Raw genomic sequence first — 72,089 nt, 5'->3', positions numbered from 1 at the left:
ATTCAACCTACCAATATGTCTTCCAAAGAAGTTATATTATTTTACATTCCCATCAGCAATATAAAGTGTTCTAGTTCTTTCATGTCCTTACCAACATCTGTTAAGGTCAGTCATTTTAATGTTAGCTATTCTAATAGATTTATATTAGAATCGCATTGTGATTTCAATTTTTACTTCTTGAATAACAAATGATGTTGAACATCTTTTCTTGTACTTACTTGCCATTTGTAAATCTTAGATGAAAGTGTCTGTTCAAATATTTCCCCATTTTGATTTGGTTTTATCATTTTTTATTGGTGGATTTTGAGAGTTATTTTATACAATCTGAATACAAGTCTGCTATCAGATATGATTTGCAAATATTTTATGCCAATCTGTGGCTTGTCTATTAGTTTTCTATTCATTCATTAATTCATTTATTTGTAATTCTCACCCAAGGATATTTTTTTTTTCATTTATTATTTTTATTTATTTATTTATTTATTTATTTATTTGTTTATTTATTTATTTATTTATTAGAGAAAGTAAAATGGAAGGAAGGAGAGAGAAAAACAACAGCATGAGAGACACATCAATTGGTTGCCTCCTGCATGAGGACATTGAACATGAAACCCAGGTACACACCCTGACCGGGAATAGAACCTGAGACCCTTCAGTGCATAGGCCAGTGCTCTAACCACTGAAAAACATCAGCCAGGTCTCTCTTTGTTTTCTTAACAGTACCTTTCAAAAAATTAAAAAGAAGTTTTTAATTTTGATTAAGTTCAATATAGGATTGGGTTTTTGGTGCTGTATCTAAAAAATCTTTGCCTAACCACAGGTTTTTAAAAGATTTTCTGTTTTCTTCTAGACATTATATAGTTTTAGTTTTTACATTTAGGTCTGTGTTCATTTTGAATGAAGATTTGTTTATGGTGCAGATATGAACTGCAATTCTTTGTGTTGTATATAAATATCCAGTTGTTCTAGTATCACACATCCCTTCTTTATTAATTGTCTTTGCACCTTCAGTTGTTCATATTTTTGCAATCTCTGTTCTATTACATTCATCTGTTTGTCTATCTTTATATCATTAGCACACTGTCTTGATTACAATAAGACTAGAACTCGGATAATCTTAGTCCTCCAACTGTGTTCTTTTTAAGTTGTTTTGGTTATTTTAGGTCTATTGCCTTTTTCACTTGAGTTTTATAATCATCTTGCAATATATATGCATCGCAACTTTGGCTGGATTGTATTGAATTATTAGGTCATTTGGGGGAGAATTGACATAATAGCAACATTGACTGTCCTGACCTGTAAACACCATATATCACTCCATTATTAAGTTCTCAGTGATGTTTTATAGATTTCAGTATACAGGTCTTGCTCTTCTTTTGCCAAATATAATTCTAAGTATTTTCACATTTTTATGCTGTTTTAACTTGTTTTCTTTCAATTTCTGATGGCTCATTCCCAGTATATACAATTGATTTTGTATATCAATGTTGTATCTTGCAACCTTAAAAACTCATTTATTACAAGTAGCTTCTTTTATTTTTTAATCTTTATTGTTTAAATTATTACATATGTTCCCCTTTTGTCCCCATTGATCCCTTCTAGCCTGCCCCACTCCCTGCCCTAGGCCTTCACCACACTTTTGTGGGTTATACAGATATGCATACAAGTTCTTTGATTAGTCTCTTCCCACCCACCCCTGCCTTCCCTCTGAGATTCAACAGTCTGTTCCATGCTTCTATGTCTCTGGATCTATTTTGTTCATCAGTTTATTTTGTTCTTTAGATTCCACATATGAGTGAGATCATGTGATACTTGTTTTTCTCTGGCTTAAAAACTTAAAAGTATTATGCTTAACATAATACTCTCCAGGTTCCTCCATGCTGTCTCAAAGGATAAGATTTTCGTATGTTGTGGTTTCATTTTCATTCTGTTCACAGTACTTTCTAATTTCCCTTTTGATTTCTTTTTTGTCCCATAAGTAAACTAGAAATGTGTTTTGTTCCCAGATATTTGGAGATTCTCCATAGATGCTTTAATTATTGACTAGAGGCCTTGTGCATGAGATTTGTGCACTGGAGGGGGGTGTGCCTCAGCCCATCCTGCACCCTCTCACAATTTGGGACTCCTGGCTCCCAACTGCTCGCCTGCCTGTCTGCCTGATTGCCCCAAACCGCTTCTGCCTGCAAGCCTGATCACCCCCTAACCACTCCCCTGCTGGCCTGATTGCCACCTAACTGCTCCTCTGCCAGCCTGATCGCCCCCAACTGCCCTCCCCTGCTGGCCCAGTTGCCCCCTAACCAGTCCCCTGCCAGGCTGGTCATCCTAAAACTGCCCTCCCCTGTCAGCCCTGTTGCCCCCAACTGTCCTCCCCTGCTGGCCTGTTCTCCCTCAACTGCTCTTCCTTGTGGTGTGTCATAAATGTTTCCTTCCACGTTCTGTGTGGTTCAGGGTTCAATATTTGTAAGAGGAGCCGCACACAAATGAAATAGAAAAGACAAGAGATAATTTGGAAATATTGGGGGACCAGGCGGGTAAGTCCAACTCAAGAGGAAGGACTTCCACCCGTGCTCAGTCCGCACCGACCTTTTATAGTCTAAGGTAAACAATGCAGTGGTTACCATAGTTACAATTCTTGTGAGTTTCACCTGTTTTGATCGTGTTTACCCTCCCTGCACTTCCCTCAGCCCATTAGCTTCCCAGGTAAGATCTGGGGAGTGTTATAAGGTCAAGCCTAATTATTCTAAGAGGACTGACTGAGCCCTCTAAGCTGGGACTTGTTTGTGACTTTGCCAGCAGGTCAGTCCGAGGCTCAACCCTATGTCAGTTTCCCACAGTGGTGGCCATTTTGTGATGACATGGGGGTGGCTATTTTGTGATGACATGGGGGTGGCCATCTTGTGACCACATGGGAGCAGCCATCTTGTGGCCACATGGGGTGGCCATCTTGTGCGAGGGCATAATGGTCAATTTGCATGTTACCTCTTTATTATGTAGGATTTCTAACTTAATTCCATTGTGGACAGAGAACATAACTTTGTATGATTTCTATCCTTTTAAAACTATTGAGAATTGTTTTATGTCCCAGAATATAATCTTATATCTTCTTGTTGTTGCTCTTAATCCTCACCTAAGGATATTTTTCCATTGATTTTTAGAGAGAGTGAAAGGGAGGGAGAAAGACAGAGAAAGAAACATCAATGTGAGAGAGATACATCAACTGACCGTCTTCCACATGCACCCCAACCAGGGCCAGAGATTGAGCCTGCAACTGAGGCATGTGCCCTTGACCAGAATAGAATCCAACATTCTTTCAGTGTTCTTCCTACATTTACAAACCAGTCTTCTCTGCCTACTTAACAGGTTCCTCTTTCTGGCCCCAACATCTATGTGCAGGCTTTCCCCCAAGGATTAAGACCTCCCCAAGGATTTGAGCCCCACCTCCAGAAGCTCTTTCCTGTTCTTATTTATGCTTTCACCCTCAACATTCTCTTTCAAAACTATGGTTTCAATGGTGACTTCTAGAAATATTTCTCATGACTCTTCATCTTAAGCCCTCTGGTCCCTGCTAAGTTTAGCTCATTTTCCAATCTAGACATCTCCACCTAGATTTCCCTATAATACTCCACAATGACTGAATTTAAGACTTTTCTTTCCAAATGTATTCCCTCTGTATTCAGCAATTTCTTTTATGATATAATCATCCACCCTCTCATTCAAGATCAAAGACTCCTATTCTCTTTGACTCTGATGTCACCCTTGCCACCTCACAATCAGTGGTCCAGTTCAGCTGATCAGATCTGGATCTTATATTTAAAACTGTCTTCTCTTCTTCATTCCCATTACCACTACCCTATTCTCATTACTTCTACATAAACTATGACATCCACTTATCCTTCAGTCTTTCTTTTCTCCAAAACATAGTCTCACTTATGCTAGTCTAACCTGGGAGTACAGCCGTGATCAAATATAACCCCTTGGTCCAATGCCTTTGACTGCCAATAAATTCTCAACTTCCTAAATATAAAATATCACAAACTAACTTTGTATCTTTATTTCCTAAAACACTTCATCAGACCCCCAAGACCTGAACCCAACTGCAACACTCAGTGCTTCCCTATCCTTGGCTCCAGTTGGTTCACACTGTTTCTTTTTCTGAAATGCCTTTCTCCACTCCCTAATTCTATCCTTTCTTCAAACCAAATAAAATTCACCTTCTTAATTAAGCTTTCCTATTATCCCCAAGTCTGGAAGTATGTTATCAATCCACTTAATCCCATAATGCTTTATGTGTCATTATTTTTTTTTAACTTTTTACATTGTATTGCAGCTATTTTTATATATTCTGTATTCCTTAGTAGACTGTAAACTTCTTAATATTCAAATTACCTTTGCATTCTTCATGATCTCTACAAGGTAACTGATAAAAATAATCAATAAGTACATAATGCTGAATTAAACAATCAATTCACCAAATTTCATGCTCTATGAAGGGGGGAAATGATGTGTGAGATAGATTCCTTGTTCTCTAAAATAACTACAATGCAAGAGGATATGTAATAAATGTTATGGTTGAAGAAATAATCAATGCTTTAGGACAGTCATACTTAGAGTGAGGATGACTGCAGGAGTCTTCTTGAAGTATTTGGTGTTTGAGATAGACTTGAAAAAATAGGTAGGATTTTTTTAAAATATATTTTCGTTGATTTAAGAGAGGATAGGAGATGGAGAGAGAGATAGGAACATCAGTGATGAGAGAGAATCTTTGATTGGTTGCCTCCTGTATGCCCCCAATGGGGGATCAAGACCCCAACCAGGAATCGAACTGTGACCTCCTGGTTCATAGGTTGATGCTCAACCACTAAGCCATGCTGGTCAGGCAAATAGGTAAGATTTTATAAGCAAAAAAGCAAAAGAATACATCCCAAGTTAAGTTTAAAAACTGCCTTCTCTTCTCCTGTACAGTGGCATTGAGGACAGGAAAGGATGAGGTGTCCAGAGAATAATGAGTAGAACAGTTTAACCAGAAGAGAGTTCATGTAGGGGCTACTGAGAGAGAAAGCTGTAAGATGCAGGTTGGGGTTAGATTATGTAATTTTTGTCCCATTTCTGGGTGAGAATGGTGGAAACCACAATGAACACTGGGCCTCACCAACATCCCCAACATCAAAATTATCAGGCATTCACTTGGCCATGGTGGCTATGAGGGTTTTCCCACTTCTCCACAGTTCCTATTGAAACCTGCCACCTTTTAATAGTCAGTTTATATATTCATTTATTTATTGAAATTTCATTTAAAAACCTGCTATATCCCAAACACTTTGCAAGATCTTCAGAGTTTCAGCCATGCTTTTAACCCAGGAGCTTCACATTTTAGTAAAATGACAAACTGATCTTTTCCTGATTAAAACTGTCATGCAAATGGCTTGAGGTCTTATTTTTGGCACAACCTAAGTCTGTTTTATGATTCATCTCTTCATTTTTTCTTGCTTTGCTTTGCTTTGCTTGCATATTGGTAAAAAAGAAGGAAGCTAGTGATTTTTATTTTTAGTTTAACAAAAGTACATCAAAAAGAGACATTCACCCCTATCAGAGACAGCAGCAGCACTGCTCAGTACTGCTGCTCTGAGTGGTTCTGAGTCCATATATTCTTCTGAGTTCTTCCCAACTATGCCAGGGCTGGTTCCTTCTCGAACCCTGCCCACTGTACTAACTGTTGGGAACTTAGTCCAAGTTCCTCTTTTATCCTCTGGTCAGTAGTTACAGGTGTTACGTCTGAGCCCTCCACCTAGAGCTGGACCTCCTTGGATGCCAGGTCTTAGATGGAGAAGCCACGAGAGATTGTGGGTGTATAAGAATGAGCCTATTGCAGAAGCCAGTGGCCACATAGTTATCAGATAAGACAGTCCTTTACAACAAAGTCCATATAGACGGGCAGCTGTACATTGGCTGGTGAACAAATATTTCTTTCCCACAAAAGCAGCATTAGTCTCTGTACCCACAGCTATTTTCTGAGCAGCCACACGCTGTCCCCTAGACTCACCACCTCACATCTTAGCGGTACCTAAGTTCTCTGGCTCAGCAGCTTCTCCTGTTTTCCCTACCCAGCACACTGGCTGGTTAACCTGGTAGCCAAATCTGAGCTCTCTAGCCTTTTCCCTTATTAGCTGCTCTCTCAACTTAGTCTTCTTCATAGTGCATACATAGGAGCTACATTCTCTATGTCTACCGCCTCTGTTTCTCTGAGCTCTCTAGCCTCTGCTCGACTGTTCTCTCTCTAGCCTCTATGGCCTATAACCTATATATTACCACTTAAACAAAGAAGACTGATTGCCAACAGTGACATTAATCATTTGGGTTACAGAAGGGCACAGTGTACCGTGTGTTCTTGCACCCGCTCATGGTATCTTGGCCTTGGGTATCCCAATTAGGCTCATGCTCAGAGCGGGCTTGCCCATTCCGGTGTATCGACAAAAAGGCCTCTGTGCTCCTATTGGCCTTGACTATCGGGGAACCTGGTGTGATTCCCGCAACCCCATCGAAAGAAATAGATCTGTGTGATTAAGAAATTTACTTACCATCTTCCCCATGAAGGAAAATACCAGAAATGTTTTACCCATAAGTATATTCTGCAATTTGTGGCTACTACAGTGTCCTAAAATATTCAGACTTCTTAACCTAGAAATTCTAGCAGTTTCGAGGCAGCAACACTATTTAGAATTTTTTTCTGAACAAAGTTTCAATAAATGATAACTGAGATCCCCACAAACTCTAACCTAACCCACAAACTATGAAGTAATATTCCCAAGTTATTTTTTGTCCTCCTAGGGAAGAGGAAGAAGAATGGATTAGGGATTTTTCTCTCTTGGATTCTTTGTGACCTCAGAGGATTAAAACATTAATTATACTACTCTCACATGAAACTGCTGACACCAATCTTTTGGTGCTCATCAACTTCCTCTTTCTCTTCATCATTTCCTCTTTGGAAGTTGTTTTCTATCAGTGTAAATAATTTTTTCATGCAATAGTTATATTTTTAAAAGGTGGCAGATAAGGCTGTCCAACAAGTTGACATAGCTATCAAGTGGAAAATCAAATGTAGCAGCAACGTAACAATGACAAGTGTCATGTGCAATATCCTCCTCCCTCCTAAAAAATAATTATTTTTTGAACAGCAACTTCATCATGGTTTTAATAACTGCTTAGAGAGAGATATTTAACAGGGGTATTATAAAATTTCCAGAAGATGCCCATCTGGATCCTACTGGATTATTCAGATAGCACAAGGTAATTTGGGCGGAAGTCTGGTCAGCAAGAAATCTGGAATACTAATTATCATGGAAATGCAAACCAAAACTACAATAAGTTATCACCTCATACCTGGCCTGTGCCCTCTCGCAGTCTGGGACCCCTCAGGAGATAACGCCCTGCTGGCTTAGGCCTGCTCCCAGGTGGCAGAGGGCAGGCCTAATCCATAGGTGCAGCCCCTGGTGGGGCTCAGAGCAGGGCCGATTGGGGAGTTGGGGTGCCACCCCCTGTCATGCACAGAGCAGGGCGGATTGGGAGGTTGCGATGCCACCCTCAGTCACACTCAGGGTAGGGGCGATTGGGGGGTTGGGGCACTGTCCCCTGTCACACTCAAGGCAGGGTCCATGGGGCGGTTGTGGCACCACCCCCTGTCACGCACAGAGCAGGGCCAATCCAGGGGTTGGGGCGCTGCCCCCTGTCAAGCACAGAGCAGGGCCCATAAGGGGGGTTGGGGAGCTCCCCCCTGTCACGCACAGAGCAGGGCCCATCAGGGGGTTGAGGAGCTCCCCCCTGTCATTCACAAAGTAGGGCCGATAGGGGAGTTGGGGCACTGCCCCCTGTCACACACAGAGCAGGGCGGATCAGGGGGTTGGGGCGCAGCCCTCTATCACCCACAGAGCAGGGCCGATCAGGGGGTTGGGGCACCGCCACTGTCACACTCAGAGCAGGGCTGATGGGGAGGTTATGGCTCCACCCCATCACACACAGAGCAGGGCCCGTGGGGGGTGGGGGGATTGGGGCCCGCACCCTGTCACACACAGAGCAGGACCGATCAGGGGGTTGGGGAGCTCCCCCATATCAGGCACAGAGCAGGGCTGATCAGGAGGTTGGGGTGCCTTCCCCTGTCACGAACAGAGCAGAGCGAATAGGGAGGTTTTGGCCCCGCCCCCTGTCACACACAGAGCCGCAGGGTGATCAGGGGTTTGGGCGCTGCTCCCTGTCATGCTGATCCCGGTGCAGGGAGGCCTCGCGGCTCCGCTGACCCCAGTGCTGGAAGGCATATTACCCTTTTACTATATAGGATAGAGGCCTGGTGCATGGGTGGGGCTGGCTGGTTTGCCCTGAAGGGTGTCCTGGATCAGGGTGGGGGTCCCCACTGGGGTGCCTGTCCAGCCTGGGTGAGGGGATGATGGCTGTTTGCAGCTGGTCACACCCCCTTCAGGGTGGGGGTCCCCACTGGGGTGCCTGGCCAGTCTGGGTGAGGGGCTGAGGGCTGAAGCTCCCAACTGCTCCTTTTTTTCTTTTTTTTTTATTCTGGGCCATCTTTAGCTCTGGCTCCAGCTCTGAGGCCTCTGCTGCTGCTGAAAGCAGGTATCTGGTTTGTTTAGGTTCTCTAATCAAAACAATGTATAACTCCAGCTCTGAGATCCCGGCTCACTGAAAGCAGGTTTCTGGGGTTTTGTTTAGCTTCTATATTTGTAACAATGTTTCAAACTGCAGGCTCAGAGGCCAGCAAGGCAGGCGGGGATCGTTGGTTTCCTCCATCACTGAAGCAAGCAAGCCTCAGGTTAGTTTCAAGCTGCCTGGCTGCCGGCAACCATCTTGGCTGGCAGTTAATTTGCATATCGCCCTGATTAGCCAATGGGAAGGGTAGCGGTCGTATGCTAATTACCATGTTTCTCTTTTATTAGATAGGTTGTTTTACATACATCCTGTTGGTCTTGTTTCTCTGGAGAACACTGACTAATATATTCATGAAGGGGGAAATGCCTAAACTGAGTCCATAGATGGGTCAGCTCAGTATGTAGCTGTAAGCCAAAGTGGACAGTGGCTGAAATATATCCTTATTCAAGGGTATCCCTGAAAGAAGGTGGTGAGAGGAAATCCTCCCATTGAGCCATGCTTTAGGTGATACATATGATTATCTGCTTGAGGTGAAAAAGGAGTGGCCAGTGGGGAATGGCTTAGCACAGCTGATCAAGGGCTTGAAAAGTGAGACTGAAAGATTAGAGTCAAGGAAATCTATAGTAGGAGCATGTGGATGGAAATATGAGAGAAGATTCAAAATCTAGAGATTCTGTTTTGCGTATGATCCCCAAAGAAAATCTTTCTTGAAACTCTTGCTTGAGGGAAACTGGCTGTCAAATAAGAAGTCAGACTTCTACCTTAAGATCACTGTGATATAAGAAGACCAAGTCATCTAAAGAGGCCTTAAAGGATGAGATACCATGTACAAAGAAAGAGACACAGGCCAAGATGCAATGAGACACCAGACATCTGAGGAAGAATCCACTTTAGAAATGAATCATCTAGCCTCAGACACCCCAGTTGATGCCATGAGTTCCAGAGATATACTAGCCCAGTGGTCGGCAAGCTGTGGCTTGCGAGCCACATGCGGCTCTTTGGCCCCATGAGTGTGGCTCTTCCACAAAATACCATGTGCGGGCGCCCATGTACAGTGCGATTGAAACTTTGTGGCCCATGTGCAGAAGTCGGTATTTTGTGGAAGAGCCACACTCAGGGGGCCAAAGAGCCACATGTGGCTCACGAGCCACAGTTTGCCGACCACTATATAGCCAGTTGAGTCCTTCCTGAATCCCTAAATTAAGAACTCATGAATCAAATAAAATTATTATGGTAAGCTGCTAAGGTATGGGGCTGTATATTAAGACCAACCAGTCAGTACTGGACCACTTTCATCTTGGAAAAGGCAATAATTTATTTTGACAGTAATATGCAAATATTCCAGGTAAGGTTTAGCCTCTCCTAATGGCATATCTGAATGCAGTGGTTCTCAACCTTCCTAATGCCATGAGCCTTTAATACAGTTCCTCATGTTGTGGTGACCCCCAACCATAATATTATTTTTGTTGCTACTTCATAACTGTAATTTTGCTACTGTTATGAATCGTAATGTAAATATCTGATTTGCAGGATGTATTTTGATTGTTACAAATTGAACATAATTAAAGCATAGTGATTAATCACAAAAACAATATGTAATTATATATGTGTTTTCCGATGGTCTTAGGAGACCCCTGTGAAAGGGTTGTTCGACCCCCAAAGGGGTTACAACCCACAGGTTGAGAACCACTGGCTTAGAGAGTATTTGACCCACTGTCCCAGTATCTCACATAACTTCACTTCATATAAAGGGAACAAAAGCAAAGGAGGCACAGGAGTTAGCACATGACCACAGATTCTACTAGTCAAACCCCATTCTGTACCAAGTAGAATCAGCTAAAATGCCAGACTAGGGGTAATAACCTTGCAGAGATAGGAGTGCCATGCGTTAGAATGTAGTACTTTAAGTAGTTGACCTCTATATGGTCCCTAATAGGTCCCTAATAGGTAGAATACATGGGTCAAAGAACCAAGAAGTAGAAGCAGAAGTGGCCACACTTACCATCACTCCTGGTGACCTACTTGAGGAGTTTCCCCAAGTTGTTTGAGAAGCTTCCTGCTGTTGCAACTCAGGGCTCTGCAGGTTTAGAGGTCTCAGTTCTCAAATGGGAAACATATCCACCAGTGGACACAGGAAAAGTCCCAGTGATCTATACAGTACCTCTGCTTTCTGAGCCCTTTAGTTTCTCATTCCAAGATATCACCAGACAGTAAGAGGAGCCAGTTGATGTGGGCTGCCCCAGGAAGGGGATGTTTCTTTGACTGAGGTAGTGCTCTTCAGGAATCCTGAAGAAGGCTGGCACTAAAGGCTAAATGCTAACAGCAGCTACAGAAATAAGACTTTCTATCCTGTGGGAGAGTCTGGGCAGTGCACCCCACTAGTTTCTATCCAATTCACACTGTATTTGAAGAAAATAACAAGAGGAAACTTCTATTTCATATCTGTACTTTACCTCAGTAAAATTCCTAGTAGTTGTAAAAGTAAATACAAGAAGTTTTGTTAGAGCTTTTGTTGTAGAGATTGAAAATCATAGTGAAAAGCAAAGGTCTTTAACTGACCAATAGGACAGAATAGAAGGTCTAGAAACAAGCCCAGACATATAAAATCAACCAATGACTGACAAAGGTGACACTGTGCTTTCGTAGAGAAAGGATAGTCATTTCGATATATAGTGCTGCATACGTTGTATTTCCAAAAGAAAAATAATGCATTTGGATCCTTACCTCACATCATACCAAAAAACTACCTGCAGATAGATTATAGATCTAACTGTAAAGGATAAGGTTTTAGAGGAGAACAAGTTGTTAAACATTTAAAAGCACATGTATATCACTCTCCCATCCAGTCACTTTTCAGCCTTGCCACTCCCTGCTCCTTCTTCCTCAACTGATGAACATGGAAAAAAATTATACTCTCAGAAGGGAAAACTCCTATCTTCTGTTAAACAATCCTATCTTCTGAACGGAAACATTCTCAATTTTCCTTTATATTAAAACTAGAGGTCTGGTGCACAGAATTAGTGCACTCGGGGGGGGGGGCATCCCTCAGCTCAGCCTGTGCTCTCTCGCAGTCTGGGAGCCCCACGATCGATAGCCCCACAGAGGAAGGCCCACCTACCCACTGCATAGCCGCTTGCGGGTAGCCTGGGCCTTTCTCTTTGGGTGATAGCAGAGCCCCCCAATTGATTGCCCCGCCAGCTGATGGCCTGGGCCTCCTTCTGCGGGATGATCGTGGGGCTATGGTGGGGCCCTCCCAGCCAATCACATCGTACCTGCATTGGCTGGCCTGGTGCCAGTGTGTGTTATAGCATGGTCTTTCAAAAGGTTGTTCCGCTGTTTGGCCGTTTGGTCAATTTGCATATTAAGCTTTTATTATTATAGATAGAAGCTCTGCCTCTGTCCTTTCAAAGGATAAATAGACAAGTAAGCAAAATTAAATAAAAACACTCCACTTTTATTAAAAGTTCTCTTTCTGTACCTCATTTTCTTCACCTTTAAGGAAAGTAAGGCTCGTAATAGATGCTACATTATTTTGGATGTTATGAGTATTAAATTAATGATGTGTAAAATACTTAAAATAGCTCCTGGCTCATGGAAAACACTAAATAAATGTCAGTTACTTGTCAACCTAGCCCCAATATCTTGAGGAAGTTGACTATATTTGTGGTCTCCACTTCCTCACCTCTCATTTGCTCTTCAAAACAAAAATCAAATAATATTGCACCCATGTAAAAACCTCTCTAAAATCTTCCCATTGCATGTAGGCCAGATTATTAACCCTTCACGATGTAGTCTACAAGCCCTATGTAATCTGAAGCATGCTTATCTCATATTTTCTTTAAATTTTTCCTTTCTGTTTAATCACTATACCATAAGATAGAATGAACTTTTTTCCTTCCCACCAACATTCCCAGGTTATTCCTGCCTTTGTAATTGTTGTTTTCTTTTTATTTATTTATCTGCCCTCATAAGCTACCATGAAAGTAGAGATCATGTCTTTTTTTCACCAATGAATTCCCCAACACCCTCAATAACCTCTGATACATACTAAGTACTCAAAAAACATTTATGTGAACATCAAGAATTAGTTAATTAAAATCCCATTCTAATCTGGCTTTCTTCCATATCATGCCAGTGAAGCTGCTCCATGATCGAAATCAAGTAATCACATCTCTCCACATGTTATTCTGTTTCTCTACTAGTCCACAATTCATACTCTGAAACTCTCCTTTTTTGGCTTTTGTAAAACCCTCTTTCCTGGTTTTTCCCCAATTCCACTGTATTTTCTTCTGTTAGGTATTCTCTGTAGATTCCTCATCATCCATGAATATCTGTTTTGAGTGCTCCAGGGCTGAGTTCCGGGAGTTCTCTCTCCCTGAGTGACCCATGCAATCTGTACCAAATTGAAATGCTGCTTCAGTATGGAAATTGCCTTGAATAAATCAGTTAGAGGTTATGGAAGAATTCTGTCTTTTTCCACCCCAAATGCAATTCCTAGTTACACACAAATCTTCAGAATAGGTGAAATGATATTATTTAGATGCAAGATTAAAAAAAAAAAAAACGGGAAATAAATCTATTTTTCAATTCATGGCCTTGCTTTTGAGGTGTGGTGGTAGTCTCAGGCTCTGGTTGCCTGCCCTCCTAGCCTGAGCATTGCTTCTCTTTTCTGACCAGACTTGCTGCCTGGTCTTCCTCTGATCTGTCACTCGCCCACTTCCAGTGCCTTTGTTCTCATACTACCCCCTCTCTGTACCTCCTATCTGTAACATCTATCATGTGCTCACTGCAGGCACACACAGGCAGGGTGGGACAACAAGGCAATTCATGCATGAGATGAGGAAGAGCAATTAACATCTGTACAGTTTATCACATGATCACATATAACCTCCCTGAATGGATTTAATTCAAAGTACTTTCTCTGTCATTCATCTGCCACTTCTGCATGCTCCACTCCAGTAGTCACTGTACGGAGGTTAACCAAAGATAAAGACTTGCCACAGAGACACACCATGTCAGAGATCTAAAAAAAGGACCAACAAAAACAAGTTATGAACATCCATTCTCACATTCTCTTTCTGGCAAATTCAAATACTGTTTAATCTGTACAAATCAGGGCCACGCTTTGAAAAGGGAACCACCTTACAAAACACAGGAAGAGTACTAAAGACTATTACTCTAGATAAAAATATTTGACTCGATGATTACAGGTAGAGGATTCTATAGCTGTAAGTCTCTCAGACATGTTTTGCTTAGTAATCCATGTATTTTTCCCTTTGCCTGGTACCATCTCTTTATTAGTAAAGTTGACAAATGAATGGGGAGGAGAAAAAACTCTCAGAACTTAATCATGTTATTTCTGTTCTGAGTACTTACTTGGACAGATGTATCTCATAATTAGAAAGCTGATCACTGGTGAGGAGAGATAAGTCTTCACCAAGAGAATCTGCCAAAGCCCTTAGGATTTATAATTCTAGAAAACAATGGCTAGTAATAAAAAAAAGAAATAGTAATCTAAATTTTTATTTTATCTATTACATCATTCCTGTTCATCTTTTTTCCCAATTTATTCTGAACCACCTCTGCAGAGAGAAATGCTAAATCATTTGCAAGTTCTACATAGACATAGCTCCCTTCCTAGAAACAAGGCTGTAGCTCAAGAAGTTGACTTGCTTATTTCCTTCCATCTACTTCAGGACTTAGTACAAGGAAGGATTGTTTAATGGTTTCTTTTTCAGAGGGATAATGCAGGGTCATGCTGTACCAGGTTTCTAAGAGAAAACCAAGGCCAATAATATACAGAAGATAAACCATATACCCCCTCAGAAACAAATATAAAGAACAAGAGAAGTGGCAATAGATCACAAATTTAAATAAATTCATGGAAAATGGAAACTGGATGAAGGAATGGTGACTGGCTTAATTTAGTAGAGAAGGTGAATTCTAAACACCTATAGCGAGGCCAACAAAGAGAAGCAAGCCTACCCCCCCATGCATTGGAATGCCCTGTTTAACAGTCTTCCCCACAAGTCTATGCACTCCTCCTGAAGGCAGGATGGAGTTTTCAATCCTAGAAACTCATAGGTTTGGTTGATAACAGGAACTCAAAAAGTATTTGTGAGTGAACAGAGTGAATGTATTAATTTGCTAGTATATCTACTGATAGGTCTATTTATTCAATACAGCCTTTAAAATCATCTTCCATGTTCAAGATTTTCTTTGGGGAGTTAGCCTAACAGCACAGCTTTATTACTTATACAGAATTCATAATACAAACTAGCAATAGACAATACTAGTAAAGAGAAAGTGTTAGCATAGTGCAATATTTTCCTAGTTTTCTTTTGTTCCTATAGCACATATCCTAAACTTAGTGGCTTAAACCAATACAAATTTATTATCTTGCAGTTCTGGAGGTCAGGAGTTCAAACTACCTCTCATGAGTTAAAATCCAGGTATCAACAGTGCTGCATTCCTTTCTGCAGGTTTAGGAGAGAACTTTTCTCCTTGCCTTTTTCAGCTGCTAGAGCAGTGGTTCTCAACCTTCCTAATGCCACGAGCCTTTAATACAGTTCCTCATGTTGTGGTGACCCCTAACCATAAATTATTTTCGTTGCTACTTCATAACTGTAATTTTGCTACTGTTATGAATCGTAATGTAAATATCTGATATGCAGGATGTATTTTCATTGTTACAAATTGAACATAATTAAAGCATAGTGATTAATCACAAAAACAATATGTAATTATATATGTGTTTTCTGATGGTCTTAGGCGACCCCTGTGAAAGGGTCGTTCGACCCTCAAAGGGGTCGCGACCCACAGGTTGGTGACCCACAGGTTGAGAACCGCTGTTCTAGAGGCTGCCCACATTCCCTTTCTCCATCTTTAAAGCCAGCAACAGGCAATGAGTTATCCTCTGTTGCATCTATCTGACCCTGTTCTATCATCACATCTCTCCCTGACCCAGCTATACAAGTGACTCTGAAATAAATATGTAATTAGATTGGACTCATCTACCTATCTGGGAAAAATCTCATGTCAAGATCCTTACTTTAACACAGCTGCAAGGCTCCTCTTCATATGTAAAGTAAAACAACCACAGTTCCCAGATTAGGACATGGACCTCTTTGGAGAGCTCTTATCTTGCCCACCACAGATATCTTCCAGTCAAGTACCATTGTGCTGAAGCAGGCAAATGTCCTCATCCTCTCTAAGAAGAACCCTGTTCCCCTGAAGCAAGTTCAGTGCCAGCCATTCTGAGTTTGGGCGGGAAATTCCTCTGTAAACTCAATCATAAGATACTACCTAGGGCAAGCCCCCAAAAGCCCCCTCTCCCTTACCAGGCTTTTTCTGACCTTACTCATTTCTTTCACCGGGGTCATCTGACTAACTGCTCACATCCAGGTGTGTCAAGTTTTTTCTCCTTTTTAGAGAGACAAAGACACTAACCATGCAGAACCATGCTTCTAAAAAAATGTGGTGAAGGCTGAGAAAAAAAATGTAAATTAGCCCTCAGAAGAAATCCTTTCAGTTCATGTTTCATCAGGATGGTATCATTCCACAGCTAAAGGTCATTCATCAATCTAGTTTTTATTACAACAGTTTTCTTCTCAATTTAGTGATGATGATTTTTCTCACTTCTGCACTTCGTTTTTCTTTTTCCCCATTATTCAAAAGGGGCTAATGGCCTTTCGTTTCTGTCTTCCATAGTTATTAGATACCATTTCTTTCAATCCAAACATTTCTGGGAGTGAATTTCTCTTCCCTCACAACCTGGCCTTCCTGTGTCTTTTTTTGGCTTTTGTATTTCACAACTCCTCCTTGTATGGGACTGTGTTCAGGCAAGCCCTAGTTGGCCAAGTTACCATTACCATTCCAACACCATGATACCAGCAGTTGAGAGAGAGCCCAAAATATTTATTAGCATTAACCTCTGAAGAAAGAATAACAGTGTTTTTTAAATAACTACATGCTTCTCTTGAGATTTGACTGTTTATTATAAATTAAGAGGTTATTCGTCTGATTCTTTGAGGTTTGAATATAGAAACAATAAGAGATCTTACATTCAATTTTTTCCAAAATATGTTATTCATATACAGACTATGTTGCACCTCAACTTTCTAAAAAATCCTTCAGTAACAATAAACAGTTAAACTAACATTTCCTGGGGACCAGAGATATGTGATTCAGAAATAAAACCTAACTCCCCTTACTTGTTATACTGCTTTCTCCAGGTAATCAAAATTATGAAATGCTGCTAACGGAAATTTCCATTTCTGGGAACTGGGAAACATTTGAAATATGGGACAAATCCTCATACCAGAAAGTTTTATTAAGAAAATTTTATTAAAGTATTTATTAAAATTCCAAATAATCACAAAAATCAGATATTAAGTGATAATCTGTACAATGATGCTAAAACTTCCTGTATAACCTTTAGTGCATAAACTTTCTCTCCGTATCTACATCTAGAGATTCATTCTTCCTTTCCCTAGCAGACACACAAGATCTGGGTGCTCCTGTTTTTAACCTCCCAGCTTTCCTGGGACATCACTACAAATTATATCTTCAATCCCCTCCCACATTTGTGTTAACCAATCTTTTCATAGGACATCCTCTTGTACATCATAACTAAGCCTTGGAAGTGACCAAAAATAATCTTATGAGCTCCACAGCTATACCACTTTGCCCTCTACTAACAATGACCTTGGCTTTCATTGATCAAGTTTTTATCTTCTTTCTCCCCAGGTACTGGAAGGACACAGGTCATCTACAAACCCTTGCTTGCCATTCTTCCTCTCCACTGGAGGTCCTCATGACCTACATTGCTTTCACTGTAATCAGCACAAGGGTTACTTATTCATGATTCCTGTCACAGATTATCACAGTTTTGTTTCTCCTTCTTCACCATCCCACCCAGTAATGTGTACTTCTATGTATTTGTCAGTGATTTTATTTCTGTCTTATCTCAAGTCTTCTTCTTTGATCCAGAGCTTCCTATTCTATCACAGCTCCTACATTCATTCCTCAGAGTTTATACAGCTATTACTATAACATTACCCAGAAATAAATAATAGGCAACAATTTTGATAACTTCCAAAACTTCACCATAAGGATAAAAATATGAGCTGAGAAATATAAGGTTCCAATTGCTGTCAATGCCACTGGCTATATACAAAGACTATAGGCCCAGTGCACAAAAATTTGTGCACTCAGCGGGGGCGGGGGGAGGGGGGTCCCTCAGCCCGGCCTGTGTCATCTCGCAGTCTGGGACCCCTCGGGAGATAACAACCTGCTGGCTTAGGCCTGATCCCGGGTGGAAGAGGGCAGGCCCAATCCCTAGGTGCAGCCCCTGGTCGGGCTCAGAGCAGGGCTGATTGGGGAGTTGGGGTGCCTCCCCCTGTCATGCACAGAGCAGGGCGGATTGGGAGGTTGCGATGCCACCCTCAGTGACGCTCAGGGTAGGGCCGATTGGGGGGTTGGGGCACCGCCCCCTGTCACACTCAAGGCAGGGTCGATGGGGAGGTTGCAGCGCCACCCCCTGTCACGCACAGAGCAGGGCTCATCAGGGGGGTTGGGGCTCCCTACCGTGTCACACACAGAGCAGGGCTGATCAGGGGGTTGGGGAGCTCCCCCCTATCAGGCACAGAGCAGGGCTGATCAGGGGGTTGGGGCACCTTCCCCTGTCACAAACACAGCAGGGCGGATAGGGAGGTTGTGGCCCCACCCCCTGTCACACACAGAGCCTCAGGGCCATCAGGGAGTTTGGGCGCTGCCCCCTGTCACGCTGCTCCAGGGGCCAAGAGGCCTCACGGCTCCACTGATCCCAGTGCTGGGAGGCATATTACCCTTTTACTATATAGGATAGAGGCCTGGTGCATGGGTGGGGGCCGGCTGGTTTGCCCTGAAGGGTGTCCTGGATCAGGGTGGGGGTCCCACTTGAGTGCCTGGCCAGCCTGGATGAGGCAATGATGGCTGTTTGCATCTGGTCACACCCCCTTCAGGGTGGGGGTCCCCACTGGGGTGCCTGGCCAGTCTGGGTGAGGGGCTGAGGGCCGTTTTCAGGCTGGCAGGTGACTGAAGCTCCCAACCACTCCTTTTTTCCTTTTTTTTTTAATTCTTGGATTTATGGCTGTCACTGGAGCTGAGAGTCGGCTTTAGCTGTGAGACCTCGCTGCTAAAAGCAGGTTTCTGGCTTTGTTTAATTTCTGTATTTGAAACTTTGTTGCGACTCCAGCTCTGAGATCCTGGCTGACTGAAAACAGATTTCTGGGGTTTTGTTTAGCTTCTATATTTGTAACAATGTTTCTTAGCAGCTCAGAGCCCAGCAGCGGCAGGCGGGGAACGTTGGAGTCCTCAGTCACTGAAGCAAGCAAGCCTCCTGTTCGTGTCAGTAGCCTGGCTGCCGGCCGCCATCTTGGCTAGCAGTTAATTTGCATATCGCCCTGATTAGCCAATGGGAAGGGTAGTGGATGTACGGCTAATTACCATGTTTCTCTTTTATTAGATAGGATAAGGCCTCAGAAATCTATTTCATTTACTTCTGAGCAACAATTAGGGCATCTACAGAGTCAGTCAGTATCCTATCCTATCTAATAAAAGAGAAACATGGCAATTAGCATACGACCGCTACCCTTCCCATTGGCTAATCAGGGCGATATGCAAATTAACTGCCAGCCAAGATGGCGGCCGGCAGCCAGGCAGCTTGAAACTAACCTGAGGCTTGCTTGCTTCAGTGATGGAGGAAACCAACGATCCCCGCCTGCCTTGCCGGCCTCTGAGCCTGCAGTTTGAAACATTGTAACAAATATAGAAGCTAAACAAAACCCCAGAAACCTGCTTTCAGCGAGCCGGGATCTCAGAGCTGGAGTTAAACATTGTTTCGATTATAGAACACAAACAAACCAGATACCTGCTTTCTGCAGCAGAGGCCTCAGAGCTGGAGTCAGAGCTAAAGCTGGCCCAGAATAAAAAAAAAGAAAAAAAGGAGCAGTTGGGAGCTTCAGCCCTCAGCCCCTCACCCAGACTGGCCAGGCACCCCAGTGGGGACCCCACCCTGATACAGGACACCCTTCAGGGCAAACCAACCAGCCCCTACCTGTGCACCTGGCCTCTATTCTATATAGTAAAAGGGTAATATACCTCCCAGCACCGGGATCAGTGTGACAGGGCGCAGCACCCAAACCCCCTGATGGCTCTGCAGCTCTGTGTGTGACAGGGGGTGGGGCCACAACCTCCCTATCCGCCCTGCTCTGTTTGTGACAGGGGAATGGCACCCCAACCTCCTGATCAGTCCTGCTCTGTGCCTGTTAGGGGGGAGATCCCCAACCCCCTGATCACCCTGCGGCTCTGTGTGTGACAGGGTAGAGCATAACCTCCCCAACAGCCCTGCCCTGAGTGTGAGAGTGGCGGTGCCCCAACCCCTGATCGGCCCTGCTCTGTGGGTGATAGAGGGCGGTGCTCCAACCCCCTCCCCCCCCACAGGCCCTGCTCTGTGTGTGATGGGGTAGAGCCATAACCTCCCCATCGGCCCTGCCCTGAGTGTGACAGTGGCAGCGCCCCAACACCCTGATTGGCCCTGCTCTGTGGGTGATAGAGGGCAGCACCCCAACCCTGTGATCAGCCATGCTCTGTGTGTGATAGGGGGCGGTGCCCCAACTCCCCTATGGGCCCTACTCTGTGAGTGACAGGGGGGAGCTCCCCAACCCCCTGATGGGCCCTGCTCTGTGCGTGACAGGGGGAAGCGCCCCAACCCCTGGATTGGCCCTGCTCTGTGGGTGACAGGGGGTGGTGCCGCAACCTCCCCATCGACCCTGCCTTGAGTGTGACAGGGGGCAGTGCCCCAACCCCCAATCGGCCCTACCCTGAGCGTGACTGAGGGTGGCACCTCAACCTCCCAATCCGCCCTGCTCTGTGCATGACAGGGGGCAGTGCCCCAACTCCCCAATTGGCCCTGCTCTGAGCCCGACCAGAGGCTGCACCTAGGGATTGGGCCTGCCCTCTGCCACCCGGGAGCAGGCCTAAGCCAGCAGGTCGTTATCTCCTGAGGTGTCCCAGACTGCAAGAGGGCACAGGCTGGGCTGAGGGACCCCCCCCCCCCTTCCTCTTGAGTGCACAAATTTTTGTGCACCAAGCCTCTAGTCTTATTTATAATTGGCTTGCAATAAGCAGGAACATTTTAGTGAATAAGGCAATGCCTTTATAGGTCTTTTGAAATGCAGATCTAAAAAGTGATAAAATTTATCACAAATATCTCCACCTCTTTTTATTTATTCCTTGATTCCTGGTTTGAAGACTTTAACATTAGTGAAAAAACCAAAACAAATTTTTAAATAAAATCAAATTGTTCACTACTATAAAATTCCTAGGAAATAATTGGTTTATAACCTATGGTACCCACCACTGTGCCTAACACTTAGTAAGCTCTCAATAAATGAATCTTGAATGGAATGGATGCATTAATGAATTCGTGATGTGAAAAGAAAGTAATGAGACTTATTTTCATATACTGCACCTCAGAACATACATGCTGTTTCATAAATGAATAAGTACCTAGCATTTTGAAAAGAAATAGATAACTAAATGTGGATCAAGGTAAACCCAGTAGTGATGACACATCACCATGCTGTTTGGCTTCATTTTTCTGCTGCCTGTCACAGCTCCCAACCTTCCTGTCAGAACTCATTCTGTCTTCCTCACTGAAACTATTGTTCATAGTTGAGGTGTCTACAGAAAAACCATAAATTGGGAAAGCTAATAGGTTGTATTCATTCCTCTTGAAGACAGCTCCCAGGTCAGCCCTACTCCTTTCACCTCTACAAACTCTTCACCAGCCAGCATCTCTCATCTCACCTTGAGGAAATGGCCCAATGAGGAATGCAACAGCAAGAGGCAAGCTAAGTACATTTCAATTCTTTCTGAGGTAACAGTACTTTTTACACCTTGATATATTTTCTTAACCTTAGCAAAGCAGCAGAGCCAAAGCTGGGACTTAAAGACTTGATATTCTGTCTTACCTCAGGGATTGGCCCAGTTCTAGTAAGCTCTCCAGTTCAAGCTATGGTCTTTTCTGTATCACTCCCATTCTTTGCTCTTTTTAATTTATCTTTATTGCTGAAAATATTACAGATGTCCCCCTTTTTTTTCCATTGACCCTCTCCACCACACATCCACTCCTCCCAGGTTTTCACCCCGCTATTGTCTGTGTCCATGGGCTATGCATATCCTATATAGTAAAGAGGTAATATGCAAATTTACCACCACGCCCTCATACAAGATGGCCGCCCCCAGGTGATCACAAGATGGCCACCACATGTTGCCCCAAGATAGCTGCCCCCACATGGTCACAAGATGGCTGCCCCCATGTCATAACAAGATGGCCACCACAAGATGGCCAGCAGGGGAGGGCAGTTGGGGGCAATCAGGCTGGCAGGGGAGCAGTTAGGCGTCAATCAGGCTGGCAGGGGAGTGATTAGAGGATGATCAGGCTGGCAGGCAGAAGCAGTTAGGGGCAATCAGGTAGGCAGGCAGGCGAGCGGTTAGGAGCCAGCAGTCCCAGATTGTGAGAGGGACGTTTGACTGCTGGTTTAGGCCCGATCCCACAGTCAGGCCTAAGCAGGCAGTTGGACATCCCCTGAGGGGTCTCAGATTGGAGAGGGTGCAGGCTAGGCTGAGAGACATGCCCCCGCCCCCCCCCCCCCCCCCAGTGCACGAATTTTTGTGCACCAGACCTCTAGTATGTATATAAATTCCTGGTTAATCTTCCCCCCTCCTGCCTTTCCTCTGAGATTTGTCAGTCATTCCCATTCTTGACAACACAAAGAAATTCATTTGACACAGCTGTCCAGGGATGTGAACCTGCTCTATGGAAAATATATTGGGTACAGTTAAACCAAGAATCCAAGATTCCCTATTATTGGATTCAAAAATCTCTCTGTTGATGGGAATAAGAAGGAGAGATTGGGGGGAGTGACAATATAACATGAGATGACTATCCTCTTTGCTTCATACTGTGTCTGTGTCAACCCCAGATTCATATCAGACACTTGGGATAAGTTCCAAAGCAACAATTTTGATAACATAGCTTCCACAAGCTTCACCATAAGGATAAAAATATGACAGAAAACCACCTGCTTACTTCTTCCTCAGTCAATAAGTATGCATTCTATAGCCCCCATCTTGCCTATAATTCAGCTACATACTATAATAATATGGGAAAGATAAATAGGCATTTTCTATAAAATGACAATTGGGATGAAGGCGGTTTGTTTCAGTTTAGCTGTAGAGTCACCATAGCTTCTAGCTCATCAGAGAAGTAAAAATGAAAATACTTCTACAGCCTTTGAACACTAGCAAAGATCAGTTGGGTCAAGAGATACATGATTCACAGATTGCTAACGGCAGTTTTACATCTGTTTGAACACTCTAAAGCAGGGGTCCTCAAACTATGGCCCGCGGGCCACATGCAAATACAAATATTGTATTTGTTCCCGTTTTGTTTTTTTACTTCAAAATAAGATATGTGCAGTGTGCATAGGAATTTGTTCATAGTTTTTTTTTAAACTATAGTCCGGCCCTCCAACGGTCTGAGGGACAGTGAACTGGCCCCCTGTTTAAAAAGTTTGAGGACCACTGCTCTAAAGAATATAGTAGGGAAAAGTAATTGTCCCTGTGAGCAAGGTAAAATTGCCAGTATTTGATTGGAAAGGGACTAAGTTTCAATCAATGGTTGCTGCTGATCCCATGCTGGGAAGCAAGATGCCCAATGTATGAGACACTTGCTTCTTGTTATTACCCACTGTCACTAAAGTACCCTGTTGACCTCTTTGGCCATGAGTAAGTCACCAGACCAAGTTCTCCCAGTTTTGTTTCATCTGGAAGGAAACCAGCTACAGAGCCTGGCACTAGTATATTTCAAAGATAAAAGAATGAAGTTTGCCCGCGTGCCAGGATAGGAACACTCACATATAAATTATGTTTCCAAATCAGCTCTTTGTCCCAGTATCTACATGCCCTTGATTGTTCCTGACTTCTACATGTCAAATCTGGTGTGGCCTTACATGCCCTTGGGTGGTGGATTTTTCTACCACTGCCACAGCTAGAGCCTTTCAGAACACAAGGTCAAATCTGACCTAGTGAGTTGTTGTTCATGGAAAGCAATCATAGGTTTCTGAAGAGAGAAATTATAAGCCCTTTTCTTTTTTTAAAATATATATATATATATATATATATATATATATATATATATATATATATATTATTGATTTCAGAGAGGAAGGAAGAGAGAGAGATAGAAACATACATGATGAGAGAGAATCGTGGATCAGCTACCTCCTACAAGTGCCCCACTGGGGACCGAACCCACAACCCAGGCATGTGCCCCTGACCAGAATCGAACCCAGAACCCTTCAGTTCACTGGCCGACGCTCTACCCACTGAGCCAAACCGGCTAGGGAAAGCCCTTTTCTAATAACAGAATAAAGGAAGAAAGAACACTAGCATATCTTACATCAATGCAAGATTAATCTCCCTAATGGGCTTTGGGAAATGCTCCATCTCTGTGTGGAAGTCAACCCTTACTCATCACACATTATGTGATGGCCATGGGAAAAGTAAAAAGTGATACTACATTCCTCTCGTTTGCAAGTGGTTCCCTAGAATTCTCTTGCACATGCTACTCCCAGATCTCTGTGGTCAGCTAATAATTTTTAATCCCACTCTCCAGTGGAAAACATACAACTCCCAGCAATATTTTATGCATGAATTTATATTTGCTAATATATTTGGTCTTCTATTATTTTATTATGCACAAGATCCTCGTCAGAAAAGTTTTACTAGAATAAAATGCATCCAAAGATGTACAAATCTTACCTAAATCTCAAGATTAGTTCGTTTTTTACAATGAGGATATGTACTTCTAAACCTTCCTCTTAAACTCTACTTAGGAAAAATGCCCTATCGCCAAATCCTTCCCCTTCTCATATACTGACTGACATCCCACCTGGGGTTTAAATGAAATATGGAGTGAGTACAGGTTTAGTGCTGCTGAGAAGGAAGTTCCTAGATCCAGAAGAGGTACCCAAGTGTGAAAATCAAAATTACCAAGATTCTTGTTGTTGCTACTGTGGTAATCTCAAGGGGACTCAAGAGGCAGTAGGCAACTGGATTCCCTGAGGCTGCCTGCTAACTAAATAAAAGCAAAGTGGATGTGGCAGGAGATGGGGTCAGAAGCAGACCAAGCTAGGAGATTTTGCTTTGCCTTGTAGGATATGGAAAAAAAGAGTTTCATAGTAATAATGGCATTTGGAGAGGATATATCCAACAGTGTAAAGACAAGAGGCTAATGATTTTAGAACATAAGACTTAGAGGGTGGCAGTGAAAATGAAAAGAAAAGGAAACAGAGTAAAGAACCATTTAAAATAAAATGTAATAGGACAAGGTAGTGAATAGGACTAAAAGATGAAGACACTACTCCAGTATTAGAAATATAAAACTGGGAGTAAATTGGAGAAATTTTGAAGGAAGATAAGTTAGACCTGGGACATCATGATTTCTAAATGACTTCATCATGATGAAGGCATCTAAGTTGGCAGCTACAAATAAGTATCAAAACTCAGGTGACAATCTGGAGCTGGATAAGTGGAGGCAGGTGTTACCTACACAGAGATGAGAATTGGAATCATAAAATAAACCTATTATCCAGTGAAGAAAGAAAGTATAGAAAGCAAATAACAGTCTTTAAAGCCAGGTTTAAGAAATGCCACCACCACTAGGCAAGAGATGAAAGGTAGGAGTGATGTATAAGATGGTGGCACCGATTCCTATGGAGGAATTTAGAGACAATTAAACAAACACCACTAGATTTGGCAAGACCACTGATTATCTGTCAGTGAAAACCTCATTCTTTCCTCATTCTTCTATATTAAAACACACACACACACACACCATGGTAAATCCTGAACCCAAGGCAAATACTAATACTTAGCAGGGCAACTTTCAGGCACTTTCCTTCTGTCAGTTCTGTAAGCTTAGAGACATAATCAGGTCACTTAACAAGTAGGCACTAGCAGGGCTCAGAGGCCAGCTGAGCATTTTGAAGCAGCCTGCTGGCTCGGCTGCACTTTTTACCTGTAGCTGAAGTCGGAATCAGTGGCTATAGCCTGGGAAACGCCTACCCTTGGTATCTGCCTTGGTAATGCAGGCAACCTTCCTTGGGAGGCCTTCAGCCACTCTCTATAAGTAAGGATCTTTGGGGGTTTGAGTGGGTGATTTATTGATGGGTTGGTTAAATGTTGTTTTATTTTGTCCTTAAAGAGTTGTTGTTGTTGTTTCAGAGGAAGAAATCTTTCTCAACAAGTCTGATGGAGCAATAAATACTGGACATCTGTGTGTTGTGCCATGGGCAGATCAGATACAGAAAACTTCCAGCTTATGAATGAGATCCATGATGCAGAGAGACAGTTATCACAAGCAGCATCACATGGGATTGCCAGGTCATAACCACTGTAGACCAAAGCCAAATGCCACTGGGCCGAGGCAAGTTGAGACTGCCAAGCAGGTCCAGGGACTGAGGTACTGAGGTAAGTCTGTGTGGAAGATTGGAAGTGACCTGAAGGAAGGTGAGCCTCAGAGGCTTCATAACCTTGTGGGATATTTTTAAGCAAGGCTGACAGCTGCTGGCATAGGCACCTCGGTAAGGTAAAGGAGCCAACATATAGCATACACTTTCTCTTATGTACAAGAATTTTTAAAAAGTCTGTCTCATTCAGTTTTCCTCCATGTGTTCCTTGTACTTCACACCTCCTTGCTGAGATGGTTTTTGTCTCATCGTTCATTGTTTCAAAATATGATGCTCCCCCAACTTTTGAAATTGCCCCTATTTCCAAAACTCCCCCAATCCAGTTCACCCTTCCATCAGTGACACTGGTCAGACTCCCATAAGCCTTTGATTGATTTCTAAATGCTGTTCCTGGCTTTCATCTTCCTATGATGAAACTGAAACCAGCTAGTTACCGATGACAAGCAGCTGATTCTTTACCAATAAACACAGCCCCCAACCAGCAAAGACATGCAAAAGCAAATGTGATGGCACAAAGAAAATGACATCCTACCATAAGCATCAGGATCGCCACTTCAATGCTAAAGACAAATGGGGCATTGCTATTAGGAAACCACCCTTGCAAAAGGACCCACCTTGGCACCTATGTCACCACAGAAAGACTAACTAGCTGAGTTAAAAGCAGATTCCTGCCTGAGTCACTATCCAAACAACACTCTCAGTCCCTGGAAACCACACATCAAGCACAACAAATCCACTGTTTCCTTAGCAGTGGTCGGCAAACTCATTAGTCAACAGAGCCAAATATCAAGAGTGCAATGATTGAAATTTCTTTTGAGAGCCACATTTTTTAAACTTAAACTATATAGATAGGTACATTGTTATTAACTTAATTATGGTACCCCTAAGGCCTAGGAAGAGCCACACTCAAGGGGCCAAAGAGCCGCATGTGGCTTGTGAGCCACAGTTTGCCGACCACGGCTTAGGGGACTGTTTTCACATTCATGGTGTGTTTATTTGTTTTAACTTAAGGGTTCTTTAAATTTTCTCAACTCAGAGCTGTGTAGATGTACTATATCCTCTGGTTTATAGTTTACCTCTGCCTACCTGCCTTAGCACATAAACTGCACTCACATAATGTTTTGGAACATTAGCAAAACAATCTTGGGCACAGGGAACTTCAACACAAACTTTGCTTCCTATTTTACCAAGATGGCTAAAGCCATCCGAATATTCCTTGTCTACTATTTAACTTCAACACAAACCCAAGTGTTCAAAAACAAGCCAAAATTTAAATTACTCAAAAATATTTTTAAATGTAGCTGAGTGTTTAAAAACATAAATAAACTGAGCACACACTTCTGCATTTCGGATCCAGATTAACATGTGGCTTGCTAAGGCCACTTCTTCCTTCTCATGAACAACCAAGTCTAGACAAAAGTTATTACTGTATAAGTATTCTGTGGTTACTCTGGCTATACAAGAAAAGGCAATTGCTGGCAGCGGAAACCAAGATGGCGGCATAGGTAAACACCTGAAATTGTTGCCTCCCACTACCACTTCAAAAATACAACTAAAAGACAAAATGGACATCATCCAGAACCACAGGAAGGCTGGCTGAGTGGAAATTCTACAACTAGAAGGAAAGAGAAAAGCACACTGAGACTCAGAGGAGCTGCGGAAGTAAAGTGCAGAGGTACGGAGGCCCATGCAGAAAAGGCTGGCAAGTGAGGATGCAGTTGTCTTTTTCAATTGGGAGAGAGACACAGGCTCCCACTCTGAACTCCAGTTCTGGGCTAGTCTCTGGGGATCCAGACTCATACCAGGAGAAACTGGACTGTCTGGCAACGGGCGGAACACGAGGGCAGCTTTCTCTCAGAGATGCTTGCAGCGATTACCGTGAAACACTAAGACCCGGGGCCCCTTAGGGCAGGACTGAGGAACAGCCATAGCTGTTTGCTCCACCCTGTTGATTCCCTGAGACCCCGCCCCACACAAGCTGTGCACAGAGGCTTTTTCATATGAATGACCTGGCCCTTTGCAATCTAAAATTACCTAACGAACTGCAGCTGGGTCACAGAGACCCAGAACTTCCAAAAGAAGGCCCAAGGCCCCATAGCAGCTTGCATTGCTTCATAGCTGGGCCTCATCTGGGCACCTCCAAACCCCAAACAAAGAAGAGGAATCTGCAGATCTCTCCATAGCTCCTGCTGAGTAGCCTCAGGCAGAGGCTAAATTAGCACCTCCTTAGAGATCCAAATGCCAGTGGACCCAGTGGTCAGAGTGGGACCATCCAGATTACAATTCCTCAGATCCATAAGGGACACACTCAGAGGGCAGACTCAGTGAACACCAAAGCCCCACTGAAGCAAGTCTTGCCCCATAAGGGTGTCTCCAGCACAGAAGTTCTCCCAAAATAGGTACAGCTGATTCTCACAGCCAATTGGCCTGGAGGTCAATTCCTCCCAGTGATACCAACTACAATCAACGCTTAACTACAACAAGACTGTGCACACAGCCCACAAAGGGGTGCACCAAGAGTGTCTACCTCAGGTAATTGGGGAGGCTGAGCTACTGGGCCCTATAGAACACCTAGCACAGAAAGCCACCCTATCAACACAGGGAAGCAGCCAAAATGTGTAGGCAAAGAAACAGGTCACAAATGACAGAAATGGAGGAAAGCAAACTACTGGATATAGAGTTCAATACCACACTTTTAAGGTTTTTCAAGTATTTTATAGAAACTGCGGCTAAATTTAGTGAGACCCTCAATAAATCTAGTGATACCCTTGAGGATATAAAAAAGGACCAAATAGAAATTAAGCATGCACTGACTGAAATAAAGAACATTATACAGAGATCCAACAGCAGACTAGAGAATTGCAAGAATCAGGTCAAAGATTTGAAATACGAAGAAGTAAAAAACACCCAACCGGAAAAGCAAAAAGAAAAAAGAATCCAAAAATATGAAGATAGTGTAAGGAGCCTCTGGGACAACTTCAAGCAAACCAACATCCGAATTATGGGGGTACCAGAAGAAGAGAGAGAGCAAGATATTGAAAACCTATTTGAAGAAATAATGACAGAAAACTTCTCCTACCCAGTGAAAGAAATAGACTTATAAGTTCAGTAAGCACAGAGAACCCCAAACAAAAGGAATCCAAAGAGGACCACACCAAGACACATCATAATTAAAATGCCAAGAGCAAAAGACAAAGAGAGAATCTTAAAAGCAGCAAGAGAAAAACTGTTAGTTACCTACAAGGTAGTACCCATACAACTGTCAGCTGATTTCTCAACAGAAACTATGCAGCCCAGAAGGGAGTGGTAAGAAATATTCAAAGTGATGAATACCAAGAACCTACAATCAAGATTACTTTACCCAGCAAAGCTTTCATTCAGAATTGAAGGTCAGATAAAGAGCTTCACAGATAAGAAAAAGCTAAAGGAGTTCATCACCGCCAAACCAGCATTATATGAAATGCTGAAAGGTATCCTTTAAGAAGAGGAAGAAGAAGAAAAGGTAAAGATAAAAATTATGAACAACAAATACATATCTATCAACAAATGAATCTAAAAATCAAGTGAATAAAAAATCTGATGAACAGAATAAACTGGTGAATATAATAGAATCAGGGGCATAGAAAGGGAGTGGACTGACAATTCTTGGGGGGAAAGAGGTGTGGGGGGTGCTGGAAGAGACGGGACAAAAATCGTACGTGAGGACAGTGGGGGAGGGTAAGGGCAGAGGGTGGGGTGGGAACAGGGTTGAGTGGAGTTATGGGGGGAAAAAAGAGGAACAACTGTAATAATCTGAACAATAAATATTTAATTTTTTTAAAAAAAGAAAAGCTAATTTCTGTACAACCAAGAGTTCATATGTTTGTTCATTAAAAAGTATTGTAAGTGGCATTTTATGTAGTAGTTTTAATGAACAACTTTTAACAAATTAATTTTAATCTGTTAAATTAATTTACAAAACTTAATTAACAAAATCCAAATTGACTAGAATGTATAAATATCTGATTAGTCTTTTGGCAATTTTTTATAGTGCACAAATTCATTATGAAATGAGAAATTCTGTGTGTGCCCTAGGAGCATATTGTTGGAGAACAGAAAGGCCTATAGCCACCACCAACAAGAAGCAACATGACTGAATCTGGATGATGGATATTCAGGAGCATGACTCAAGAGGGTACACTCACATTCTCTCCCTCCTCAACCCTCCAATTGTATCTTCCTCTTACTCACTTCTAGTGAATTACATTGCTTCCTATTTTTATGAAAATGGCTAAAGCCATCAGAAAAGTCCTTGTCTACTATTTAATTTCTACAGCTTGGTTCTACACTCATCCTCACATTTGAACCAAAACTAGTCTTCCTGCCTCCAGTTCTCCCCACCTCCAAACACTCCAGGTTTCTACTTCAACCTAATCACCTTCCTAAGTCCCAGTTTCCATTATGGCACTCTGCTCAAAAACTTTCAAAGAATCTACATGTCTATCAACATGGCCCTCTAAAATTTGATTGTGGCTATTTCCAACATAAATGTTCTCAATGCAGATCATTCCCTTTTATATTCTAACTCTACAAAGACTGTCTTCTCTTCTGTCTTTCTCCAAGACTTCTAGAAAACAAAAATTGAGGCAAAGATTACAGGGTATTACTTTATTCAGGGAGGTGTATTCTCAGGACAAGAATGAAGGAAAAGGAAAGTGAGGCAGGGAAAGATAGCAAGCTATGTGAGATAAGCATAACAACAATGGCCTCTACTTCACCATAAGCTTGAAGTACCTCAGCCAGTCACTTATTAGGTCACTCACTCAGTTACCTAGGATGTCTCCAAATAGGTTGGTCATAGAAACTGTCTCAGATTAGCCTGTTAGAAGAAGAAAGGAAAAGAATACTTATCTGTTCAAATTCTAGCTCCTGGTTTTCTTTAGCCAAAGTAAACTCTCCCACACCTCTAGGTTGCATCTTCTGGGCCTTTTGCAAGCTGCTTAGAAAGCTCAAACTTATGCTTAATAGTGATAATTCCTACAGGTATCAATGTGGTAGTCTCCCAAGCACGGAGCTGGCCAGTGTTGGGTGATAGAACCTCATAGACCACAAATTCTGTCAGGCACAGCAGCTCAGGCAAAACAGATGGATGGAAGAGGTAAAGGTCCTAGAACCAGATGAGACCAAGAAAATCTGCAGAGGTGTGTAAATTCAGTAAGCCATCTCCCCATCCAGACAAAGCCAGTGCTTCCATAAAATTTGCCCACTGATCATTCAATTCCCTGAATTCCTTGTAGATGTATGCTTATATTCTGCTAGGTTGTGAAAGCTATTTAAAGGTGGTGTGTGGCTTAGCCAGTTTGGTTCAGTGGATAGAGCATTGGCCTGTGGACTGAAGGGTCCCGAATTTGATTCCAGTCAAGGGCACATGCCTGGGTTGTGGGCTCGATCCCCAGCAAGGGACATACAGGAGGCAACCAATCAATGATTCTCTCTCATCATTGATGTTGCTATCTCTCTCCTCTCTCTCTTCCTCCCTGAAATCAATAAAAATATATTTAAAGGTGGTGGTGGTGGTAGTGGTGGTGGTGGTGGTGAGGTGTGTGTGTGTGTTTAGTCTCCATTAAATTTCAAGCTCATGAATGTCAGGTATTAAGCCAGTAGTAATTCTTTGTATCCCCATCTCAACTGGCAAAGTATGAGTGCATAAATGGTATCCCACCAGTAGCTGCTTAATAAGTGAAAGAACAGAACAGCCCAGAGAATAGACCTGGGAATCCCTTTAGCCTAAGTGAACACAAGAAAAACCTCTTTTCTTTTGACTTCATAGAAATAGTCTGAGATTTGAAAGAAACCCTAATGGATACCTAAATCATTCACAGGGATCAGGCCTAAACCAGCAATCGGACATACCTCTCGCAATTCTGGACCACTGGGTCCTAACTGCTCACCTGCCCACCTGCCTGATCGCCCCTAACCACCTCTGCCTGCTGGCCTGATCACCCCTAGCCACCTCTGCCTGCCAGCCTGATCTCTCCTAACTGCCCTCCCCTGCCAGCCTGGTCACCCCTAACTGCCCTCCCCTGCCAGCCTGGTCGCCCCTAACCGCCTCTGCCTAGGGCCCCGCCACCGTGGCTTTGTCCGGATGGATTTCCGGAAGATGTCTGGTCTAATTAGCATATTGCCCTTTTTATTAGTATAAATCAGGGGTCCTCAAACTTTTTAAACAGGGGGCCAGTTCTCTGTCCCTCAGACCGTTAGAGGGCTGGACTATAGTTTAAAAAAAAACTATGAACAAATTCCGATGCACACTGCACATATCTTATTTTGAAGTAAAAAAACAAAACGGGAACAAATACAATATTTGTATTTGCATGTGGCCCACGGGCCATAGTTTGAGGACTCCTGGTATAGATTATACAACATAAGCTTTAAGGTAGCATTGCATTAGTAGAAATGAAGAGACATTTCATTAAAAAATGTATATTGGTTTGATATGATTCAAATCCACTTGTTTATGACAAAAATCAAGTCTTTAAGAATAGGATTGCTTGCCCTAGCTGGTTTGGCTCAGTGGATAGAGATTCAGCCTGAAGACTGAAGGGTCCCAGGTTCAATTCTGGTCAAGGGCACATGCCTGGGTTGTGGGCTCGATCCCCAATAGGGCATGTGCATGAGGCAGCTGATCAATGATTCTCTCTCATCATTGATGTTTCTATCTCTCTCCTTCTTCCTTCCTCTCTAAAATCAATAAAAATCTATTTAAAAAATAAGAGAGTAAGATTGATTTGCTATCAAAGCCAAGTAAGGTGTGTCATTCATTGTCCCTGATGAAGTCTGAGCAGCTCAGTTGCTAAGCGACTTCGCTGGGTTCTTATCAAATAAAATCTGTGGAGAAGCAACTACACCCACCATGCATTTAGTCTATAAAAACCAAAAGTTGGGGAGGACAGAGTGCTTCTGGGGTAGGATATAGTGGGGGTCAGCAGCTGGGAGGCAGGGAAGATGTGGGAATGCTCAGTGCCTGGAAGCACCAGAGGGTTTGGGATATGCAAATCTGCTGGGGGCAGGGTCAGGCCAGAGAGGTCAGGTCCGGAGGGAGAAACCCTGATTCTCTAGGCCAGTGACTTAGATGCCCAGGCAAGTGTGGGATGTCCCTTTCTTACTGATATGATGGCACACAGCCATGTTTTAGGTAGGTTAGGATTTGGGCTCCTACCTGGGCTGGCACAGGGGGCAGGGATACAGCCTGCTGATCCAGTCGTTCTGTGATGGTGTAATGGACAATTTGCATATTCCTCTATTATCAGTATAGATTCCTTCCCCTACAGTACCACACACATGATCTGTACATAATCACCTTGTTTTAGTTGGTTGAATATGTGACTGTAAATACTTTAAGAGCCTATAATCATAAAAAGCACATTGCTGATGAAGTAAAAATGTGGATTTTTTAGTAAGTAAGTAAGTGAGAAGAAAAGGTATGAGTAGAAAAGTGAGAAAGTTCAGATTCAAGTTAAAAGGTGACTGACTAAATAACATCTTGCCTACACTCCAAGAAAAGCGTTTACACAGTTGATTGAAAAATATGTGGGCCCCACCCCATATACTGTTTATTTCCCCATTCTTCTGTGGCTTATCATTGAAATCTTGTTTGTTCTATTTGTGCTGTTACCTCTGCTCTTTATTCTCTCTGTTCCTTGAACATCTAATTGGGTCCTTATCCTCTGTGCTGCTTCCTAGCTTCAAGATTACTCTAAAGAGAGGATAGCACTGCCCAGGGCAAGCACAAAAAAAAACAAACATACAACAGCTTTCATAACAACTAACTTTTTTTCTATTCCTACCCCATGACCCAGAGGTTTCTCTTCCAAAAAGGGGGGCTATATATCTTGAGGGTCACATTCTTGTAATATCACTACTCTCCACAGTACCTCCTTCATATGCCTCTCTAGCACAGCCCCTACTCAGCACCATTTACAGATCCATACATAAAATTATTAATGTAATATGAGGATGTTCAATGTTCCACTTTTGTAAAAAGACACCATTTATTCAAGCCGCTTCAATTTTTTTCCTGGTACGTAAAGTCTACCAGATTCTGTATCTTTTCCACATTGTTGAATTTCAACATTGTGTGAAAACTATACAGTAGATTGTGGGAGGAAGTAAATCTTCCCTCCCCCAATATGGCATTTGCCACCTCAAAGGAGGGTAATAAGACAATGACTTCCAGATAAGAGCTTTGAACTAGTCATGAATTTGTAGAAGAAAATAAGGAATAACTTTCCCCCCAAAAAAGTGCACATTTTGGAGGGGAACATTGTCAGGAAGGGGACTTTTTAATTTCTTGTTCACTGCCTCCTGTGTTCATAGGATTTCCTTCTAAAGAACTTGTGATAACTGGGCCTCAGCCCCCAGGTCAGTCTTCTCAACCATTAGGTCTTTTGAGAATATTAAGAATAATAAAATTTCAGAGTAGGAAGAGACCTTACAATAGCATAGTCTAATTACTTTATTTATAGTAAGGAGACTTGGCCCAGACAGGTAAAATCACATAGCTATCAAACTCATTAAAATCAGGACTAGGATATGAGTCCAGAACTCCTAATTATACTGATACTAGAGCTTTAGTGCTATAATGCATAAAATAAGAGTAACATGAAAAATCCTAACATTATATAAACTATTAATACAACTCAGTACTAAATAGCAGGAATGTTTATTATTTTTTTTAAAATACTAGAGGCCCAGTGTACAAATTCATGCACCTTGAAAGGAAGTGTAGGCTATGAGGCTATGGTAGGCACATGGGCTGGTCTCAGCCCATCCTCTGCTGCCCCAATCTCCCCTAAGGGGCAGGGGGAGGTGGAGAAGCCCTGAGGGGTGATTGGGGCCATCAGCTGCTGTTCGCACACGCTGACGGCACCGAGTGGTCGGGACTGGTACCAGGCACTGGCAGCAGGTGCTAGCGGCAGCTCTCGTGCCAGCTGTGGGTGCGAGCAGGGCTGGCACTGGCAGTGGGTGTGAGCGGTACCTCCAGCGCCAGTGGCAGGTGGGAGTGCCGGGCAGGACCGTGGCATGCAGGAACATAGAATTTTCAGTAACCACCAGACGCTCGCCCCAATGACAGTGACCAGCACCCTTCCTTGGTCTGGCGCTCCCACTCACCTGCTCTACCATCACACCATGGCCAATGCCCGCCATGTTCCAAACATGCCCCCTGGTGGTCAGCACACGTCATACAACTGGTTGTTTGGTTGTTCAGGTTGTTCCGCTGTTCTGTCTATTTGCATATTAGACTTGTTCTTTCTTTTGTGATGTACAATCAGAAGGCAATGGCAAGGGAGAGGGAACACAAGGATGAAGAAAAGATTTCCCCAGAGTTGGATAAAAGAAGTACCACAGTGTACAAAATAAAGAGAATGGGGAAAGGAGAGGGAACAGTAAGACATGTTGCTGTGGGTGGCGTATTCTCTTCCGGGACTCATGAAATATAAAGAACTTGAGTTATTTTGGAATTACTGTATGGTTGTTAGACTATGGTTCATTAATCACAGCATCACTTTGAGGTAGAGCCATGTGAGTAATTAAAATAAAAACAGTGTAGGTTGAGCTTTAATTTTTTTTACATTTATACCCCATTTTTATTGCACTTGCCTTTGCCTTTTGAAAATGTCCCTTTTTATTAACAAATAAAACTTATAGCTCTTACAGCAGCTTATAGAAATCATATAAAGAGTCTTTAAAATATTCAGGCCCAAGTCTCATTTTTGAGATTTCCTAAAGTAAATATTACTAATTATGTAAAAAGCTTAAACTCATTTAAAGGTTTATGTCAGATTTATAATAAAAGCTGGAAACCAGCTTTTATTAAAAATATTACTATGCAATAAATGTATACATAAAAATTATAATAGTACTGGTAAACCTTAAAATAAAATGTTTAGTAAAAGGAAGGAATTTAAAAAAACACAGACATACGAACCTCACCCAGCAGATTCAGAGCCTAATATCTGTATTTCTACAAAAGCTCCAAAGTGATTTTCATGTACATTAAGTCCATTAATGACAGATATAGATTTATAGAGAGATTAGATATAGATATAGATATAGATATAGATATAGATATAGATATAGATATAGACATAGACATAGACATAGACATAGATATAGATATGAACAATTACGTAAATGCAAACTAGCAAGCTAAGTCCTTTCCCATAGAACTCTAACTCTTGTTTGCTTAATAATATCCTTAGCCAATTGTGGTGATTGCATTTCTTCTTCAAGGTTGCTACTTTCACAGACTACATGAAATAGTCATATGACTCTATTTTGGCCAATAGCATACAAGAGAAATTCTTCCTGGGGCTTTTGGAAAAGGTTTGGCTTCTGATAAGAAGGACACATTCAAGAAGAGCTTGTTGGTGACACATAGTTTTCTTTATTTCCTGAGATGACATTTGGAGCTATTGCAGCCATTTGGAAACCATGATGTGAATGTACAAGAACTAAAAGTTACTTGTGAATCAGGCTCGAGCAGGAATAGACTGGGGAAAATAAGAGCTCCCCTGGCTGATAAAACAGAAAGGAAATGGGAAAGCATCCCTATTTTATGTCGTTAATAATACAATTTGACCACTCTGAATAGGGGGTTCAAATGGTCTTTCAACCGGTAAGAACATAAGAACATATACCTACCTGCAAGGGTAGGTGTCCCCAGTGTCCTTGGTAGATTTTACTCTTAAAGACTTAAAAGGGCAGAAGCACATGAAATCAACATGAGCCAACAAAATATCTGCAAGGTATTGATGAAGTATTTGTCTTTGTCCTTAGAGTCCCAAGAAAGACTTGTGACCAATATGAGCTGCAGGGTCACAACTTTCAAGTAAGTGGAATGTATATCATTCTAAATTATGCTGTGTAAGAAATTTCCAAAATACCATATTGAAATGACACAGCTCTACAAGATTAACAGTTCCCTCATCATCCTATTGATTCTGTTTATTAACTTTGAAACTGTGAAACTACTTTTAGGCTGATGGGAAGTTGGTTTGAAAAAGCCCCACAAATGTATCCACCTTGTCAGCTGAAGTGAGATGGAGCAAAAGAAATATTAAGGACTTATGTTTAGGCTACCCAGATGTCCAGGAACACAGCATGCTTCTCTTCTTGACCTCTGTTTACTTTTTTAAAAAAAGGATTTAATGCCTTTCAGCATGTGAATAATATAATGGGGATCATAGCTTGGAAAAATATGAATGTGTGTGTATCTTCTGCATTTTCACAAATGTGACCTCCTGTCTGTGCATCCACATTCCTCTAACTTGAAGGATTTAGATAACTACAATATGGTGAGGTGAAGTGAGAGAAGAGAAGCAAAACTGATATGTCTTCTTCTAGAGGAGGTTGTAGATGCTCATGAATTCTAGGCCAAATATAGATTAATATGTGTTTAAATGCATTTGATTAAATATTAAGTGTATCTACTAGAAGTATAGATAATGTTTTTCAACCTTAACCGAGATAATTTATAAAATTCTCAAGCCCCACCATCAGTGATTCTGATTCAGTATGGCCAGGATAATGCCCAGGAGTTTGTAGCTTTATAATCCTTTATTCAGTGGTTCTGGTAATGAGTCAGGTTTGAGAACTACTGTCCTAAGGGCACATAGCAACCATATTTTTCTGTGACCTGGAGTTACCATAAATTCCTATAAGCATTTTCTAAAAAGTTCTAGGGACAGGGGTCTTTTAAGGGGTGGCAAGCCAGCATAGACCCTGTGTAGGGAAAGTCTTGAGCCACAAAATACAAGCTTCCTCTGGAACTTCATCCCTCTCATAAGCAATGAGGAAGAAGTTTCTTCATTCCTCACCACCTCTGAAGAATCAGAGGATGACAGAAAGGAGAAAAAGAGGAAGGCAGAGAGAGATAGAGAAACAGAGACAGAAAGAAAACAGCCATCATCACCATTTCTATTCACTATTAAACTAAATGTTCAGTATGATATGTTATCTGCCTAGGTAATTCAATAGAAACAATTAATGACCAATTAGAACTTATAAAATTCAGTAAAATCACCAGATAAGATAGCAATACAAAAAAAAATACATTCCTTTCTGCTATATTAGCTATAGCCAGTTGGAAATATCCAAAGAAATAATGATTCTCTTCACAGGAGTAATGAAACTCTAAAATGCCGAGGAGTAAAGTTAAATATGTCACACCTAAGTGAAGAAAAATGAGGACATTTAAAAAAAAACACTGAAAAGAACTGTTGGTTGGAGTGTGGTCCCATACACCAAAACATGGCAGGTTTGATTCTGAGTCAGGGCGCATACCCAGGTTGTGCGTTCAATCCCCGATCAGGGCATGTATCGGAGGCAATCAATCCATGTTTCTCTCTCACATCAATGTTTCTCTCTCTCTCTCTCTCTCTCTCTCTCTCTCTCTCATCAAGTTTTAAAAATAAGTTTAAAAAGAAACTGAAAAGATGAGAGAAATCACCATGTAACTGGACAGGAGGACACATAGTACAGAGATATAAATTTTCTACAGCGAAATTAAATGAAGTGGGGAAAAAACAAATAAATTATGGTGTAGCTATACTATGGAGTTAAACATTTAAAAGAAATTAAAAGTGTTAGAATGAACCATGGGAGGATAGAGTTTTAATATTAGAGTAGTTAAGACATTCAGAAAACCCAAAGTCCATCAAAAACTAGATTAACTAATGATACAGCTACATAAAAATTTAAACATTCTGCATTAATTTTAAAACACCATAAGTAAAAACAAGACAAGCAACAAAATGGACAAAAGGCCTACATAGGAATGATGCTCAACCAACTGAGCCATACCAGCCAGGGCTTACATAAGGTTTTATAGGGAATATATATATATACTGTGAATAATTATAAAAACAGTATTTATTAAAATACATTTCATTTTCAAAATTGAGCTATCAACTGTTAAACTGTATGTATACTTTTTTAGAATGCCCTTTATATATGCATGTATCTTTGTACAAGTAAAAAAAAAAAAATATCTTTCAAAAGAGTGAATGAGAATAAGAAATCCCAGTATCTCTTTCCTGTTTTCCTAATAAATGTGGGCAAATCACTTAACCTCTCACTGCCTCAAATAAAGTGAGAGGGTTTGGCTTGGTGAAACCTAAGGTCATTCTTACTTGGCAGTTCAAGAACTGAATCTATTAATTCATAACCCAATAAAATAGTAAATAATTATTAGCCTATCATTGAGATATTAAGAAAGAGCATGGCATTTCAAAGGGTAACTATGTTTTAAGAGAAAACTCTTTCAAAATCTCTTAGACTCAAAAGAATGAAATTCTAATGATAAGATTTCAGGTATAGAGAGAGATTTTCTTCAGAAACCCTTGTGAAGTCCTTCCAATTATTGGTTGCTCATAACACTGTTTTTGGCTACACTCCAAGACACTGTTGTGCGACCACATAAAATGAGGCACAAAACCTTCACAGCTCTGAGCACATGAATCTAATAAATGGTCCCCCAAGCTGTTCCAGAATATTGCATTACACCAGTCTCTTTATCTAACTTCCTCTAGCTTTCAATGTGATTTTTACTTTTCTTTGTTGACAGGCTGTTATTAACTTTCTCACGGAATTCAATAAATATAAACAATTTCAGATCTTTCAACCATGGATTTTAAATTCTTCCCTATATGAAAAGTAGTTTAGTTCATTTTGTAGGTGTATCATTATACAAATATGGAAAGAATCGGGATCAGCATAATTGGAAAAGGGAGCTGAGCAGATCTCTCTCTTTCTCTCTTAATATTTAGTTAGACTTGATGAATAGTAGAAAAGAGGGTAAGAGAGCACATCAAACAGGGACTTCAAAATCTTTCTGGCTCACAGCCTCAAAACACGTTTGGTCTGGCTCCACCATAGTGGTAGACATTAGGAAAAGCATATCTCACGTCAGAAAAAAAATGTAATGAAACCATGACCCTATAAGTTGTGTAAGATGTTGATTTAGCTTCTGGTCCTACAGGATCTAACTCTCCTATGTATGAATGCCAAGACCTATCTGGCAATATTTTAGAAGAAACAGCACTAATCCCAGTGTTGAAAGTCCTGTGTTCAAGTTTTGGGTCTTTACTCACTACCTATACGGCCTCAGACAAGGCACTTATTCTGTCAATTACCTAGGCTCTTTTCTTTTTAAAAAATTTATCTTTATTGTTTAAAGTATTACAGATGTTCCTTTTGTTTTTCCCCCCATTGAACCTCTCCATCCTACACCCATCCCTCCCAGGCCTTCACCACACTGTCTGTGTCCATGGGCTATGCATATCCTATATAAGAAAGAGGTAATATGCAAATTGACCATCACACCCTGACACAAGAATGGCCACCCCATGTGGTCACAAGGTGGCCGCCCCCATGTCATCACAAGGTGGCCAGCAGGGGAGGGCAGTTGGGGATGATCGGGCCAGCAGGGTAGCAGTTAGGCATCGATCAGGCTGGCAGGGGAGTGGTTAGGGTGTGATCAGGCTGGCAGGCAGAAGCAGTTAGGGGCAATCAGGCAGGCAGGCAGGCAAGCAGTTGGGAGCCAGCAGTCCTGGATTGTGAGAGGGATGTCTGACTGCCAGTTTAGGTTCAATCCCACAGGCAGTTGGACATCCCCTGAGGGGTCCCATATTGGAAAGGGTGCAGGCTGGGCTGAGGGACACCACCCCCAAGTGCATGAATTTTGTGCACCAGGCCTCTAGTATGCATATAAATTCCCCAGTTAATCTCCCCCATCCACCCACCCCGGCTTTCCCTCTAAAATTCATCAGTCTGTTCCATGCTTCCATGTCTTTGGATCTATTTTGTTCATCAGTTTATTTTGTTCATTAGATTCCACATATGAATGAGATCATATGATACTTATCTTTCTCTACAGATCCCTCTATGCTGTTGTAAATGGTAAGAGTTCCTTCTTTCTTACAGCCACATAAGTATTCTATTGTGTAAATACATCACAGCTTTTTTATCCATTCATCTGTTGATGAGCACTTGGGCTGTTTCCAAATTTTAGCTATTGTAAATTGTGGTACTATCAGCATAGGTCTGCTTATATTGTTTCTGATTGGCGTTTCAGGTTTCTTAGGGTATATTCCTAGAAGTGGGCTCGCTGGGTCAAATGGGAGTTTCATATTTAATTTTTGAGGAAACCCCATACTGTTCTCCACAGTGGCTGCCACAGTCTGCATTCCCATCAGCAGTGTGCTAGGGTTCCATTTTCTCCACATCCTCGCCAACATTTGTCATTTGTTGATTTGTTGATGATAGCCATTCTGATAGGTGTGAGGTGATTCCTCATTGTTGTTTTAATTTGCATCTCTCAGATAATTAGTGACTTTGGGCATTTTTTCCATATGTCTCTTGGCCTTCTGTATGTTCACTTTGGAGAAATGTCTATTTAGGTCCTTTGCCCATTTTTTAATTGGATTGTTTTTCTTTTGTTCAGTTGTATGAGTTCCTTATATATTTTGGAAATTAACCCTTTATAAGAAGTATCATTGGGTAATATGTTCTCCCATACAGTGGCCTCTCTTTTCATTTTGTTGATGGTTTCTTTTGCACTGCAGAAGCTTTTTATTTTGATGTAGTCCCATTTGTTTATTTTCTCCTTAGTTTCCTTCCCTCTAAGAGATGTATCGGTAAACATATTGCTACGACAGGTGTCTGAGATTTTGCTGCCTATGGTTTCTTCTAGGATTTTAATGGTTTCATGACTTACATTTAAATCTTTTCTCCATTTTGAGTTTATTCTTGTGTATGGTGTAAGTTGGTGGTCTAGTTTTATTATTTTGCCTGTACCTGTCCCATTTTTCCAACACCATTATCTGAAAAGACTGTCTTTACTCCATTGTATGCTATTGCCTCCTTTGTCAAATATTAATTGAACATAATGTCTTAGGTCAATTTCTGGGGTCTCTGTTTTGTTCCACTGATCTATGTGCTTGTTCTTGTACCAGTACCAGGCTGTTTTGAGGATCGTGGCTTTATAGTGTAACTAGAAATCTGGTATTATGATTCCTCCAACTTTGTTCTTTCTCAAGATTGCTGCAGCTACTCGAGGTCTTTTTTGGTTCCATATAAATTTTTATGTGAGTTTTATTCTCCAGAACTTAAGTTCATCTTTCTCTGCATTCCGTGCAGGGGCTCACACTGTGTTAATGACTTTGCAGGAACTCAGCAAATATTCACTAATCAGTCTAACACCATGTACCTAGGATGTCCTAGAATTTCTATGGGGGATATTTAAAGAATTCAAATGATTCCTGGTTTACATTCTAAATCTGTTCCCACCATGGCACTGGATAGAAGTCAAGAGTTCAGTCTCTGGCCCTAACCAGTTTGGCTTAGTGGATAGAGCGTCGGCTTGCGGACTGAAGGTCCCAGGTTTGATTCCGATCAAGGGCATGTACTTTGGTTGTGGGCACATCCCCAGTAGGGGGTGTGCAGGAGGCAGCTGATCGATGTTTCTAACTCTCTATATCCTCCCCCTTCCTCTCTGTAAAAAATCAATAAAATATATATTTTAAAAATCTTAAAAAAATAAAAAAAAGAGTTCAGTCTCTGGATTTAAATACTCCTGGCTTCCAATTCTGGCTCACCACCTTCTGGTTCTCAGACCTTAGGCAAGTTATTTACTCAATCTCTCTGAGCTTCTGTTTCTACACCTATAAAAATACTGGTACCTAGTTTATATGGTTATTATGAGAATTAAATATCATAATCTGGTAACATACATGAGGTACAATGCATTGTAAATACTCAAAATAATATTAACAACATATTTACTGCCCTTGGACTAACTTTTACAGCCATGCCCATCTTTTTCTGGCTCTGAAGACATCAGTGCTTGCCATGAGCCTCCTTAATAAAGGTATGTCACTTATACAGTATCCCAACCAGTTCTAAACTTTCCAGGTGAGCTTCGCGTGTGAAGCCTTAGCTCCAACTTGTACTTATCTATCCATCATCTTCTGGAAGCATTTGTAATACAATACAATTCTTGTTATGATAAATTTATTAAATAGCACCTGAGCCCTGGCTGGGTGGCTCAGCTGGTTGGAGGGTTGTCCTATACACCAAAAACATTGTGTGTTCGATTCCTGGACAGGGCACATACCTAGGTTGTGGGTTCTTCCTAGGTTGTGGCACATATTGGAGGCAATCGATAGATGTTTCTCTCTCACACAGAGTTTCTCTCTCTCTCTCTCTCTCTCTCTCTCTCTCTCTCTCTCTCTCTCCCCCCCCCCCTCTCTCTAAAATCAATAATCATATCCTCAGGTGAGTATAAAAAATAAAAATAAAATATATAGTACCTGAGTAGAAGCATGAAATGAAAGCAGGTCAGCAAGTTTTTTATTCTGCTATTTTTCTTCAAATCCCAACTTAGATGCCATTTCCTCTGTGAAACCTCCCCGCTCCCTCATCTTTTTGCCTCCCATGCTCCATGCCCTGAAATTACTCACTCCATTTCCTCTTCTCAGTACTTGGGTTTCAAGTTATATTTCTATTTTAGCTACTATCATTCTATGTTATAGTTATGTCTGTGTCCTCTTCTATACTGTAAGTGCCTGAAGGTTAGGCTCTAGGTCTTGTTCATCTTTTATCCCAAGAAACCACCACTATGTCTAGGACATACTCAAAATACATTAGCAATAAAATGAATTATGAGAAAAGTTTGGAAACTTATACCCAAAGTGACTACAAAAGTTTGGAAACTTATACCCAAAGTGGCTAGAAAATATAGCCTAGAGAGAAAGCTAGAGGAAGGAAATATAGGGGCAAGATTAGAGAGTTGCTACAAATACAGCATAGCAAAGCAGAAGGTTCTGAGTTCATCAATTAATCCATGCTCTAATTATTTTTATTTCCACATCTCTGACCACACAGTTATTTACGAGAGGTGAAAGCAAGATGGAAAGAATCCTAAATCAAAATTGTGATGCTTGAATTTAGTCCCATCTCTGCCATGAACTGCCTATCTCACCTTCTGTGAGTGTGTTGGACATAATGTTGCATAAGATCATCTGAATCCATTGTCATTAACCTTTTTCTACAGCTAGAAACTTGAGACTAATACTACAAACAACTCATCCCAGAACCTTTCAGCAACTGGCTGCTTTAGTCAAGGGTGGAACATGGATAGAAATACTCCCTGTCTAGAGCCCAGCCTGCAGAGACACCCACACCTAGTAGCACCGGGGAATTATAGGGTGGGTCAATGCTTCTCTGTCTTCTGCCAAGAACAGGAAGTTCCCACACCCGTGGGAGCCAACTGAGTGTGCAGTGTTGGCAAACAGCACAACCACAGCTTCTGGATTTCAATGAGATGTGCAGGAATGTCCTAATCAATGTTCTTGCCAGGCACCTGGGGACAGAAATTGCTCAAGCTCTAGCTATAAAAACAGTAGGCTTGTCTAGGTCATACTGTTTGCTATAGTTATTAGGGCATCATCTGAGTCTAACAACTAGATCCAGGACCAACTCCAGAGTTGGCATTTGGTTCAGACACCCACATCCAAATTAACTGCATTGAAACCTTTGTAAAGAACAGTCTAAAAGGGTGGATTTTATGCACATATTTTTAGGCAAAATAATTCATCCAGCCTCTCAAAAAACAAGGTTAAAATAATGAATCATAGTTCGTTTTAACATTAAACATGTATAATATGAGAAGTTTCAGCTAATGCAATAGGTTGAGTTTTTGAAGAGAGTCTGGGAGCCTGAGTGCTGCATAAACATATAATATCTATTGATATATAATTCACATATCATAAACATTTTCCCTTTTAAGGTATACATATAATTTTTAATGTACTCAAAGTGTTGTGCAATTATCATTACTATCTAATTTCAGAACATTTTCATCACCCAAAAAAAGAAACCTCACACACATTAGCAGTCACTTCCTATTCTCCCATCCCTCAGTCCCTGGCAACCACTCATCTATTTTCTGTCTATAGATTTTCTTATTCTAAAATTTCATATAAATGAAGCCACACATTATTTGGCCTTCTGTGTCTAGCTTCTTTCTGTGCTGCTGTCTTGCTCTGCAATCTTAGACCACAGAATCAGTAAGAAAGGAGAACCCAATCTTAAAGATATCACTTTCCTTTCACAAAAATTCTTAAAGGTACCATATAAAATGCTCTAAATATATAACTTACAGACAAAGACCCTGGTCTAGCCTATCGCCAGGCCATAGGGAGGGGCCCTGCTCAAACTTCTCAGGTTGATTAAGGTCTGTCCTAGGTTTAATGATCTCCCTTAAGACTGAGCATGATATTATGAGAAACTCAAGGGCATTAGAGGCCCCAAAATCCAAACCCTGAGCACAGTCATTCACTAAATCTAGGGTGACTTTGAGTAATCTATTTAACCTCTTTGTTCTCATTTATTTCATTTTGAAAAATGAGCATGACAACAATATCTTCTTTGTGATGTTGGCATGAGGTTTAGAAAAATATATATGAAGTACCTAATGCCTGAGATGGGAAGGCCCTCAAATTAGTAGTAGTAGTAGTCGTACTTCTACCATTATTTTTCTCCTCCTAAGTGCTTTTCTTTATCACCTATGACAGGTGATCTGAAAACTAAACAAAGAATTATATTGCTCATGGTCCTTGCCCTCAAGGAAATACATACTATGGGAAATAGACTTCATTTTTAAATCTAAGACTATATGTCCCTATTGTACATTAATCCTACCAATTAGTGTTGAATAGGAATGGAATGAAGAGTATTCTGTGTTATGTGTACACATTTCATCTATACTATTGGACTGGGAACCTCTGTGATCTCAGCGATTCCAAGAAACACATGCCAAGGTGCAGTCAGTCATGCAGGAGATTTCTTGGAAGAAATGCCTGTGAAGAAATAGAGAGGAAGCAGCCAGCATAAGTGGGGAGAGTCTTCAGACCCTGATGCTGGTCTGACACCTAGGAAAGAGAAGGAAATAAGAAAGAGGACTGGGAAATTGGAGGGTCAGACTACAGTACAGCTCTGAGAAAGTCTAAGCCAGGCTGGCTGCAGGTCCCCAAGCAAAGATGGAGGAGTACCCTGTTGGGCAGAAATGGCCTGGCTCTACCTCTACCACAAGCAGTTAACAGCTGAGAGAAGGCCAGGAGGAGTGAGGCTTGGCAATATGGAAGCAGGGGCCGATTCAGAGGTGCTGCAGCTAACTAGATCCCTTGCAACTCCTGAAAGTTGATTTGAGCAGCACATCGCCATGGCCTCTACAGAACTCCTGGACACATAACTGTTGGTTTCATTACTTACATGTAGTAAGTTCTCAATAATAGTTTGTTCAAAGATGAATAAGTGATGGTTTTCAGCCACCAGCAGGAAAAGCAACACATTTACTCAATTCAGGTAGATTCAGTTTCAAAATTCCTGAAGAAGGGAAATGTTTTCCACCATTGGAACTAAATGACAAAGCCCAGAAAACATTCCTTGTGTCATAGAAGATCCCAACCCTCAAAAACAAATTGGGGAGGGGTGCTGAGGCAGTGAGCTGACAGCAACAAGAAAAACTGTCATGCAAAAGTGACTCTGAAGCCTGAATTAAACCCATCTTTGATTTATCACTTAATTTCACTTGTACAGACACAGACACAGGATGAAGCAATCGACGAGGGTGTGGCCTCAAAGGTAGAAACAAGATGGCAGATAAAGCGCTTCTGAAACACGCAGCAGAGCCTCCAAAGCTCTGGGTGGTGGAAAGATTTTCATCATGGAGATGCACTTGCCTAAAGCACCCTGCAACTGGAAAGCAGGTCACCACAGTACCCGCTGAGTCCTGAAAAGAATAACTTCAGTTTTCAAAGAATTGAAATAGATAGGGGTGAGGCAAGAGGAAGAAATGAGTCACAAATCTGGAGGTGAAATGAGAGCTCTGAGTTAATGACCACAGACAAGGAAAGCAGAGAGAGGAGCAATGTTCTTATTAGGTTCATTTCTCACTTTCATAAAGGGCAGCCATCTACTTCAATTTAAAGAAGTATCACATGATCTCACTCATATGTGGAATCTAATGAACAAAATAAACTATTGAACAAAATAGATCCAGAGACACAGAAGCATGAAACAGACTGTGGAATCTCAGTGGGAAGATGGAGGAGTGGAAAGAGATCAACCAAAGAAATTATATGCATATATATGCATAACCCATGGGCATAGACAATAGAGTGGTTAAGGCCCGGGGTGGGTGGGTGAGGGCAGGCTAAAAGAGGTCAATGGGCAGAAAAAGGGGATATATGTAATATTTTCAACAAAGTTTTTTTAAATAAAAATTAAAAAAATAAAGATATTTACTGAGCACCTGAAAAGCACATTATTAAGTAGAGCAAGGTTTCAAGAACATCCACCTGTTTCACAAACATTGCTGTGCACCTCCCCTGTGCCAGGTGAGGGCTAGACTTTGGGGAAACACAGAAAATCAATCTTGCCCTCAATCCTACAAAAGAGACAGATCCACAAAACAATTAAGGGGCAACATGACCTATTATGCGCCATGCAATATTAGAGGCAGATGTAAGTTCTATAAGAACATTCTAAGTTGGGTGACCATATAATTCATTATCCAAACCAGAATGCTTTGAGAGTAAAAGGGGGAAATATCAATAATTATACTGCTGTAGTGGCACAAACTAGGACTGTTCCTGGGCCAACCAGATGAATGTCAGCCTAACCACAGGAATAAAAGTGGGGCGAAAAGGATTAGGGGGGACAGGAAGGGAGAACAGGCTACCTTGTATTCAATTAACCTTGAAGAGCCTAAGTTGCTAAAGAGGAAAGGAATAAGACACATGGGTAAGGAAGAGTAAGAAAAGGAAATAGCTCAAAGAAACTATCAAAACTTTGAAGCTTGAAGGATCTTGAAAATAAACCCACTTAATTTTACTGTGGAGAAACTAAGAGAGAGTGCTTAGGAGAAAAGTATCATTTGTTAAATACCCACAAGGTATTGTTCCAAGCATTTAAAAAGCATGATCTTATTTAGTCCTATCTAAATTATAGGTATAGTTTACTTCAATTTACAGATGAAGACACTGAGGCTCAGGAAGTTAAGTGATGAAGCTGAGATTTGAACCTCTGCTTGTGAACTCCAAAGTCTGTACTCATAAAATTAGTAGTACAGGCAGAATCAGCATCTAGGTCTTCTCACTTCTAAGCCAGTTCTACTTTAACTGAACTATAGGACGTAAATGAATTTATGCTGCATTTTCTAGTGCTTACCCAAAATTCATGTCCACCAGAAACCTCAGAATATGATCTTATTTAGTAATAGGGTCTTTGTAAATGTAATGAAGATAAGAAGATATCATGCCAAATAAGAGTGGACCCTAAATCAACGACTGTTCTTAAAAGAAGAGGGAAATCTGAGCATAGACAAAGAAGAGAATGCCATGTGAGGACACAAACACACACTGAGAGAAAAGCCACATAAACACAAAGGCAGAGGTTGGAGTGATATGGCTACAAGACAAGCAATTCCAAGGACTGCTGGCAACCACCAGAAGCTGGAAGAAGTGAGGAATGAATCTTCCCTGGAGCCTTCGGAGGAAGCAGGGCCCTCTAGATACTTTGATTTCAGATTTCCAGCCCTCAGAACAGAGAGATAATAAATGTGTGTTAAGCCATCAAGTTTGTGGTACTCTATTACAGCAGGCCTAGTAAACTAACACAGAGCTAGAGAAAGAAACATCAGGAAACAGAGTGGAGAGAAGATGGAAGGAAGGTTATAGGAAGGTCAGTGGCAACGAAACAGAGCCTACAAAAATCTAAATGTACCATAAATGGAGCAAAGGAAAAGGTGATGTCACCAAAACCCCAAAAAACCAAAAAAATAGTTTCTTTGGTTCCATGATGATAGATCCCCTGATCTCCAACCTCACCATTCTCACCATTACTCTGTCCTGCTTTCAAGGTCCCTCTGACATAGCTGGCTTTCTCTGCCCAAGCAAAAAGGAAAGGGCAACAAAAGTTAAGAAAGAATTGAGATGAGTGGTTGATAGGAATGGAACCCACACCACTGTGAATGTCAGCTATGAACAATGAGTCATAGCTTCAACTGGTAATGCTAATTTTGATAAGTTGAGGATGGACACAGTAACCTCTAATCACCAAAGTAGAAAATGAGTATGCAAATAGTAACCATTAAATCAATCAAAAACAAAAAGTGAGAAAAGAAGAGGAAAAGACGGCATATAACAAGAGGGGAAATAGAAAGCAAAGATTAAAATTTAAGCCCAAATATGTCAATAATTATAATAAATAGAAGTTAACTAAATAATCCAATTAAAAACAAATGATGGCCTTGTCCTTTGTTGCTAAGTGGTTAGAGTGTTGGCCTGAACACTGAAGGGTCGAGGGTTACATCCCCAGTCAAGGGCACATATCTAGGTTGTAGGTTCCATTCCTGGCCCTAGTAGGAATCTGTACTGGAGGCAACGAATCAACGTGTCTCTCTCACATCGATGTCTCTCTCTCTCTCTCTCTCTCTCTCTCTCTTTCTCTCTCTTTTTTCTCCTTCTCTCCTCTTCCTCCCTCCCCCTCCTATCCATTCTCTTTAAAAATCAATGGAAAAAATATCTTCAATTGAGGATTCACACAAAAAATAATAATAAATTTAAAAAATAAAAACAAATGCTGTATTATTAATAAAGAAAATTAAGCACTATATACTGCTAAGACATATCTAAAATAAAAGGGTATAGAAAGGCTAAAAGTAAAAGGATGAAAAAAGATATGTTATGCCAACACTAAAACATAAAACTGTCTTTGGTTGGATTCCCTCTGAAACAGGCCTAAGACAAATATTTGAGAACACATAGTTTATTTGGGAAATGATCCCATGAAGCTCCAGTGGGAGAACTGAAAAGGATAAAAGGTGATGAAAGAGAAGGAAACTAACAGTGGGGCAATAATGATCAGGTTACTACTGTGGGAACTTGGGACTCAACCCCAGTAAGAACTTCTGAGAGATTATGTGGACTATCCCCTCAAAGCTGTCCTTCCAAAACAGATGATGAAGCTGAGGTACTTATCCTCCAATTCCCATCTGTCACTAGGTGAGAGCTTCTACTGGGGCATCAACTTCTCAGAACTGCTGGCCTACTTGCTCTGCACATGGGCCAAGCTTACCATAGAAAGCCCACAGGTGCAGAGTCACAGGTGATTTCAATAGAAAACCATCAGTGTGCACAAAAATGGCAAGGTCCAAGGAAATATGAGGATATTAACAGGATCTGATACATCATCAAAGTAAACTTTAAGACAAAAGCACTACTAAAGGAAAATCTTCTCTGACCACAGTTCAAGTAAGCCAGAGTTAATACCTAACAGGTAACTGAAAATCCCACCTGTCTGAAAATTTAAAGTATGAAAAAAATGACAAGAATTAGAAAATATTTTTAACTAATGCTAATGAATATATGTCACATTAAAATCTATCAAATATATTTAAAGCTACATGTAGTTTTAAATATATTTGGGGAAATTTATAGCCTCAGATGCATATTAGAAAAAAAGAAAGTGTAAAAAATCATGGTCATCTCAAGAAAGTAAAAAGAAGAGCAAATTAAAGCCAAGGAAAGCAAGAAAAAGAAAATAATTGAAACAACAAGGATAAGAGCAGAAAATTATAGTTAAAAAACTTTTAATAGAAAGGATCAGCAGAGTCGGAAATTGGTTTTGTGAAATAATAAGTTTGTGAAATCCCTGAAGGACTGATCAAGAAATAAATTACAGAATCAAAATTAGGGAAGGAAAAGAGTTCACCATTATTGATCATATTGCTACTATGAATACTATTAGAAAATGTTATAAACTTCTTTACACATTGTTAATTTATATGAAATGGGCAAATTCCTAGGAAATTGCATTTACCAAAACTTTAAAATCAAGAAATAGAAAATCGGAATAGTCCCATAAGTATTAAAATAATTTAATATGTAGTTAGTGATATTGTGATATTTGCACAAAGATAAACAAATAGAAAATGCAACAAGTTTAGAAGCAGATCCAGACATTTATAGATATTTGAATTGCAACAAAAATTCCTTGCAAAACAGTTATAAAGAAGATTCTGTTTTTACCTTTTCTTTTTTTCATTAAATGTATTGAGGTAATATTGATTAATAAGATTATATAGGTTTCAGGTGTACATTTCTATGACACATGATCTGTATATTGCTTTGTATACCCACCACCCAAATTCATATCACCTTCTGTCACAATCAAGTTGACCCTTTTTATATTATTTCACTCACATTTGGAATATAAAACTGAAAGCAGGAAATGAAGAAATAAGAAAACAAACAAAATCTCTGACACAGACAACAGTATAATGGTAACCAGAAGGAATGGGGGTGAGGGTAGTAAAAAACATTATTTTTTTAAATAATACTGATACCCATGTGGAAAAAAATATAACCCCTACCTCCCACCATATAGAAAAATCAACTCCTAGTAGATAGCAGACATAAATGTGAAAGGCAAAATAAGGTTTCTAGAAGAGAATATCTTTAGACCTAGGGAATTGGAAAAGATTCCTTAAAATGAACAAAAAAAACAGCAGTAATTAAAAGGAAAAATTAAATTGACAACCTTCAAATCAGGAACTGTTCCATGATAGATGTTAAGAGGATGATTGACTTGAAGTAGTGAACACACAATACAATATACAGAAGATGTATTATAGAATTGTACACCCAAAATCTATATAATGTTATTAATCAATGTCACCCCAATAAATCCAATAAAGAGTTTTTAAAATATTTTTTTAAAAGAGAATGAAAAGCAAGTCACAGAGTGGAATATAATAATATTTGCAACCCATAAACAGCAAAGGAATCATACCCATAATATTATCTAAAGACTTACATGAACAAAGTTACCATTACCAGTAATAGAATAAATATCAGCTGTTTTTTATATGATGTGCTAAGAAAGACAGAAGAACACTTCTGTGGTATTTCTGCCAGATATGCATAACCTGAATCAAATCATGAAAAGACAAAGTTGACCAAACCCAAATTAAAGGCAATTCTACAAAACAAATGGTCTCTACTTTTTAAAAAGTCAAGCTCATGAAAGACAAAAGAAAAATGACAAGCAATTACAGATTAAAGAAAACAAAAAAGACATGACAACTAAATGCAGCATATTATTCTAAATTAGATCCTAGACCAGAAAATAACAAATTTTTTCTGCTTTTACTATAAATGATATCAGTAAGACAATTGAAGAAACTTGAATAAGGTCTGTATTGATAATAGTACTGCATTGATGATTATATAAATGACTATATACAAAATCTATTTATTTAAAAAAATTAAACTGTTTATATGAGACAATCTCCTTGTTTTTAGGCAATACATGAAAATACACACTAAATTATTTAGTGGTGAAGAAACATTATGTATGCAAATTACTCTAAATTGGTTCAGAAAAATAATAGCATGCATGTTTAGGTGTGTGTGTGTGTGTGTGTGTGTGTGTGTATGTATGTATGCAAAGATCCTCCTTGATCAATTATATTGTGGGAAAAATTATCCTGGAAATGGAGGTAAAACTTAATCTGTTTCAACTTCAGGGAATGCATTGACTTCTCTAAAAAAAATTCTCAGACTATTCCAAAAAATTCAAGAGAGAAGAACACTTCCAAGCTCTTTCTATGAAGCCAGCATTACCCTAATACCAAAACCAGATAAAGACAACACAATGAATGAGAACTACAGGCCAATATCCCTCATGAACATAGATGCCAAAATCCTCAACAAAATTCTAGCAAATTGGATTCAGCATTACATCAGAAAGATTATACACCATGAGCAAGTAAGATTTATACCGGAGATGCAAGGACGGTACAATATCTGCAAATCAATAAATGTGATACATCACATAAACAAATTGAGAGATAAAAATAATTTTATGCAGAAAAAGCATTTGACAAAGTTCAGCACTGTTTCTTGATAAAAACCCTCAGCAAAATGGGAATAGAGGTATCATACCTCAACATAATAAAAGCCTTATCTGACAAAATTACAGCCAGCATCATACTCACAGGGCAAAAACTAAAACCATTTTCCCTAAGAACAGGTATGAGATGCCCACTTTCACCACTCCTGTTTGATATAGTACTGGAAGTACTAGCCATAGCAATTAGATAAGAAGAAGAAATAAAAGGTATCCATATTGGAAAAGAAGACATAAAACTGTCATTATTCCCAGATGACATGATACTGTACATAGAAAACCCTAAAGACTCCATCAAAAAAAATATTAGACTTAATAAATGAATTCGGCAATGTAGCAGGATACAAAATTAATGCCAAGAAACCAGTGGCATTTTTATATACCAATAGTGAATTTACAGAAAGAGAGATTAAAAAAAAAAAAAAAGAAATCCCATTTACCATCGCACCAAAAAAAGTAAGATACCTAGGAATAAACTTAACTAAGGAAGTAAAAGACCTCTACTCAGAAAACTAAGTACACTAAAAAACGAGATAGAGGAAGACATAAACAGATGGAAGAACATACCGTGTTCATGGATTGGTAGAATCAACATCATTAAAATGTCCATACTACCCAAAACAATCTATAAATTCAATATAATCCCCATTAAAATACCAACGGCATATTTCACAGACCTAGAACGAACTCTCCAAAAATTCATCTGAAATTTTAAAAAAGACCCCAAATAGATGCAGCAATCCTGAGAAAGAAGAGCAAAGTAGGAAGGATCTCAATACCAGATATCAAGCTCTACTACAAAGCCACTGTTCTCAAAACTGCCTGGTCCTGGCACAAGAACAGACATATAGATCAATGGAATAGAATAGAGAACCCAGAAATGGACCCAAACCACTATGCTCAATTAATATTTGACAAAGGAGACAAGAACATAAAATGGAGTCAAGACAATCTCTTCAATAAATGGTGTTGAGAAAATTGGACAGATACATGCAAAAAAAATGAAACTAGACCACCAACTTATACCATACACAAAAGTAAAATCAAAATGGATGAAGGACTTAAACATAAAATATTAGAGGAATCCACAGGCAGCAAAATCTCAGACATATGCCAAAGCAATATCTTCACTGATACAGCTCCTAGGGCATTGGAAACTAAAGAGAAAATAAACAAATGGGACTACATCAAAATAAAAAGTTTCTGTGCAGCAAAAGAAACCATCAACAAAACAAGAAAACCCACTGCATGGGAGAACATATCTGCCAATGTTATCACTGATAAGGGTTTAATCTCCAGCATTTACAGGGAACTCATACAACCTAACAAAAGGAAGATAAACAACCCAATCAAAAAATGGGCAATGGACCTAAATAGATACTTTTCAAAAGAGGACATAAGACAGGAAGGCCAAGAGACATATGAAAACATGCTCAAAGTCACTAATCATCCAAGAGATGCAAATCAAAACTACAATGTGGTACCATCTCACCTGTCAGAATGGCTAACATCAACAAATCAGCAAACGACAAGTGCTGGCGAGGATGCAGAGAAAAAGGAACCCCCATGCACTGCTGGTGGGAATGCAGACTGGTGCAGCCACTGTGGAAGACAGTATGGAGTTTCCTCAAAAAACTAAAAATGGAACTCCCATTTGACCCAGTGATCCCACTTCTGGGAATATATTCCAAGAAACCAGAAACACCACTCAGAAAGGATATATGCACCCTTATGTTCATAGCAGCACAATTTACCATAGCTAAGATTTGGAAACAGCCTAAGTGCCCTTCAGCAGAAGCATAACCAATGTACACAAGACACTGGGGGGTTTGGGGGGTGAGGGCATGTGCGGGGGGGGGGGGGGGGGGTTGGGGAGGCCGGGGGAAGGTCAATGGGGAAAAAAAGGAGACATATGTACTACTATTTGTAATACTTTAAACAATAAAATAAAAATTTTAAAAAAACACAAATAATAAAAACACTATATGTTAAACTATGGGAAGAGGCCAAAACTATACTGAGAGACACATCATTTTAAATTTTTATAATTAAACAACTAAGAGTATAAATCAACTAAACATTCAACTCAAGAAACTAAAAACTGCTGGTAAGAAATTGATTAATAGATAAAATCAGAAATTGGTTTGTTAAAAAACTAAATACCAAACCTATAGAAATGATAGCTAAACCCAAGAACTAATTTACATAAAATATCAATAGAACAAGTAAAACCTCTACAAATAAGGCAAAAAGCATAAATAGAGAACATTAGCATTGAGAAAGGGGCTATAACCACATATGCAAAGTGAACTAAAATTACAAGGTAAAAATCAACTCTTGCATATTAATTTTAAGTAAATTTCATGGTGCTAAGTGTCAGCTGCAAAGGACTACAGGGACTCATAAACCACAGGGGTCAAAAGCCAGGAAGACCACAAACTTTGATCAAATGCCTGAAGAAGTGTTGCTTTTGGAAATTTCCTCTACCAGACTCCGAGAGCCTGAATGTGGCACTTGTATTTGACTAATAATGAAAACCCCCCCTCTTCTGGTAAATAGTTCAAATCTGGAAACTGTCTCCATGAAGGAAAAAATAAAAGTCCTTCCAAATCCTCTTTATGAGGACTTTGGTATCTTGTACCATTGCCTTGAGAGAATATTTCTTGATATGTGGAAATGTTTTTCAACAAAGAGCCTGCTGCTACAAATATGTAAAACTGGCTCAAAATCCTACTTTAATTCCAGTGTCTACTGTTGGTATGGAAAGAATTTTTAGTGTTGTGGCTAATCTATGGACCAATGGATTCAACAGACTGAGTGTGGAATAAGTAAGGAATGAAACTAGGGCATTTTACAAACGTAATTTTCACCTCTTTAGATACAAATTATCAGTTCTGAAAAATAAGCCACAAAGTTATATATCTAATGTAAAATATTACATGCAATGGAGATTGCCATAAAGAAGAAAAATTGTGGCTTTGACATTTAGTAGGCATCCTGGTCATCTGTCTGTATGTGTCTTTGACTAAGGCTATTTAAACTCTGTACAGATAAAAGTTAACGTGCAGAAAATGTCACACTGCAAGCAACTCCTGTCCACTGAAAGGCAAACTGTGTGTCATGGAATGCCTGGTTATCACCCTGGGAATACTGACAGTTTTGTTTCCATTTAAAAAAGTATTTCAACATTCCTTACCTGACTATAAGCACTCTGGGTTCTCCTTGATACAGTTGTGATATCTTACTAGTTCTTTCATTAATTAATGAGTTAAATAAAATCTTGGACAAATAAAAATAAAATAAAGAAATAAATAATAAAAATTAAAAATAAATTTAAAAAAATTCTCATGGACCCCAAAAGATATGTTCAGCAATTAGTTTCAGAGACACTGACTTAAGAAATTTACATCTTAATAATTAGGAAAATAATTTTTTATCAAAATAAAATCTTTTTATCAAAATATACCCATGGACTTTATGAAAAACTAAACTAGGTAAGATCTTGAAATCCCTCTATTTCAATAACAACAAAAATGCCTGGGCTTGGCACTTTATATACAGGGGTGGGCAAAGGTAGGTTTATAGTTGTAATACAAATAAATAATATAATAATTAATAAGTAATAATAATACAAGAATAAAGTGTTTCACATATCACAACTGTAAACCTACTTTTGCCCATTTCTGTATACTAACTCAGAATCACCATGTAAGGTGCCATTATTCCTATTTCAAGATAAGAAAAGAAATTTTTTTTCCCATTTTCTTTTCTATGATCCATTGAAGTTTTAAACATAAAGTGTATTTACTTCTTTCATATGCTCAGCAATGGTAAGACATTGGAAGTTTATAAGAAAAAAGCAATGAAATCATTCTTTGGCTGAAAGAACATACAACCTAAGTAACAACTGAGAACAATACCCAAGAGAAAAGAATCAAGTATTTAGGTAAATACTAGAGTATACCTTATAGACTACTAGTGGTACAAGTTCAGATTTATATAAAGCGACTCCAGGTGGTAGGTGAGAAATGGCTGCACCCCTTTCATATAGTTTCCTAAGCCCAGGCATAAAGGGTACCCAATGTTCTTTCACCTAAGAAAGCAACAGGAAATGCAATGGTCTAGAGAAAAGGTAGACTCAGAGTCTGAGATATACTTGGACACCTTGTCTTAGTCAAGTGCTCATCCACCTCACCTCAAATCACCTTTCAAGGAGAAGAGCGTGTCAACTGTAGGGCCGTGCTCAACTGTATACAGATGGCCTGTGTCCAATTTCAGACTTGGACTTTCACCAGCTGTGTCACATTGGGCAAGATTATATCTTCTCTAAACCTCAGGTTCTTTGCCAGCACAACAGAGGCACTGCTAACAACTTCATAGAGATTTTTGTGAAAATTAAATGACTCTACATGTAGAACCTTTAACCCAGGCCCATTAAATACTTAATAAATGTTATTCCCCTCCCAGGTTTACTAAGAAAGCTGTTGCATAAGAAGCCAGAGGCTCCCAAGTTCTGCATCCAAAGACTTCTCTGTGGTGGGGAAACTCAAACACAGAGCCACCAACCTCTAGATTTGGAGCCTTGATATTTGAAGATCAGGTTGCTGTGTCTATGATGTGACTCTGGGAAGAAAAGACAGAATGACCAGTGCCCTGCTCTCAGTGAGAACCAAGCCAGTCCCATCCACAGAACTTAAACATACCCACACCAGCACAACATAAAGTAATAAGATGTCTTTAGTTACTTTGTAGTGTAACCCTTCTCCCTACCTTCCCTTTCAGTTGCAAAGCCTTCTATAAGATTCAGTGTCCTCTGTTGTTCTTCACTGTCCTTATTGTTCCATTTCCTTGTCTAGCTTACTTTATTTCATCTAGAGAAAGAGAGTAAGGAGACTAAAGGGCCCCCAAGTATAATTTATCCCATCTATTCCCTTGATTTTTTTAAATATATTTTTTATTGATTTCAGAGAGGAAGGGAGAGGGAGAGAGAGACAGAAACATCAATGATGAGAGAGAATCATTGATTGGCTGCCTCCTGCATGCCCACTACTGGGGATTGAGCCCACAGCCCAGGCATGTGCCCTTGACCAGAATCGAATTGGGGACCCTTCAGTCCACAGGCCAATGCTCTATCCACTGAGCCAAACCAGCTAGGGTATTCTCTTGATTTTTATATATCTGGGAACTGAACCTCAGAAAGGTCAAGTGACTTTGACCTACAGTATTTGGCAGTATGGGGTCTAGAATCCAGTGCCCAGATCATTACTCCCCCTCTTCTGCACGCTGCCTCTATAGTAGCTCTGGCCTCTGAATTGTTTCATATTCTACAGAAAGTGATTGTGCTAGGACAAAATCAAGGTGTCAGTAGAGCCCTCCTCAAGGCTCTAGGCCCTAGAGTCTAGGGGAAAATTATTCTCCTTGCCTTTCCAGTTTCTAGGAGCCACCGGTATTTCCTTGGTTTGTGGTTTCTTCCTGCATCTTCAAAGCCAACAGTGTAGCATCTTCTCTCTGGATTCTGTTTCCTTCCACCTTCATCCCATGGTCTACTCATCCGTATCAAGGGGTTGCCTTCTTCTTTTAAGGACACCTGTGATTGCATTTTGTGCCACCTGATAATGCAGGATACTCTCTTCATCAAGAGAGCCTTAACTTAATCACACCTGCAAATTATCTTTTCCATAGACCATAACATTCACAAGTCCCAGGAATTAGGGGCTGGTTATCCCTGGGGCTCATCATTCAGCAAACCACTTGGTAACTAATATAATGAAATGATCTAAACTGTTTCCAAAATTGTGGCCTACACGAAAACGCTAAATGTAAACTGAAAAAGGTAAGGTTGCAAATTGTTAGAAAAACCTAATACCTGGAGTACAATGAAATGTTTATAAAATAAATTTGATTTCATTTGGATTTTAGTTCAATAAACCAACTAACTATAAGAGGCATTTTTTAGACAATCTGGGATGTTTGAATGTATACTGGATATTAGAGGACACCAAGGAATTATTTTTGTTAATATTGTTGTTATATGTGATAATGAAACTGTAGTTTATGTAAGAAAATGTGAAAATGTTTATATTTTTAAGAAGTGCCTAGTGAAGTATGTAAGGGTGAAATGACTTAAGATTCTTTAAGCTTTAAGATTCTTCAGCAAAAAGGTGGGTTTAGTAATAAAGCAAATATGGCCAAATATTCCTAGTTATATGGGTAATGGGAATGTATGTGTTTGGGGTGGGGGCACAATTATCTCTATTGTTGTGTATATGTGAAATTTTTTCAAGGGGAAATTACAAATATATAGACTCCATTTCAGAATATAAATTGCCTGTCCCAATCCCCAAAGCTCAGTATCTGACCAGTTGCCATGCAAGGAAGATAAGCAAACTGGAAGTGAAGAAACCTGCCTGCTAGTAATAAAGATGAGTGAAGCAACAGTGATGGTCTTGTGTTTAGTGTTTGATGGGCTGCCTGCTTGGTAAACATTACCTAAAAGTCCCATGGTTTTGACAATAGGACCCCATAGGAACATGTTTGTGTTTGGGTGTTGGTTATGTTTCTGTTTTGCAAACCCCTTTTTCCCTATAACTTCACAGGATTATTATACCCAATAGAAGGCTCCTTTCCCCCGTGAATCTGAAGGGAAAAAGATAAGAATAGACCATTAGCCCATGCCACCTGCTTCCCGTCCCTTTTTCCTACTGCTGCCAAGGTAAGCCTTCTAACAAATCAATATGATCCTGTCTCCCCAATGGTTTCCCAGTCTATGCCAGACAAAGTCCACATCTTGATAAGACACACAAGGTCATAAGCTGGCCCATCCCAAAGCTATGGATCAATTAAGTCTAAGAAGAAAATTAATCTCCCCCAAAATAAAGAATAGTTGTGTGTTTGAATACCAGTCTATCAAACAGAATTTTAGTTAGGCTTCAGATATTAGGGCAGCAATAAAATTCAGTTTGGAGTTCTTAACAAATAAAGACCATTCATCCCAAGGAACTACTCAACATTTAATTGTAAATTTATACTCTTACTTCAAAGGCAATTGATAAGGTGATTGGCATGACGTTAAAGCAATATCATCTAGATATGTTGGAAATATTTCCTTTCTAAACCAAAAAATCAAAAGTCTAGTCTTAAAACAGGACAAAATGATTTGAAGTTGCAAGTGTCCTGGAACTTCAGGACACATGCATGGTTACCATAGCAAATATTTTCTTTACATCAATAAAATAAAACTATACAAACATATTTTTAATGGTAAAGTGTCTCCGAGATTGCAAAATTAGATCTTCTTGCTTGAAAAAATTTCTTAACCACTCAACCCTATTCACCATCAATCCACCACCTCCCAACAAGCTTCCTCCTGTTCCTGAAGGCTTAATTGGATTTGGAAGATAAATACTTATGTAATATATAAATATGTACAAAGTACTTCATAAATACAAATTATTTCATTGAAATAATTATGCAGCAAGTCACTTATTCTAAGTATTTGGCTTACTCCTAGAACACCTTTATGGTTGGGCAACCATTGTGTCTTCTGTGTTTCCAGTTTGTCTCTTCTTGCTGGAAGTAAATTGGTGTGAAGTTGAGATTTTTTTCATGGACGTGGGCTGTTCTCTCTCTTCTCTGAACAACTGTATACTTATTATCTACTCTTTTCAATCAGAAATGATTATACATTGATCTCAATTATTCTATATTTTCCTTAAGATTTTTCTTTACCAAAAAGTAAGTTTCTTCATAGGGAAAATCTTAATGACATTGGATTTGTAATGATTTTTTGGATATAATACCAAAAGCACAGACAATAAAAGAAAATGTAGAAACATTGGACTTTATCAAAATTAAAAGCTTTTGTGGTCTGGCTGATGTGGTTCTGTGGTTGAGCATTGACCTATGAACCAGGAGGTTGAGGTTCTATTTCCAGTCAGGACACATGCCCAGGTTGCAGGCTTGATCCCTAGTGGGGGCCATGTTGGAGGCAGCTGATCAATGATTCTTCCTCATCATTGATGCTTCTATCTTTCTCCCTCTCTATTCCTCTCTGAAATTAATAAAAATATATTTTTAAAAAATCTTTTGTTCATCAACAAACACTATCAAAGGAGTGAAAGAGAACCCACAGGATGGAGAAAATACTTGCAAGTCATCTATACTAATAAAAGGGTAATATGTTAATTAGACCAGGAGACCTTCTGGGAGACCTTCCAGGAGACCTTCCAGACATCCTTCTGGACAAAGCCATGGGGCTGAGGCAGAGGCAGGTTAGGGGTGAGCAGGTCAGCATGGGGGAGAGTTGGGAGCGAGCAAGCTGGCAGGGGGGCAGTTGGTGGTGAGCAGGCTGTGGGGGGCAGTTGGGGACAAGCAGGCCAGCAGGGGGGACAGTTGGGGGAGAGCAGGTTAGTGGGGGGGGGGCAGTTGGGGCGATCAGGCAGGCAGGCAAGTGAGCAGTTGGGAGCCAGCAGTCCTGGATTGGAGAGGGTGCAGGCCGGGCTGAGGGACAACCCCTCCCCCCCACACACATGAATTTCGTGTACCAGGCCACTAGTTTATCTAATAAGGGTTTAATATCCAGAATATTTGAAGAACTCTTACAATTTTAACAATGAAAATACAAACAACCCATTTCAAAAGTGGGCAAAAAACTGAATAGGTATTTATCTAAAGAAGATATACAAATGATCAATAAGCATATGAAAAGATGTCATCATCACTAGTCAATCATTAGAGAAATGTAAATAAAGCCACAATGAGGCACCATTTTACACCAATTAGGATGGTTATTATTTTAAAACATGGAAAATAACAAGTGTTGGTGAGGATCTGGAGAGACTAGAATTCTTGTGTACTGCTAGTCAGAGTGTATTAGTAAAATGGTGCAGTCTTTGTGAAAAGCCCTTTGGCACTTCCTCAAAAAGTAAAAAATAAAATTACCATGTGATCCGGAAATTCCATTCTAGGTATATACCCAAAGGAATTGAAAGAAGATATTCAGATACTTTACACTTATGCTCACAACTACATTAGTTACAATAGCCAAAAGGTGAAAACCTGAATGTCCATCAATAGATGAATGGATAAACAAAATGGAGTATATACATACAATGAAGTTTTATTCAGCCTTTAAAAGGGAGGGAATTTTGACCCATGCTAAAATATGGATGAAACTTGAGGACATTATGCTAAGTGAAATAAATCAGTCATAAAAGGATAATTACTACATGATAACACTTACATAAGGTACCTACAGTAGTCTAATTCATAAAGACAAAAAATAGAAATGTAGTTACCAGGGGTAAGGGGAAGGCAGAATAAAGAGTTATTGTTTAATGGGTACAGTTTCTATTTAAGAGGATGAAAAAGTTCTGCAGATGAACAGTTGTGATGGTTGCACAATATTATGGATGCCTTTAATACTATAAAATTGCATGTTTAAAATGTTCAAAATTTTTATATTATGGTCATTTAAAAGTGGCCATTTTTATAATATGTGCATTTTATCACAATAAAAATAACTTTCATTTCTACTTCTTAAAGACTTGACCATTGTGCAACATCTCTGGTGTTTACATGAGGCCCAGTAATGCTGGACAGTAGAAACCTAAACAAAAAATTTGCTTCATAATGAGTCAGCTGGTATGTTTCTCAGTTTACATGACATTGTTTTTGCATGCACAGAAAAAGGAAAGTAAGGCCAAAAAAAAGAAAGAAAGAAAAGAAAAATGTACTTACCACCCACTATGCCCCAAACATTGCTAGAGGTTTGATATGCCCTTAATTCACTTAATCCTTGAAGACTCATAAAATTCAAAAAGAACTTCCCATTATAATCTGGAGTTCAATTAGGTGTTCTGCTTTGTTCAGTTACTGTCCATATTTTTTTTCTTAGGAAAGGAGGGGAGAGGGAGAGTTAGAGAGAAACATCAATAATGAGAGAGAATCATTGATTGACTGCCTCCTGCCCACCCACTATGAGGGAGTGAGCCCGCAACCCAGGCATATGCTCTGACCAGGAATCGAACTGTGACCTCCTAGTTCATAGGTCAAATATGGACAGTGACAGGTCGGTGTGGTTCACTGAGCACACCGACCTGGCACTGTCCATATTTTTACATATTGTATCATCTTCATAATCCTCATGAAGCCAACATGTAAAGTGATTTGAAGTAAATGTTGGTCAGTTTTTTATTGTGCAAGCCTAGCCCCACTGGAAATTACCACCACAGATTCAACTTGATGCCCCATGAGATAGCTCCACAAACACTGAACTTTAGACTATCTTCAGAGCTTCCCAACTAGCATTAGACAGGTAAGCAGTTAAGTGATTCATCAGTAGAACCCCTTTTGTAGATAAGATCTCAAGCCTGGCCATCTTTGGTTGTGGGGGCTGGGAGGAGGACTTATCAAAGATATATCAATCAGAGACTATCTTAGCTTGGGCTGTTATAACAAAACTAGAGGCCTGGCACACAAAATTTGTGCACAGGGTCAGTCCCTAGGCCTGGCCTGTGATAAGGACCATCTTCCCCAGCTGCCCCCAGCTGGCCCCACCACCCACCACCACCCACCCCCGGTTCCCCATTCACCATCGGGTGATCAGTACCTGATGGCCAGGGGAAGGGACTGAGAGATCGGCGGTTCCCACCAGCTCACTGGCCCCTCCCCTGCTGCGGGTTGCCCTTTGTGTGGGGGTGACCAGCAGGGCAGGGGCCTTGACCTGGTGCCACCCGCATCCCCCAGTTCCCTGTTCCCCATCAGGCAAACCAAGAGATGGTCAGTACACCTCATAGTGACTGGTCCAGTGGTCATTCTGGTCGTTCCACCATTAGGGTCCATTTGTATATTACCTTTTTATTATATAGGATAGAGACCTGGTGCACAGGTGAAGGCTGGCTGGCCTTCCCTGAAGGGGGCCCTGGATCGGGGTAGGGGTCCCTGCTGGGGTGGGGCCGGCCAAAGCAAGGGGTCGTGGGGATTTGCAGGCTGGCCACACCCCCGATTGGGGTGGGGTCCCTGCTGGGGGGCAGGGCCAGCCTCGGAGAGGGGCTGTGGTCATTCTGATCTCTGGTCATTTTGCCATTTCAGATGATGGACTTTTATTATATAGGATACCATTGTGGCTTAAACAGTAGACATTTACTTCTCACAGTTCTGGAGGCTGGAAAGTCCAAGATCAAGGTGCCAGCAGATTCAGTTCCTGGTGAAAGCCTGCCTCCTGATTTGCGGATGGCCATCCTCTCCATGTGGAGAGAGAGAGAAAGAGAGACTCCTCTGGTCTTGCTTCCTTTTCTTATAAGGACACTAATGACATCATAGCAGCCACAGCTTTAAGAACTCATCTAAATCTAATTACCAAACATATGGTTATATTTAGAAATATGGAATTAAATGCCTATATTTTGCAGATTTCATCTGTTTGTCTAGCATAATGAGTGAAAAAAAGCACACCAAAGTGCCTCTCAGTGTTCTTCAGACTGAATAATTCCTGTTTATTTAATTTTTACCTATGAGTCAACTTGAAATAAAAACAAAACATTGGAAAGAGACCCAGGGGACCTAAAGTCAAATCCCAACTTAATAGGTTTAATTTCGTCTCTGAATCTCAATTTCATCATCTATAAAATGATAGCTTGCTAGAGGAAGTATAGCATAGTTCTCAAAGTAGCCTGCCTAAAAACAAATACTGGCTTCTCAACTTACTAGCTATGGAACCTCAAGCAACCTCCTTCTTTCTTTGTGCCTTAGTTTTCAAAGCTGGAAAATAAGGATGATAACAATATCAAACTAATGTGTTAATGAGGATTAAATGAGTTAATGCCTGTAAAGCTCTTGGAACTGTATCTAGCACATAATAAGAGCTGAATAAAAATTATCATTTCCTATTATTGTGTTCAACTTTCTCTTTTAAAAAAAACAGCCCCAGACATTTAAAAACAATTCAGAAATATTTTCTTCCATAAATTTTGCTACCAGAGGAAATTGAATCTTTTTTTTTTTAAAGATTTTTTTTTAAATATATTTTATTGATTTTTTACAGAGAGGAAGGGAGAGAGATAGAGAGTTAGAAACATCGATCAGCTGCCTCCTGCACATCTCCCACTGGGGATGTGCCCGCAACCCAGGTACATGCCCTTGACAGGAATCGAACCTGGGACCTTTTAGTCTGCAGGCCGACGCTCTATCCACTGAGCCAAACCGGTTCCGGCGAAATTGAATCTTTTAAATACAAGCAACATGCCTCAGTTTTGCCTTTGACAGCTGGACCCATTAAAAGTAAAAACTAAACATTTAATGCAAATTATTTTAACAGAAACTTTAAAGAAGTTTAAAATTTAAATGATTTTCAATGGAGCTGATAATCCTGAAATCCTTAGAGCATTTCTGCTGCCAAATAGAGCAAAATACAAGCTTTTAAAACATGTAAATAAATGTCTTAATTCTTTGGAAAGCTTCCTTTTGCTTAATTTCCAAGCTCCAATAATAAAGAGAAATTGCTTCAGGAAAGAATAGAGAAGTCGCAGGGCTATTAAGTGCTGACAGGTTTGTCAGAGTAGAATGCTATGTCTGAGATAAGTCACTGCAGGCCTGACTGGTTCTACTGTCTGGAATGAAATGTTGAGACATGGGAGCCAATGCCACAGGATGTCAAGGATAGAGCAATGAAGGGAAGTGCTATTTTCAATCAGTGGTTTTCTTCTTTTCTCTCTGCTCTACCCTTGCCCCTATTCTTGCCATGGTTTCCAAAACTACATTCTCAATAAAAGCTTAGGTGAAAAAGAAAGAACGGAAATAGCACGTGAATTAGGGAAGTTGGTTGTTCATTCTTTTTTTTTTTTACTTTTATACTGAATTTATTGGAATTTATTGGTTCATAAAATTATGTAGGTTTCAGGTGTACACTTCTATTACACATCATCTGTATATTGTATCGTGTGTTCACCACCCCCAGGCAAGTCTCCTTCCATCACCACTTATACTCCCTTACCTCTTCTACCTCCCTCAACCCCTTTTCCCTCTGGTAATCACCATAATGTTGTCTGTGTCTATGAGTTTTGGTTTCTTTCTCTCTTTTCCCCTCTTAATCCTTTCACCTTTTTCACCCAGTCCCACAAATCCTCTCCCCTCTGACAGCTTTCAGTGTTCTCTATCTATGTTTCTATTTATTTGTTAGCTTATTTTGTTCATTAGATTCCACATGTGAGTAAAATCACATGGCACTTGTCTTTCTTTTACTGGCTTATTTCATTTAGCATAATACTCTCCAGGTTTATCCATTCTGTTCCTAAAGGTAAGAAGGCCTTCTTATTTGTGAAGGCCAAATAGCATTCTATTGGGTAAATGTACCACAGCTCTTTATCTACTCATGTACTGATAGACACTGGGGCAGCTTTCAAATCTTGGCCATTGTAAATAATGCTGCTATGAACATAGGGGGTGCATTCTTTTGAATTAGTGTTCCAGGTTTCTTTGGATATATATACCCAGAAATGGAAATATTGGGCCATAAGACAGTTCCATTTTTAATTTTTTGAGGAACCTCCACACTGTTTTCCACAGAGGCTGCATTCCCAGGAAGAGTGCACCAGGATTACCTTTTCTCCACATCCTTGTCAACACTTGTTTATTGATTTATTGATGACAGCCATTCTGACAGTTGTAAGGTGATATCTAATTGTGGTTTTAATTTGCATTTCTCTGATGACTAGTGGCAGTGAACATCCTTTTCATATGTCCTTTGGCCATCTGTATGTCCTCTTTTGAGAAGTGTCTTATTCAGATCCTTTGCTCATTTTTAAAATGGTGTGTGTGTGTGTGTGTGTGTGTTTGGTGTTGAGATCTATAAGATATTTATAAATTTTGGGTATTAATCCCTCATCAGATGTATCCTTGGCGGTTGTTCATTATTCTTGATGTGTTCCTTTAGTTGGCAAATCACAACAGCTGACTTGGGTCCATTAATAACCCCAGATTCAGGGGTTTCTATGTCAAATCCACCAATTTGGTCGGGCTCATTAGGTTGCTTTGGGTACAGATATACCCTAAGAAATATGTAAGAAGCCCAGAAACAATACTTGGGAGAAAAAGCTAAAAGATTATTTAGTTGACAAATTGTTGTTTGGAATGGGACATCTCTCAATGTAGCATTAACTCAGTTCCAACATAGATTATTCAATCCTTATCTTAAAATGATAAGTTCAAGTTAAATTTAAGGAATATGGTTATATGTCTATATTTGCTGCTAGGTTTGATGAAGCAATTGAATTGATATCCCTCCCCCAGGAACTGACTTTTCAGGCCATTTCACTATGGACATTCCCTTTTGCTAAGACCACACTTTACTTGCTGAGACCACATTCCATTATCTCTCCCCTCCGGACCTGCACAGAGAATTCTCCACCCAGAAAAAACCAGCCAAAAGTCCTTTAAAAACCACTGACTCCCATCATTGGGTGCTGGAGCCATCCAGGCTCAGCAACCTAATGTGCAGATGATTGAATGAATTTGTAATCCCTCACCATTCTGGCTTCATGCGTTCCTCCTTCAGCGTCCTAACATTTGCCAATTTGGGTTCTCACTTCTATTGATATTTAATTTACTTGTTACGAGTTCCACCCTCACCAGGTTTACTTCCAGCATAATTCAGACAAAATCACTTATTAACAGGGTACAAACAATGACAGCCAATAAAGCAGAAAGAAGTTGGAGTCGGGACAAGGAGATGATTCATCAACATAAGTGGACACATTTAAGTCCTTGTTAAATTTTCTCATGATTTATTCCATACAGAGTTACAAGGAACCAGTTAAAAAACTTTGGCAAACTACTGGGAAGGTTGCTGGCTTGATCCTCAGTAGAGGGCATGTGGGAGGAAGCTCATTGATGTTTCACTCTCTCTCTCCCTCTCGTTTCTTCTCTTTCTAAAAGTCAATTTCTTAAATATTTTTTTTTATTGCTTAAAGTATTACAAAGAGTATTACATATGTCTCCTTTTTTTCCCCGCCCTTGACAATCCCCTGGCCTCCCCTACCCCCCAGTGTCTTATGTTCATTGGTTATGCTTATATGCATGCATACAAGTCCTTCGGTTGATCTCTTACCCCCCCCCTCCTACCCCCCCCCACCCACCCCAGCCTTTCTGATGTAGTTTGACAGACTGTTCGAGGCAGCACTGCCTCTGTATCTATTTTTGTTCAAAAGTTTATAATGGTCTTTATTATTCATAAATGAGTGAAATCATGTGGTATTTTTCCTTCATTGACTGGCTTATTTCACTTAGCATAATGCTCTCCAGTTCCATCCATGACGTTGCAAATGGTAAGAGTTCCTTCTTCTTTACAGCAGCATAGTATTCCATCGTGTAGATGTACCAGTTTTCTAATCCATTCATCTACAGATGGGCACTTAGGCGGTTTCCAGATCTTAGCTATGGTGAATTGTGCTGCTATGAACATAGGGGTGCATATATCCTTTCTGATTGGTGTTTCTGGTTTCTTGGGATATATTCCTAGAAGTGGGATCACAGGGTCAAATGGGAGTTCCATTTTAAGTTTTTTGAGGAAACTCCATACTGTCTTCCATAGTGGCTGCACCAGTCTGCATTCCCACCAGCAGTGCACAAGTGTTCCTTTTTCTCCACATCCTCTCCAGCACTTGTCGTTTGTTGATTTGTTGATGATAGCCATTCTGACAGGTGTGAGATGGTACCTCATTGTTGTTTTGATTTGCATCTCTCAGATGACTAGCGACTTTGAGCATGTTTTCATATGTCTCTTGGCTTTCTGAATGTCCTCTTTTGAAAGGTGTCTATTTAGGTCCTTTGCCCATTTTTTGATTGGATTGTTTATCTTCCTTTTGTTAAGTTGTATGAGTTCCCTATAAATGTTGGAGGATAAACCCTTATCAGTGATAGCATTGGCAAATATGTTCTCCCATGTAGTGGGCTTTCTTGTTGTTTTGTTGATGGTTTCTTTTGCTGTGCAGAAACTTTTTATTTTGATGTAATCCCATTTGTTTATTTTCTCTTTAGTTTCCAACGCCCTAGGATCTGTATCGGTGAAGAAATTGCTTCGGCATATGTCTGAAATTTTGTTGCCTTTGGATTCTTCTAGTATTTTTATGGTTTCCCGTTGTATATTTATCCATTTTGAGTTTATTTGTGTGTAAGGTGTAAGTTGGTGGTCTAGTTTCATTTTCTTGCATATATCTGTCCAATTTTCCCAACACCATTTATTGAAGAGACTATCTTGACTCCATTGTATGTTCTTCCCTCCTTTGTCAAATATTAATTGAGCATATTGGTTGGGGCTGATTTCTGGGCTCTCTATTCTATTCCATTGATCTATATGTCTGTTCTTGTGCCAGTACCAGGCAGTTTTGAGAACAGTGGCTTTGTAATACAGCTTGATATCTGGTATTGAGATCCCACCTACTTTGTTCTTTTTCAGGATCACTGCAGCTATTCGGGGTCGTTTTTTATTCCAGATGAATTTTTGGAGAGTTCGTTCTAGGTCTGTGAAATATGCCATTGGTATTTTAATGGGAAGTGCGTTGAATTTATAGATTGCTTTGGGCAGTATGGACATTTTAATGATGTTGATTCTACCAATCCAAGAACATGGTATGTTCTTCCATCTGTTTATGTCTTCCTCTATCTCTTTTTTCAACGTCCTGTAGTTTTCTGAGTAGAGGTCTTTTACCTCCTTAGTCAAGTTTATTCCTAGGTATCTTAACTTTTATGGTGCGATGGTAAATGGGATTGCTTTTTTAGTCTCTCTTTCTGCAAGTTCACTATTGGTGTATAGAAATGCCATAGATTTCTTGACTTTAATTTTGTATCCTGCTACATTGCCGAATTCTTTTATTAAGTCTAATAATTTTTTGATGGTGTCTTTAGAATTTTCTATGTACAGTATCATGTCATCTGAAAATAAGGACAGTTTTATTTCTTCGTTTCCAATTTGGATGTCTTTTATTTCTACTTCTTGTCTGACCACAATGGCTAGTACTTCTAGTACTATGTCGAACAGGAGTGGTGAGAGTGGGCATCCCTGTCTTGTTCCTGTTCTTAGGAGAAATGGTTTTAGTTTTTTCCCATTGAGTATGATGTTGGCTATGGATTTGTCATATATGGCTTTTATTATGTTGAGGTATGATCCTTCTATTCACACCTTGCTGAGATTTTTTATCAAGAAAGAGTGCCATATATGACAAATCCATAGCCAACATCATACTCAATGGGAAAAAACTAAAACCATTTTTCAAATGCTTTTTCTGCATCAACTGATATGACTATGTGATTTTTATCTCTCAATTTGTTTATGTGATGTATCATGTTTATTAATTTTCAGATATTGTACCACCCTTGCATCCCCGGGATAAATACTACTTTGTCATGGTATTTCTGATGTCCTGTTGGATCCAATTTGCTAGAATTTTGTTGAGGATTTTGGCATCTATGTTTATGAGGGATATTGGCCTGTAATTCTCTCTCACTGTGTTTTCTTTTTCTGGTTTTGGTATTAGGGTGATGCTGCCTTCATAGAATGAGCTTGGAAGTGTTCCTTCCTCTTAAATTTTTTGGAATAGTCTGAGGAGGATAGGTTTTAGATCTTCCTTGAATGTTTGGTAAAACTCCCCTGTGAAGCCGTCTGGCCCTGGGCTTTTGTTTGCTGGAAGCTTTCTTCTGACTGCTTCAATTTCTTCCATAGTTATTGGCCTATTGAGATTTTTAGATTCTTCCTGATTGAATTTTGGAAGGTTGTATTTTTCTAGGAATATGTCCATTTCCTCCAGGTTGTCTGGTTTGTTGGAATAGAGTTGTTCATAGTATTTTTTAATAATCCTTTGTTTTTCTGTGGGGTCTGTTGTTATTTCATCTCTTTCTTTTCTGATTTTGTTTATTTGGGTCCTCTCTCTTTGCTTCTTGGTGAGCTGGCTAGAGGTTCATCAATCTTATTTATCTTCTCAAAGAACCAGCTCTTGTTTCATTTATCTTTTGTGGTTTTTTTGTTTGTTTTTTGGTGGTTTTTTTTGTTTTGTTTTGTTGTTGTTGTTGTTGTTGTTGTTTGTCTCTATGTCATTTGTTTCTGCTCTGATTTTTATTATCTCCTTCCTTCTGCTCACTCTGGGCTTTTCTTGTTGCTCTCTTTCTAATTCTTTAAGTTGTAGAGTTAGATGATTTACTACCATGTTTCTTATTTTTTGAGGTAAGCCTGTAGAACTATAAACTTCCCTCTTGGGACTGCTTTCATTGTGTCCCATAGATTTTGGATTGTTGTGTTTTTATTATCATTAGTTCCAGGATGTTTTTAATTTCTTCTTTGATCTCTTTGGTAACCCAAACATTGTTCAATAGCACGCTAGTCAGCTCCCAAGTGTCTCAACTTTTTGGATTGTTTTTATTGTAGTTTATTTCTAATAATATGCCATTGTGGTCTGAGAAGATGCTTGATATGATATCAATCTTCTTGAATTTGGGGAGACTTTGCTTGTGACCCAATATGTGGTCTATTTTTTAAAATGTCCCATTTGTACTTGAGAAGAACATATATTCCATGGCTTTGGGGTGAAATGTTCTGAGATGTCAATTAAGTCCATCTGATCTTGTGAGTCATTTAGAATTGCTGTTTCTTTGCTCATTTTTTGTCTAGAGGGTTTATCCAGTGATGTCAGTGTTGTATTAAAGTCCCCTACTATGATTATATTGTTGTCTGTCTCTCCTGTGATATCTTCCAGGATTTTTTTTATGTATTTGTGTGCTCCTGCATTGAGTGTCTATATGTTTACCAGGGTTATATCCTCTTGTTGTATAGATCCCTTTAGTATTATGAAGTGGCCTTCC

At 40.2% G+C, this 72,089-nt stretch overlaps 1 long non-coding RNA gene across 8 annotated transcripts; it reads left to right on the top strand.

Moving 5' to 3' along the window:
- The first annotated feature begins 21,352 nt into the window (after window positions 1–21,352).
- LOC118676988 lies at window positions 21,353–47,465 on the top strand. Of its 8 annotated transcripts, XR_004974285.1 has the most exons (6): window positions 21,353–21,571; window positions 25,984–26,229; window positions 30,303–30,402; window positions 37,047–37,098; window positions 44,154–44,255; window positions 46,869–47,465. It is a non-coding gene; the product is annotated as an uncharacterized LOC118676988 (long non-coding RNA). The 8 variants fall into 8 exon arrangements; XR_004974288.1 differs by lacking the exon at window positions 44,154–44,255 and having other exon boundaries at window positions 30,259–30,402; XR_004974284.1 differs by lacking the exon at window positions 44,154–44,255 and having other exon boundaries at window positions 46,869–47,462.
- Window positions 47,466–72,089: the final 24,624 nt, after the last annotated feature.

This window comes from Myotis myotis, unplaced genomic scaffold (genome assembly GCF_014108235.1).
Source record: "Myotis myotis isolate mMyoMyo1 unplaced genomic scaffold, mMyoMyo1.p scaffold_m19_p_2, whole genome shotgun sequence".
Classification (NCBI taxonomy): Eukaryota; Metazoa; Chordata; class Mammalia; order Chiroptera; family Vespertilionidae; genus Myotis; species Myotis myotis.
Note: the sequence above shows the minus strand (reverse complement) of the source record. Positions and strands in the feature narration are given on the sequence as shown.